This window comes from Myxocyprinus asiaticus, chromosome 1 (genome assembly GCF_019703515.2).
Source record: "Myxocyprinus asiaticus isolate MX2 ecotype Aquarium Trade chromosome 1, UBuf_Myxa_2, whole genome shotgun sequence".
NCBI lineage: Eukaryota > Metazoa > Chordata > Actinopteri > Cypriniformes > Catostomidae > Myxocyprinus > Myxocyprinus asiaticus.
The window spans coordinates 67,364,843-67,436,931 of NC_059344.1; the positions used below are offsets into that span (position 1 = coordinate 67,364,843).

The window sequence follows — 72,089 nt, forward strand, 5'->3', positions numbered from 1 at the left end:
CTTAGGGAAGCACGACCTGATCATCAGGTTCCTGAGAGGTGCCAGGAGGTTGAATCCCTTCAGACCACACCTCCTTCCCTTATGGGACCTCTCTGTAGTTCTTCAGGGTATACAGAGAGCCCACTTTGAGCCCTTGCAGTCAGCTGAGTTTAAGGAACTCTCTTTGAAGACTGCCCTCCTGACTGCGCTCACTTCCATCAAGAGGGTAGGAGACCTGCAAGTGTTCTCTGTCAGCTAAACGTGCCTGGAGTTCAGTCCAGGCTACTCTCACATGATACTGAGACCCCGACCAGACTATGTGCCCAAGGTTCCCATGACCCCTTTTAGGGACCAGGTGGTGAATCTGCAAGCGCTGCCTCAGGAGGAGGCAGACCCAGCCCTGACGTTGCTGTGTCCGGTGCGCGCTTTACACATTTATTTGGACTGCACGCAGAGCTTTAGAGTCTCTGAGCAGCTCTTTGTCTGCTTTGGTGGACAGCGGAAAGAAAGCGCTGTCTTCAAGCAGCGGATCGCCCACTGGCTCATTGACGCCATCACTATGGCATATCACACCCAGGACGTGCTGCCCCCGGTAGGGCTACGGGCCCATTCTACCAGGGGTGTAGCGGCCTCCTGGGCCTTGACCAGTGGCACCTCTCTAACAGACATTTGCAGAGCAGCAGGCTGGGCAACACCCAACACCTTTGCGAGGTTCTACAATCTCCGGGTGGAAGCGGTTTTGTCCCGTGTAGTGGCACGCACAAGCAGGTAAGTCTGGAACAGCCGGCCGGGTGTATCGCTTGCACATAGCACCTTTCACCTCCCCTGAGCTGAAGACGTGCGCCGTTGACTCCCAGTAGTGTTCACAAACTGTGTTTCCCTGGTTGATTTCCTCCGAGCTCTGTGGCAGACAAGTTTGCAGAAAACTCGCTGCCGGCTCAGTACACGTGCTAACTAAGCCCTGTACTGGGGTAGGTGCTCCGCATGTGGTGGTTCCCCATAGGTAACCCCATGTGATGTATATCTTCCGCTAATTCGTTTCCCTGTCGGTAAACTGCGTCTTCCTTGGGCAGAGGCCCCTCTGCCCCAGTCACCATGCTTGTAGTAACTCCTCCCCCGTAGGGTAGGACCTACCATGGGACTTCCCCACATGGCATACTTCCGAAATAGCTCGGCAAGTCTATGTGATGTTTTTCCACTTAAATACCCCCCCCCCACCTCTCTCTGGGCGGGGTGTGGTCTCTGTGGTGTCTTCCCCTTGGGAGAGACACCCCCCCACTAGACCTGGTGGCCCCAGTCTGTTAATTCCCTTTTTTGGGGGAGGAAGAAAAGGGGATAAGAGGCCACAACTGGGCTAGCCCGTCTCTATCTTTTGGGTAGTTGACTTGTCCCCAAAGAGCCGTTCGACACTCATAACAGTGTTGGGGGAGGTTACGTGTCAGCCTGGTGCGCTGGCTACGAGGCACACAGTGGTCTGCCCATCACACACCGCCAGTTCACGTAACACAGTTCAGCCAGTTGCGCCGTTTCGTATAGGGACACCTAGTGTCACTACATCGACACAACGTCGAGTGAGTGACAGATAGGGAATGTCCTGGTTACTTGCTTAACCTCCGTTCCCTGATGGAGGGAATGAGACGTTGTGTCCCTCCTGCCACAACGCTGAACTACCTGCTGAAATGGCCGGAACCTTGTCTCGGCTCCTCAGTACAAAACCTGAATGAGTGGTTGCATACCAGCTCCTTTTATACCCGTATGTCCGGGGGAGTACCACTCGCCAATTCTCATTGGCCTTTTATCAAAGACCAGAGGTGTCTCGGGCTCCCAAGAGTGACCCCTAGTGTCACTACATCGACACAACATCTCGTTCCCTCCATCAGGGAACGGAGGTTATGCAAGTAACCAAGATGTTTTGCATTCTATGTGGGTTTCGCATTATTCAGATTTTTGTCTTAATTCACAGTAAGAGAAGACTGATATCGAAAATCAGTCATAAATTCAAATATTGAATTATCCTATTGGGAACGGGGAACTTTAACTCTTACCTCTTCAAGTGACACAATGTCGAATTCAATATGCTGCTTAAAAATCAGTATAAAACACAGGAAATGTTGTGCTTGCGTAACGTTGTTGAATGCAGACAAAAACAATAAAAGACTGTCAAATGATTTAATAGACACATAAAAAGGAGAAACCTATACACAAGGACACACAGTTGAACCACCACTACAGTGTTCCAGTAGTATCCGAAACTGAAGACAGCTGCCTCATCAAAGGTTTGTGTGAAGAGTGAATACAGTGAAAAGTATATGGCCAGTCTCTCTTTGTGCCAGTGTTCTGACAATCTGTGCTACCTGCTCAGGATGTGCTACCAGCAGTAAAAATAGTGATGTGTAAAGTTAAAACATGGGTAACACAAGTCATGGAAGAACCTGTCGGTATGTACTACAACAACATGAAAAGTGTTAAAAACCTAGGTAGCACATTTTGATAATACCTATCAGGATGTGCTTCCAGCATGACTATAATGTAGTTTGATATGGTTTGAGGCTATACTAAGCTCTAACCCTACGCCAAACCCTAACCCTAAAACTATGTGATTATAGCATTGGTAGCGCATCCTGATAGGTAGCATACATTTTCAGGACACCAGCGCGGAAGCAGATTTGAATCTGTTTAGTTAGACTACGTCAACATTTGAACTGTGTTAGAAGACAGTTTTTGATGAATATACTGTATTTATGTAGTTAAATAACTAGTCAGTCACTGTTATTTTGAGAATCTTGAAAGCTGGTCTGGTATAAATTGGCTATGTCTGACTGCACAATGTTGTTGTGATGACTTCACAACCAGCCCAGTCAGCAGACCTCCACTTTAAAACTGGTTCCAGCACCAGTGGTCTGTTCTGTGATGTTTGTCTTGTAGATGACCTCATATGGAATCACAGAAGAAGACACCTGCTCTCCTGAAACAGTTTGTCTCATTAGACTATTTCAACCTCTGAGCTTTGGGTTGAGTTGGTTGGTCTTGAATTTATCTGGCCTCATTGGTCTTATGGTGAATTTTTGAATATCTTAGAATATAGGATGAATTTATAGCCTAGTTATTATTATATTCTGAGAAGAAATGTGTGAACCTCTATGAACTTGTAAATGTACATTCAAATAAATTAATTTATTACACAGATCTCTGGAATACTTAATTGTGATTGGTTAATGGCAGCATCCTGTGCTCCAAAATGTTTGTATCATGAGCGCTCGAGTCTTGTCCTTAAGAAAATGTGCTGACAAAATTGTCACTTTGAGAGAAATAGTGCAAAATAGAAATAAAAATGGAAGTTATATATGTGATAAGCAAAATATGGTTGATAGCTCTGTCTCCAGTTATTATTGTCAAGTCATTTCACAACACACATATTTTCAAAGCAGCTTTACAGAAAATCATGCATTAACAGAAAATGAAACTGTAATATCTATAATGTCTTAGAGTCATCATTGTGTAGTTTGATAAAATACGATTGTGAATTGTGTTTAAAAATAAGTAATTAAATAATAATTGTATTTATAACCCCAGTGAGCAAGCTGAAGGCGACTGTGGCAAGGACACAAAATTCCTTAAAATGTTGGATTAATGGAGAAAAATAACCTTTGGAGAAACCAGACTCACTGTGGGGGCCAGTTCCCCTCTGGCTAACATCATGAATATAATGCCAATATTAGTGCAAGTCATGGTTTAAAATGATTAAACTAAGTAAGTGTTAAGGGTCAGTGTTGAAACAAAGATTTTGTATGAATTGAAAGATTAATGACTAATGTCAGTGAAGTCCATCCTGGATTAACTGCAGAAGTTCACATATGGGGCTTTTCCACTGCACGGTACAACTCGACTCGACTCGACTCTGCTCGATTTTTGGGGGTTTTCCACTGTGGATAGTACCTGGTACCTGATACTTTTTTTAGTACCACCTCTGTTGAGGTTCCAAGCGAGCCGAGCCGATATTAAATATGATGTCAAAACCCTGCAGATCACTGATTGGTCAGAGAGAATCGTCACTATTAGCATCACTGGATTTGCGACACGACATCAACCCGCTAGTTTTAAAGTTAGCAACAGCGATAGCAGAATCATTTGTTCACGTGACTTTCGAATTGTAAAAAGAAATGGCTGTGCGCAAAACCACTCCATGGTCAATAAACAAGGTGCAGACGTTCCTCTCGTTAGCGACGAACGAAACGATGCGGAACAAATAAGTCTTTCAGGAAGTGTCTCAGCTGTTGGCCGCACACGGCTACCACCGGACCTACCAACAGTGTAGGGAAAAGTAAAAAAAACTTAATTGACTACAGAACCATCAAGGACCACAACAGCCAGAGTGGTTCAAACAGAAGAAAGTGGAAGTGGTTCGATCAGATGGATGCTATCTATGGCAATAGTGAGCAATGGGAGGGAGAGTGCCCTGGACTTGGTGTTGTTGGAGTCCACGATGGAGGATGGTACGTTTTGTTATGTTAACTCTATATTCTGCTTGAAAGCTTCACTTTATTTAGTTGACCGGCTACTGGAAAGCTTGCTTCAAAAACAACCAGGCAAAATCACCATGCAACAACTGCTTTATGCACACAATTAGCTAGTAGCTAACAGCTAGCGGTCGTGTTATTGTTTATGGTCAGTAATGTTTGTGTCGCGTTTAAGATGGTGTCATGGCAGTAGAGGTGGTGCAACTATGACGATCAGCCTATAATCCCACCCACATTGAGGCAGCACTAAACTGCAGTGGAAAAGCAAGCTCAGAAAAGTAAAGCAAGCAGAGTTGAGTAGAGTCAAACCGTAACATGCAGTGGAAAAGTGCCATTAGATGCAATTGTCCTTTTTAGTTGGCTGATGAAGGCTTTTGATGGCAATTAATTGATAGTCTATGTATACCATTTCAAAAGTGTAGTCCATCATTAGACCAAGGTGATGCAGGCAGAGATCAGTTAGGTGCATCACAGTTCAACCGGCCGGTTATTTCGGTGAGGTTTATCCTAAGTCCAAGGTTCAGGCAATGGCATATGAAGTATCCCATGTCTTATGGTTGGAATTGGCATCAGTTCATCCTCTGAAGTCCATTGTAATAGGCTGAAGTGATGTTTGGCTGGCACCGGCTGCTATTAGTCGTCATCATTCAGAGATATGTAGCAGTGGAGTCCAACACGAAGCAGGAATGGAGCTGGATCCAGCCGGTTCTGGTGACCTCAGAATAGGAGTCCCGAGGTTGAGACAGGGAAACAAATAGAATAATATTAGCATATATGCCATTCAATTTACTGCAGAGATATAGATCACAATCAATGAGTCTTTAGTCTAGACTTAAATTGAGTGAGTGTGTCTGCATCTCAAACAGTGTTAGAGAGACCATTCCATAGTTTAGGAGCCAAATATGAAAAGGATCTTCCTCCTTTTGTGGATTTTGATATTCTAGGAACTATTAACAGGCCAGAATTTTGCGATCGTAATGAACGTGATGGAATATAGAGTGGTAGAAGGTCACTTATGTACTGTGGAGCTAGACCATTCAAAGCTTTATACGTAGTTAACAGAATTTTAAAATGAATACGAAATTTAACAGGTAGCCAATGTAACGACGATAAAATGTGGCTAATATGATCATATTTCTTGGTTCTAGTCAGCACTCTGGCTGCTGCATTTTGAACCAATTGAAGTTTATTTATTGATCTTGCTGGACATCCTCCTAGTAATGCATTAAAATAATCTAGTCTTGAGGTCATGAATGCATGAATTAGTTTTCGGCATCAGCAACAGACAGCATGTATCGTAATTTAGCAATATTTCATAGGTGGAAGAATACTGTTCTACAAATATTGGTCATTTGATTTTCAAAGGACAGATTGGTTCTTCGCTGTAGAAGACGACGTAACAGTACATTCATCGAGAGTCAGATTATATTTTAGCTGCTTATTAGGTTTTGTGTCCAATAATTAGTACCTCTGTTTTGTCGGAATTGAGTAGAAGGAAATTTCTGGCCATACAATCTTTTATTTCATTGTGACACTCTGCTAATTTGGAGAATTATGAAATCTCATCAGGTTTTGAAGAAATATGAAATTGGGTATTGTCGGCATAACAGTGGAAACTTAATACACGATTCCTGATAATATCTCCCAGGGAAAGCATATACAAGGAGAAAAGCAGAGGCCCTAAAACTGATCCCTGTGACACTCCATACTTTACTTTTGATTGGTTTGACAATTCCTCATTTACATAGACAAAGTGGTAGCGGTCTGCTAAATAGGACCATATAAACCATGCTAATCCAACTCCACAAATGCCAACATCATTCTCTAGACTATTCAAGAGAATGTCATGATCTATCGTGTAGAATGCAGCACTAAGATCTAAAAGCACTAGAAGTGAAATGCAGCCGTGATCAGATGATAAGAGCAAGTCATTTGTAACTCTGATAAGTGCAGTCTCATGGGGCCTGTGATGGGGCCTAAATCCTGACTGAAATTGTTCATATATACTATTTCTCTGTAGAAATTAGCATATTTGTGAGGATACCACCTTTTCTAGTATTTTTGACATAAACGGGAGATTTGAAATCGGTCTATAATTAGCCAGTTCTCCAGGATCAAGTTGTGGCTTCTTAATAAGCGGTTTGATAACTGCCATTTTAAAGTTTCTTGGGACATGTCCTAAGGATAGCGAGGAGTTAATAATATTAAGAAGAGGTTCTGAGATTACAGGGAATACCTCTTTTAAGGGCTTGGTTGGTATTGGATCTAACACACATGTGGCTTTTGATGTTTCGATAAGTTTTGTTAGCTCTTCATGACCTATGACAACAAAGGATCGAAGTTGCACATGAGGAAAATTATGAGACACTGTTTTCTGAGGTACTGTGACAGATGATTGCATAATTCCATTTTTATCAGTAAAGAAATTCATGAAGTCATTACTCTTGTGCTGCAATGGAATATCTTGTTCTGTTGAGGATTTATTCCTAACCAGTTTAGCCACAGTACTGAATAAACACCTAGGATTGTTGTGGTTATTTTCTATGAGTTTGCTCAAATATGCTGACCTGGCAGCTTTTAGTGCCTGTCTGTAGCTACAGACACTATCCTTCCATGCACCGCAAAATACTTCTAATTTTGTATTCTTCCACTTGCGCTCCATTTTCCAACACTATCTAAAGTGCTAGAGAAGACTGTATTTATATTTTCTGTTATTTCATCAAGTTCTTCTAGGCTTTGGGGTTTACTGAGTGTATGAGATAGATCTGGAAGATTATTAGTGAAGCTATCTTTAGTGGTCAAAAGAATAGTTCTACCTGAATGACAGCTTGGTGTAGATTGAGTAACATTAGCTGATCGCAGCATACAAGAGACGAGGTAATGATCCGAGATGTCATCGCTCTGTGGCAGAATTTCTATAGTATCAACATCAAGTCCAAATGACAGAATTAAATCCAGAATATGATTATAGCGATGAGTTGGTCCTGTTACATTTTGTCTGACTCCAAGAGAGTTGAGAATATCGATAAATGCTAATCCATTATCTATGTGATTGTTGAAGTCACCAACAATTAAAGCTCTGTCTACAGTATCTACAAGATCTGATAAAACATTTGCAAATTCACAAAGGAAATCAGAATATGGCCCGGGTGATCTGTATATTGTAGCAAGGGTAAAAGACAACAGAGTTGTTTTATTTATATCTGATGGTGTCACATTAAGCATTATTAGTTCAAAAGACTTAAATTTATATCCTGTCCACTGAGTAACACCAAAAATGTCACTGTAAATTGTAGCAACACCTCCTCGACCCTTCAAATGAGGCTCATGTTTATAACAATAACCTGGGGGAGTAGATTCATTTAAACTAATATATTCATCCAGTTTAAGACACTTAGTTTCCCTCAAGGAGAGCTTACGGCTAATGTACAGCACTAGGCGCTCCTCCCCCCCCACCACCTGCGAGAGCATGGCCCCCAGCCCCCTGTCTGAAGCATCTGTCTGTAAAAAAAAAGGGAGAGAGAAGTCAGGTGAATGTAAAAGCGGCCCTCCGCAAAGTGCAGCTTTAACTTGCGTGAACGTCCACTGACACTGCTCCGTCCACTGGACCAGGTCTGGAGCTCCCTTTTTAGTGAGATCAGTCAGCGGGCTGGTGACGTCCGAATAATTAGGCACGAACCTTCTATAATAGCCAGCCAGCCCCAGGAACTGTCTCACCCCCTTTTTGGTCTTGGGTCTCGGGCAGGTTGCAATCGCCGCTGTCTTGTCAATTTGGGGACGCACCTGCCCGTGGCCCAAGTGGAACCCCAGATACCGTACCTCCACCCGCTCAATCGTGCACTTCTTCGATTTCGCTGTGACTCCCGCTCGGCGCAGTGATCTCAGAACCGCCCTCAGATGTTGCATGTGCCGCTGCCAATCATTGCTATAAATGATGATGTCATCTAAATAGGCAGCGGTGTAAGCTGAATGCGGTCTGAGGATTCGGTCCATGAGATGCTGAAACGTAGCCGGGGCTCCAAACAAACGAACGGAAGTGTCACAAACTAGTGTAATCCAAACAGTGTGGAGAAGGTGGTTTTTTCATGGGAAATTGGTGTCAAGGGGATCTGCCAATAAACCTTCGTCAAATCCAATGTAGAATAAAATCGAGCAGTGCCCAACCGATCGAGCAACTCATCAACGCGAGGCATCGGATATGCATCAAATTTAGACACCGCGTTGACTTTCCTATAATCCACACAGAATCGTACAGACCCGTCGTTCTTAGGCACTACAACAACTGGGCTGGACCAATCACTGTGGGATTCTTCTATTACCCCCATATCGAGCATTGCATCCAATTCTTCCCGAATGATCTTCTTCTTGTGTTCGGGTAATCAATAGGGGAAGAGTTGACGACTTTCCTCCGGACTCTGACCAACCCGTTGCAGGATGGCTTTCTTTAAATCTCCGTAGGCCAGGAGACTCGTCGCTGGCAGTTGTTGAGCTGCGAGCTGGGCTTCCCTGGACAACAGCGGGATAAGTCGGGCCGCCCATTGGTCGAGCGGCCAGCCCCAGATCTCGGCGGTCCGTTCAAACAAATCCAGGAAGGCCTCGGGGTCGTCCGCCGCCCCCATTTTCTGTAACGCGGGCGGGGGTAACGCCATGTGAGTGTCCGGGGTCGCGGTTGGGGACGTCTCCTGGCTGAGGAGGCTCCGGATCGCCTGCCGGTCCTCGGCTTGAGCACATAGGAGCTCGACAAACCGGCACTCTTGATCTTGTCAGAGCTCAAGCAGGGTTTGCTGGTGGCTCTGATATAGGCCAGCGAGGGCTTGGAGGATCTCCGCCAACTGGGAGGACTCTACGGGGTGACTTCCATCCATCTTCAACCAAACTTAATTCCCGGGTTTCGGCACCAGTGTAAGGGTTTTGGGATAAAGGAGGAGGCAAGAGGCGAGGTTTCCCAGTTCAGGTGGGTGCTTTAATTTATCCAGTTTTAAAGTTTTTACAGCTTTGCAGGAACACTCATTGACTTTAGCTACACACAACTTCACAATAACTTCAGTGCTAGAATTGCATTTCTTACGCCGGTCTCTCTCTCTCTCTCTCTCCACTTATTAAGAAGCCACAACTTGATTCTGGAGAACTGGCAAAATTTAGACCGATTTCAATTCTCCCATTTATGTTGAAAATACTAGTAAAGGTAGTATCCTCCCAAATATGTTCATTTCTACAGTGAAATTGTCTATATGAACAGTTTCAGTCAGTATATAGGCCCCATCACAGTACAGAAAATTTACCAAAGATCAGCCATGTAACTCTGTCTGGCTCAAACTGATCGGTTCTTTGAATTGTTATCTGTTGTTTGTAGCTAGATTTTTCAAATTCTATACCATTTCACTGTAAACTCTCATGTTTGTAATTCATGATGACACCACAAGCTCTTTCGTGGTTAAGCAGTGAGCCCTTGTTTTTAAATGTAAAGTTTTTGCAGGAAGATTTATGATCTAAATCCTTTTGATTTCACCACAAATTCTTAACTAACATATTATTCTACAGCCATCCTACTGGTTAGTTTCAGATCAATGAGCGGTTCACTCGTACGAAAATATGAGCAAACCTGGTGACCTATAGTATGTAAACTTACATTTTTTTTTTTGTTTTGTTTTTTGGAATTCACATAACTGCTTTTCGGGACATCCCGGAGTTCCAGACCCTATGATGACCATACAATTTAACTCCCCAGCAGTAGACATACTGTAGGCCACCAGAAGAGGCTAAATTGGCCGAAGCAACATCACTGTATGGAGGAGGAGGGTAATATTATCAGTGATGGATAAAGACAAATGCTCGCATGTGACACTTAATGTACAGACTCCATTCGAACATTGTGTTCCAACAGTAAAGAAGAGAAAAATTGTGAGAGTGGAGGTGAAATCAAGTCAAAATATGAATGATCCTGATGTGCAGAAAGAGAAAGTGAGACTCACTCACATTTACAGACATTTGATGTGCTTGTGTTCTCACATACAGACACATGGATGTTGTGCTTCTAATGCTTTTAAATAATAGTACACCAACATGTACCCTAGTCAGGGCCATAGCAAAGTATTCTGGGCCCCCTGACTGTATATTGCTCTGGGCCCCTTTCCTATATAAAAAAAATAAAAAAATAAAAAATAAAAAAAAAATACAGTTTAGAATTTGTTGTGGGGCCCCCTGGACATTTGGGCCCATAGAATCGTTATCACCTTTCACCCCACTAGCTATGCCCCTGACCCTAGTCATGCCTTGAATGTGCAGTAATACCATGACAAATTCAGTTTCTGTTCTTCAGATGGATCAGATACTGAAGGATCAGGGCTTGGAAGGAGATGCCAAACTATCATGAACAAACCATCCAGAAGGGAATGTCTTTGAAAAATTACAGGAGTGTAATGCACATTTGGAATTGAAGAAGTGCTTTGTTCAAAATCAAAATATACATAAAATAATTCATAACTAACAAACAGACACACAAACACACAAAATCAACATATTGCCACCAGTGCTGTTGCTAGTGCTTGTATTGAACCCGGAACATTCCTCCTTGTCAAATCCATGTGTGTAATTTTGAAAGTTCACCACTAGAGGTCACAATATTATTGCTTGTGTCATCAGGGTTTGTTGTTTATGTGACTGTATTTAACAGTCTGTTATGAGATGTTTGTCTTTTAGGTGTGTGATTTTTCTTTCTTTCCCCAAACCATTTAATTGCAAACCACGCCCCGCAGTCATGACTTAACCCTCAGAAACCTGTGTGGAAAATTGTGTCAGAAAAAAAATTGTGGAACCCAGTTAGAGTCATTCAAAGCTTAATCAAATTTGTAGACAATAAAATAAAATATTGATTATGGTCTATTTAGAGGAAGAAACCTTTTTTTTTTTTTTTTTTTTTGAGAGAGAGAGAGATGGCATATATACAGTGGTATACTTTTTTTCATGTATCCCAGGGCCAGCAATGATACAGTGCCTCTGGAGAAGATAGTGTCAAGGGCCAAACAGTGACATCTTGGTGGTGCTGAGGCTTGAACCCCCAACCTTCTGGTCAGTAACCAGAAGCCTTAACCACTAAGCCACCACTTCCCCCATTTAGCACATCTCACACATAGCTAATAGCATGACAAATACTAAATACTGTAAATGCTATACAGAAGCAATCTGCATAAATGGCACTTATGCTAATACAAGCGACAAAAAAATAGGTTGATATGCCAATTAAAATCTGACCAGAGTCAAGTTTCTTTGTTTAGCCAATCAGAAGACTTCAAGGCACTTTCTGTCTCTGAATAATTTGTGTTCATGGGCAGTTCATATACACGCAGCAGGACGCTGGTAGTTGAAGCAGACCATTGAAGTTAAAGGCAAATTACTATAACAACATTTTTGCAAACTGACTTGTACGTGCTGTGTTCTACATTTTGCAGCATATTCCTGGTGAAATGAACACTAGAGGTGCTACAACAACTGTGCATTTTATTCACTTTCACACAAATTACTAATACAACGACTGATTATGACTTTATAAAAACATATTTTGTATGCTATCGAAACACTTTTAATGTAACGCATCATTTCAAAAGCGACACATTTTAACGCATGTATTACAGACTCGCCTACATTTACACACTTATTCCATTGTGATTATTGTGCATGGTAGCTCACCTGATAAAGTGTTGGACTCTGGACTCAACATATATTTAGTAAAGTCAAGCTGCTAATACTACTATTACACTCTGCTATTGTAGATTATGTGGTTTTGAATATCTAATTAATATTAGAGTCCATGGAATATATGCTAACACTAAAATAAATTCATATATGGCCTGATATTCTGTGAGCAATATTTAATATTTCTCATTAACTTTTCTCCATCCATATATATATATATATATATATATATATATATCCTCATGGTGGCGCGGTTACTCACCTCAATCCAGGTGGTGGAGGACAAGTCTCAGTTGCCTCCGCTTCTGAGACCGTCAATCCGCACATCTTATCACGTGGCTCGTTGTGCATGACACCGCGGAGACTCACAGCGTGTGGAGGCTCATCCTACTCTCCGCAATCCACACACGTTACCACATGCCCCATTGAGAGCAAGAACCCCTAATTGCCACCACGAGGAGGTTACCCCATATGACTTAACCCTCCCTAGCAACTAGGCCAATTTGGTTGCTTAGGAGACCTGGCTGGAGTCACTCAGCATGCCCTGGATTCGATCTCGCGACTCCAGGTATGGTAGTCAGCATCAATACTCGCTGAGCTACTGTCACAAACGCTGGTGTAGGTTCTCAATCGGCCACCGGAGGTCTCATTCGCCTGAGTATTATCATTGGACTACATTTCCCAAGTGCCCACATCCCTGTACTGATTACTGCACATCTGTTACAGATCACTTAGACTATTTAAGCCCGGTGTGTGTGCTCACTCTTTGCGAAGTCTTGTTTGCACCGGCTACATTTCTGAGCATTATTATTTCCTGTGTTGTTCAAAATCACTTCAATAGTCGGTGAAAGTCTTGGGTGCAGTTCTGAGTAACACAGCAGTCATGACAGTGATGAGACATATACCAATTTACAATAAACAGATTTACACATCACAATTTACATATCTAATATACATTTAATAACACACAACACAATATACAAATAATAATACACAATGTAGAGTATACAATACACACAATATAGAATACACATACACACAATATAGAATACACATTATACAATAAAAATAGTATATATAGTATATATAGAATGTACAGTAGGTTGTATTGTACTGTATTGACATTCAGGCTATCGGTTGATAGTCAGTTGCCAGTGTGTTGTTAAGAGAGAATATAATTTATGACAGGCCAGTGTGAGATAGTAAGATTAATAAAGTGCAGTGCTGATGTATATTGATTGTGAGAGATCAAGAGTTCAGAAGTTTGATTGCTTGGGGGAAGAAGCTGTCATGAAGTCGGCTGGTGCAGGTCCTGATACTGCGATACCGCCTGCCTGATGGTAGCCGTGAGAGCAGCCCATGGCACGGGTGGCTGGAGTCTCGGATGATCCTCAGAGCTTTTTTCACACACCGCCTGGTATATATGTCCTGGAGGGAGGGAAGCTCACCCCCAATGATGTGTCTGGCAGATCGCACCACCCTTTGCAGGGCTTTGCGGTTGTGGGCGGTGCTGTTGCCGTACCAGGCAGTGATGCAGCCAGTCAGGATGCTCTCTACAGTGCTGGTGTAGAACCGTGTGAGGATGTGGCGGTTCATTCCAAACTTCCTCAGCCGTCTCAGGAAGAAGAGGCGCTGATGAGCCTTCTTCATAACGGCCTCAGCATGGACAGACCATGTGAGTTCCTCAGTGATGTGGACACCGAGGAACTTGAAGTTGCTGACTCTCTCCATCGGTGCTCCATTGATGGTGATGGGACTGTGTTCTCTATCTTTTCTCCTGAAGTCCACCACAAGCTCCTTTGTCTTGCTGATGTTGAGGGAGAGGTTATGCTCTTGACACCAGTGTGTCAAAGTGTGCACCTCCTATCTGTAGGCCGTTTCATCATTGTCAGTGATCAGACCTACCACCGTCGTATCATCAGCCAACTTAATGATGGCATTGGAGCTGTGTGTTGCCACACAGTCATGTGTGTACAGAGAATACAGGAGTGGGCTAAGAACACAGCCCTGCAGGGCTCCAGTGTTGAGGGTCAGTGATGAGGAGATGTTGCTGCCCATTCTAACCACCTGGCGTCTGCTTGACAGGAAGTCCAGGATCCAGCTGCACAGCGAGCTCTTTAAGCCCAGAGTCTGGACACTATGGTGTTGAATGCTGAGCTGTAGTCTACAAAAAGCATTCTCACATAAGTGTTCCTTTTTTCCAGGTGGGAGAGAGCAGTGTGTATTGTAGATGCAATGGCATCATCAGTGGAGTGGTTGTTGCGGTAAGCAAACTGCAATGGGTCCAGTGATGGAGGCAGCACAGAGCAGATGTAATCTCTGATTAGTCTCTCAAAGCATTTGCTGATGATGGGGGTCAGAGCAACAGGACGCCAGTCATTTAAGCAAGTGATTTTGGATTGCTTTGGTACAGGCACAAAGGTGGACGTTTTAAAGCATGTGGGGACCAAAGACAAGGAGAGGGAAAGGTTGAAAATGTAGATAAAAACACCAGCCAGTTGGTTCACGCACGCTCTGATGACGTGGCCCGGAATGCCGTCTGGACCCGTGGCTTTACGGATATTCACCCGTTGGAAGGATCATGTTACATCCGCTACAGAGACGGAGAGTGAACTAACCTCTGTGGCTTCGGCCGCGAGAGCTCTCTCCACGAGGGTGGTGTTATTTCCCTCGAAATGAGCATAAAAAGTATTTAGCTCATCCAGGAGAGAGGCAGAGGTGTTCACGGCAGAGTTTTTATTCCCTTTAAAGTCCGTGATGATATTAATTCCCTGCAACATGCTTCTAGAGTTGGTGGTGTTAAACTGTCCTTCAATCTTGTTCCTGCACTGGCATTTTGCTGCTCTGATAGTTTTGCGGAGGGCATAACTGGCTTGTTTATGCTCCTCTGCGTTCCCGGAATTAAAAATGGAGATCCGTGCATCAAGTGCAGCGCGAACATCGCTATTTATCCATGGCTTCTGATTGGGGTAGATCTGTATTGTTTTGTTTGGAACAACATCCTCTAAGCACTTTCTGATGAAACATGTTACGCTATCAGCGTAAAGCTCGATGTCGTCATCAGAGGCAGACCGGAACATCTCCCAGTCCACGTGATTAAAACAGTCTTGTAGCGTGGAATCTGATTGGTCTGACCAGCACTGGGTCATTCTGAGGGTGGGTGCTTCCTGTTTCAGTTTCTGCCTGTAAGCGGGCAGAAGCAGAATGGAAGAGTGGTCTGATTTGCCAAATGGTGGGTGGGGAAGGGATCTGTAGCCATCCCGGAAGGGAGAGTAGCAATTGTCCAAAACCCAGTCCCCTTGTGTGTTGAAACTGATGTGTTGGTGGTATTTTGGTGCAATTGATTTAAAATTGGCTTTGTTAAAGTCCCCGGTCACCATGAACACGGCCTCAGAGTGCGGGGTTTCCTGCTTGCTTATACTCCCATACAGTTCCTTGAGTGCCCGGTCTGTGTCGGCTTGTGGTGGGATGTACACAGCTGTGATAATGACCGCTGTGAATTCCCTCGGAAGCCAGAATGGTCGACACAGAAGCATGAGAAATTTCTGTTCTGCCCGTGTTTGACTCTACCTTGGATTACCTGTACGAATCTTTGCTGCCTGCCTACCACTGTGTTTGCCTAGACTATTTCTATTGTTTTTTGCTGCCTGCCCCGATCCTCTGCCTGTTATACCATGTTAACTGCCTTGCCTCTGATATTGTTGGTTGCCCTGGATATTTGACCCACGCTTGTCTGTACTCTGAACTTGCTGTGTTTTAATAAACCGCACATGGATCCCACTCAGCCTGAGTCCGTGTTACAGCTACCCAGGCCCTGACCTATTTATTATTTATTTTAAATATCATTAGTTCTGGGTAAAAATATAGCTTTTCCGATGCATCGCAATCTTCATTTGAATGATGCTGAGAAAGTTTGATTTGACTCGTTCCGTGTAATGTGTGTCCAAAGATGAGATCCACGCAATCCATTTGTCATTAAATAATGTCTCTTTTATTATCTTTTCTGTACTTTACAGTCAGTTGTATATTAAAAACAACAAAAATTTTAATCACGAATAGCACTGATAAGCTAAAGCTGTGCGACTCCAATCTCGTTAATATTCGCTCAATCGAAACACTGCTAAGATGCTCACTGAATTGCCACTATTCTTAAAGAGACAGTACCAGTTTAGCATGTGTTCTTTATATCAATGTAAACACTTGTAAATAGTAAATTATGCATGTAAACAATAAACATATATCAATACAAGTATATACAATGTTTTATGATGTTTAAAGCAGGGACTGAAAACATTCCAAGCAACATAAAAAATGTTTTATTTTTTTTCTAAAAAAATGCTTATTTTCACTTATTTTTGTCAAGGCAAGTCCCTTATTTTCATCTTGTTTTTCCAGACCAGGTCCACAGAGTAATGTCATTTAAAAAAACATGTTATTAACTGTTCTTTTATTTCGTTCTAACTGGTTACCAACTGAAAAGGAAGCAGTAAAATGAAGCCGGAACGAAAACATACAGTTTCTGTTCAGAACGAACTGATGAAAAAAAAAACATTTCGTTTTTTAGTCCCTGGTTTCAAGACATCACATGTATTGATGGAATACATAGATTTGTAAATTTTTAAAAAGCTACAATGTGACTAAAATGGTTAAAAAAAACTATTAATAAAATGAGCAAAATTGATATTTTCATAATGCATCAATTGAGAAGGTCCCCTTTATAATTAATATGTAAGCACAATGGACATTATATTCTGACAAATAGCCATATGTAGCAATACCCAGCCTTAATAATTTAGATTAATAAACTTATTTATTATTAATACAGTAATAATAAGAACTAACCTCCTACGTTACTGTCTTTTGCCCTTTAATTCATTTGTCTTACAACATTTGATCTATGAAATCCAATCCATTATAAAATGAAGCAAAGCAATGAATCATTCACATCTGTCATATAAAGCCCAGAAAAGTATGCCAAAATAAAATGGTTATGAATTAAACACACAACTCCAATACGATTCCCGGGGAATGCATGTACTGATCAAATGTAGTTTGAATACACTGTAAGGCTCTTTCCCATTTGCCAAACGAATAAATGTTAAAATAAATAAAGAAATTGTGTGACAGCTGCACAAAGACTTGGTTTAGTTGTTTGCATAAAGGGCACAGCACATGATAGGAAAATTGTCTAATCCATCATGACATCATGTTATCTGAGTAGAAAGAGTGGTTTGCATAGAGGGTTGTGACATCTGTAAGCATTAAACCTATAAAAAGACAGAATCGGGAGAAATCCACATCAGCAGGTTTCTCAATCACAGGTAAATTGTTTGGCATTTTTTGTCATCTTAATTCTTTATAACTTGCCACCTAAATGATCTTTATCAACTTTAGGATGTTTCTTTTTTCTTAATAATAATAATAATAATAATCTGTGAAAAAGTGTAGTGGATTTTCTTTTTTTAACTTTTAAAGTGCTGTGAGTTATACTTTCGGATCTTTCTAAACTAAGATTTTACCTCTGCTGAAAAAAAAAATTAGATTATAAATGCATTTTAAATGTTCTTGTTGCAACTATTCGCTTCAGTTCAGCAAAGAACGCTTTTCTGGACTATTATTTTTCTTGATGTTACATTGCATGTTATATAGATAAATTAAATATTTTGTGATTGCATGAACAGTATATGGGTGTGACATGCTAAAATCTATCTAAACTATTCTAAACAAACTTTATTATTATTATTTTGTTAAAGATTACTCATTTTAATTTAATGGAAATTTGTTATTAAATTGAAATGTGCAAATACTAAAAAAAGTTTCCAAAGAACTAGAGAATAAAATGTTTTTGAGGAACTTGTAGGAAAATGTTCTGTAGGCCTGTAGTTTTCCTACTTATTTGCATCTGGTCCAGTATCAAATTTACTGTACAATAAGACTTAATTTGCCATTTATATTTAACTTTAACATTTACATTTTCTTCTGTTCTTATCTGAATGTTTGTTCTGTTCTGACAAACCTCAGATGAAGGACACAAATCACCACAAGATCAAATGAATCTCTTTCTTTTCAGTAAGGAACGAGGGATACTAAAATGATGAATCTCATCTTGTTTATCTTCGGTAGGTACCATGACTGTGTTTTAGAGCACTTCAGAAGACTGGGGCTAGTTGTCACACTTTTAATTCTAGTGAATATTTCTTAGGGTATAATCTAATCTAATCTAATCTAATATATTTACTCAGTGTATATCATATGGAAACAGCTGAAAAGCTTTGTTTGATTAAACCAAACATGCTTTTTTTTACTATAGGTTCATGCATCTCATCGGGTCTCTCCAAAAAGTTTGTCTTTGTTAATGAACTAAAAACATATGATGATGCCCAGAGCTTCTGCAGAAAACATCACAACGATCTGGCCAGTATTGAAGACTTGACAGATCTGAATGATCTCCAGACTGCTGTGAGCGGGATTACGGAACCATCTGCTTGGATCGGACTGAAGAAAGAAGGTCCTCCTCTCTGGTATTGGTCCCTTTATGACAGTGAATTCTACAGGGAAGGAGAAGCCGAATATAGAAACTGGAGAACTGGAGAGCCGAATAACCAGGGAGGGATTGAAAACTGTGTTGTCATCGATGACGGGGGACAATTCCGGGATACTTCATGTTCTTCCCAAAGGCAGTTCATTTGCTATGATGGTAAAGACACAATACATTTATAAAATAATGTGTGCATGTCAAACTATTTCAAATATTCCATTTAGATGTTTTTGCATTGTATCATTATTTTCATGCAACTAAGCACTTCTTTAATTCTCATTTCTGTAATGTGAAATTTTAATAGTTTAAGTATTTAAAAAACATATTACTTTTAAACATTCCTATACTTTGTATGAAAAAAAGCAAACATGATATTAAAAATATATGTTTCCAAAATTAAATAAGTGGCTTTAATTTGTCAATGTACTAAAGCCAAAGGAAATTATTAGAATATTATCTGTAAAATATTTCCGCAATTTTAATTTGTTTGTATAGTCACAATGATTATGTTGTAAAGCTGCTTTTCAGGAAATAGTGTCATAACCAGAAAGCAAGCTTAGGACAGCCATAATGATGAATAATTAGAAAGATACAAAATGTACACAAACTTCTTATGAACAAATATGTACAAGGAAGGAGAAAGTTAAATCTTAGAAAGTTAAACTATATGCATATTTCTTTTTATTACTTAATGCAACATATTATAATTCTCTCTGAATTTTGCCCGGACCCCAGTTTGGAAACTCTTTGTGTAATAAATAAAGATTCAAAAACAATTATAATGTTTCATGATGCAGAACATGTCAACTTCTCAAAAGTATTTCATGTCAACATGTTCTCTTATTGTTATTAGGAAATGTGAATGTTATACAGAGGTACGTGATTATCAATCAACCAATGACCTGGAACAATGCTCAGACACACTGCAGAAAGACACACACAGATCTGGTCAGTATCAGGAACCTGGAGGAGAACCAACAGGTCCACGCACTAGTACCAGCAGGAGTTGTGGCCTTCATCGGCCTCTTTAAAGATCCTTTCAGATGGTCAGACAACAGCCGTTCTTCATTCAGACGCTGGTCTTTAAACGAGCCAGACAACAGTGGACCGTGTGTTGAGCACATTTTTCAGCTAAATGCATGGAAAGATCAGAACTGCAGCACAGCAAGACCGTTCATCTGCACCAGTGGTGAGCTGCTTTTATATCAGTTTCTGGTTGTTTTCCCACTCTACCATCAGAGCAGTTCAAGTTTGAAGAACCACCTGAATGCAAAGCGAATTCACAGTCAACCCAGCCGATTATATTATGGATAAATTTGCCTATATAGAATAGAGTGAAATATGGATATTACTAAATTTACACAGGAATCACAATCGTGTGTACTAAACCCCCAAACGTTGATTATTGATTCTCAAGCAAAGCAAACCGAAGACACATACAGACCCAATGGAGGGAATATTTCTACACAGATTAGGCAAAAAACAGAGCAAATGTAGTAGAGATGGCTAAATTGGCTAAAATAAGGCTACATCAATAAGGCCTTTACATACACACCAATACCCTGATAACTCCCAAATATCAGCTTTTTAAAATCCAACTAAGCAAGAAATCCGTGTTTACATGACATTTCAAATAATCCTGTTATTCTCTGCTCCTGACATCAAATCATGAAGAGGCATGCGCATGACACTTGTGCACATTGGATAAACCGAGTTTAGGTGTTTACATGCAACATCAAATCGGCGTGATGGGCAAAAATCTACCCATGTTGATATGTTTATTCTTACACTGTTTATGACACTTAAACTGATAAAGGAATGTGTTAATTCATTTACATGAACATGCGTGTAGTCAGATTATTTAGCATAATCGTGTAAAAACGTACATGTAAACGTGCTCACTTTCTGTCTTCATTAGCAATCCTACTTTAGCCCCAACCCCAATCAAGCACTTGTGCATAATGTCACCACACCTTCTCATGATTTTCTAAGAATGCATCAATGTACACATGCGTCATACGGATGCTTTTGGAGCGTCTCATTTTGGTTGTGTTGCCTCATAAACGATGTCAGTTTTAAGTGTCAAGTAAAAAATTGTTTGAAACTTTAAAAACACGTCTTGAGATCCTTGCTTTTGGAATTGCAATCCATCCAGCAGAACGTGTCCTAATCTTGTGTTTACACTAGTGTCAAAGAAGAATGTGTGTGGTTTGTTCTCTGTACAGCAGCATGTTGCCTATCCAGCAGGAGTTTTGCTTATTGCCCCCTGCTGAAAACAGGTGGTATTTGAATTGCTCCAATGGTAGGAATATTCCTAATTACACTCCGGACAAATGATTAATTGTATTTCATACAATATTTTTTATATGACATGTTAAATTGACAACCCTGTTAAGGATGCATCCCTTTGCACCTCACTATATCTACTGTTTGTTTCCACAGTGTTGAAGAAAACGCAGATATTGAAAGTGAAGGTGAAATCCAGTCTGAATGTAAATTATCCTGCAATAATGACGACTCTCTTACAGAAGGTGAGTCTTATAAAGTGTGCTCATCTTTAGAGTAAGTTCCTGTACAGACCCTGCGGAAAGACCAGCTTAAACCAGCCTTCGCTGGTCTCCAAGAAAGCTAGTTCCCTATCTGTCACTCACTCGACGTTGGTGTCGATGTAGTGACACTAGGGGTCACTCTTGGGAGCCCGAGACACCTCTGGTCTTTGATAAAAGGCCAATGAAAATTGGCGAGTGGTATTTGCATGCCACTCCCCCGAACATACGGGTATAAAAGGAGCTGGTATGCAACCACTCATTCAGATTTTCTCTTCGGAGCCGAACGGTCATGCTCGCTGAGCTGAATACTACTGTTCATTCACCTCTGCTGGATCTGACGGCGCATTTCAGCGGCTTCTCCCTCCTCTGCACCGGTGCACTGCAGAGAACGCCCCTGGGCGCTTCGGCAGAAAAACTAGAGAGTATATTTTCTGAAAGAGCATTTTTCCCCTCTAAAAGAGTATATATTTCTCTAAAAGAGCGCACACACGGAACGTCTTTTTAAAGATGCGTCTTTTTAAAGATGCTTTTCCGATTGTGTGTTATTCCTGGTTGTGCTCGTTATCTCTCGCCTTCTAACGGTCACGATCACTGTCTTTCGTGTCTGGGCACTGCTCACGCGGAGACAGCGTTCGTGGATGGTCACGTTCTCATTGCGAGAATATGTCCATGGCAACGTTGCGGTCGCGGCTCGTCTTCGTAAGAAAGCGAGCCACCCCAGAGGCTCCCGCCTCGGTCCTTTTACCCACGGGTTTGAGGCCAGCGCGGCTAGCACTGGGGGCGATTTGGGGACCCCAATGGGACCGCCTCCGCCGGGTATCTCCCCGCGGACCTCCCATTCCCCAGCACGCTTGTCTGCCCCGATCGGGCTTCCGGGTGAGTCCGCCGGCTCGTCTCACGGCGAGTTCGACCTCTTATTCGGAGCCTGCGAAAGTGATGAGCTCTCGAGCGCAGCATCGGAGAGCGGGCTCGTCCAGTCGGAAGCCTCAGCTGGGCTCCACCCTTCGGGGTCGATCGCCCAGTCACAGGCTGACGCGGAGATGACGACATGCTTTCCCGGACAGCCGCGGCTCTGTGATTGGTTCCTGGGCTCGCGGCGCCGCTCAAAGCCACGCCCCGCCCCGTTCCTTTCTTCCCGGAAGTGCATGAAGAGCTGACAAGGTCGTGGGAGGCACCTTTTACTGCCCGGTCCCGATCTTTTCAGCTTCCCCGCTCTCACTACCCTCGATGGTGGGGTGGCCAAGGGTTATTCGGCAATCCCCCGGTGGATAAAGGTGCTCGCGGTGCACCTATGCCCGCAGAGCGCCGCCACCTGGCGCGGGTGCCCAAAGCCCCCGTCCAAGGCCTGTAGGTTTACGTCGTCTCTGACGGTCAAAGCCTACGGCGCTGCTGGACAAGCCGCCTCCACCCTGCACGCCATGGCTCTCCTGCAAGTCCGCCAAGGCGCTAAAGGAACTGCACAAGGGTAGTTCCGCCCCGGGATTAATGCAGGAACTGCGCTCGGCGACCGACCTCGCTCTCCAAGTGATGGAGGTCACGGTGCGGTCTCTCGGGCGGACGATGGCCACACTAGTGGTCCAGGAGCGCCACCTTTGGCTCAACCTGGTCGAGATGGGTGAGGCCGACAGGACACGATTCCTTGCTGCCCCCATTTCCCAGGCGGGCCTATTCGGCGACACCGTCGAGGACTTTGCCCAGCAGTTCTCGATGGTAGAGCAGTAGATGGATGCTAGCCGGCTTATCCTGCCCCGGCGTGGCTCAAGATCCCGCACCCCATCTACTCATCGCCGAGGGCGTCCCCCTGCGGTGACTGCACCGGCTCCGCCGCAGCCCGCCCCTCCGGCCCGGCCCCGGCGTGGAGCCCACCGCAGGAAGCCGACGCCACCCGTCTCACAGCCGGCACCGAAGAACCCACAGAGGTCTTTGAAGCGTCTTTGAAGCTTTGAAGCTTTGAAGGGCAACCCAGGGACAACGAAACCCGCTGCTCTGGAGCTGGTAAGCAGATCTTCATCTTTTTGTTACCTTTCGCATTTAATTGCGCTGCATGCCCAAGTGGCTGCAGTACTCAAGAGCTCCGCAAGAGTGGTTTCCTTGTTCCCTGGGTCACATATCTGGTGTGTATGGCTGGCATCACGACCACCGTCCACCACTCCATTTGGCAGGTTGGCGCTCCAGTGGCGGTTTCCCGCCCTGAGTGCCCAGCTGTGGCACAAATCCGCCCCCGATGTGACAGTCTCCACGGGTCATGAGGACAGGCCTCTTCCTCCTCCGTCCCAGGCTGTTCCGGGGGTGGTCACAAGGAGCCAGGTAAGTGCTTCGATGTCCTCGGACTCAGCACGGCCACGATGTGGTGTGGCACCTCGAGCTCCACCCCGCTGCGAGGCCCCACCCGCCGGTACATCCGATGACGTTGTCCCTTTGGTCCCCCTTGCGCGGAACTCGGACGCATGGCTTGCGCTTTCCAGTCCGTCACGAGGGCTGGTCCGGACCGTCCGACTCAGCTGCGCGATTCACTTCGCCGGGCATCCGCCCAGGTCCAGCGGTGTCCACTTCACCTTGGTGAAAGTCGGAAACGCTGCTACCTCGCGTGGAGATCACTACCCTCCTACGGAAGGACACGATAGAACCTGTCCCTCCAGCCGAGATGAAGAAGGGGTTTTACAGCCCCTACTTCATTGTACCGAAAAGAGGCGGTGGGTTGCGGCCAATCTTGGACCTGCGAGTACTGAACCGGGCCTTACACAGACTCCCGTTCAAGATGCTGATGCAAAGACGCATTCTAGCGAGCGTCCGGCATCAAGATTGGTTCGCGGCGGTAGACCCGAAGGATGCGTACTTTCACGTCTCGATCCTTCCTTGACACAGACCCTTCCTGCGATTCGCGTTCGAGGGTCAGGCGTATCAGTACAAAGTCCTCCCTTTCGGCCTGTCCCTGTCTCCTCGCGTCTTTACGAAGATCGCAGAGGCTGCCCTTGCCCCATTAAGGGAGGTGGGCATTCGCATTCTCAACTATCTTGACGACTGGCTAATCTTAGCTCACTCTCGAGACAGGTTATGCGCACACAGGGACCTGGTACTCTCACACCTCAGCCAACTAGGGCTTCGGGTCAGCTGGGAAAAGAGCAAGCTCCTCCCGGTTCAGAGCATCTCTTTTCTCGGTTTGGAGTTGGACTCAGTCTCCTTAATGGCGCACCTTACGAACGAGCGTGCCCAGTCAGTGCTGGCCTGTTTGAAGGCGTTCAAACAGAAAACAGCGGTTCCACTGAAACTTTTTCAGAGGCTCCTGGGGCATATGGCATCCTCGGCGGTGGCCACCCCGCTCGGGTTGATGCATATGAGGCTGCTTCAGCACTGGCTCCAGACTCGAGTCCCGAGACGGGCATGGCTCCACGGGACACACCGCGTGGCCATTACATCGGTCTTTCACCGTCTTTTCAGCCCTTGGACCGACCTCTCGTTTCCACGAGCAGGTGTTCCACTAGAACTGGTCTCCAGGCGCGTCGTGGTCACGACAGATGCCTCAAACGGGCTGGGGCGCTGTTGGCAACGGGCACGCAGCCACCGGCCTCTAGACGGGTCCGCGGCTGCGTTGGCACATCAACTGCCTCGAGTTACTGGCAATTCTGTTCGCCCTGTGGAGGTTCCGGCCATTGATCCAAGGCAAGCACGTGCTAGTTCGGACAGACAGCACGGCAGCGGTAGCATATGTCAACCGCCAAGGCGGTCTGCACTCCCGCTGTATGTCATAACTCGCCCACCGTCTCCTCCAATGGAGTTAGCAGCACCAAGTCGCTGCAAGCCACTCACATCCCGGGCAACCTCAATACTTCGGCAGACGTGCCATAACAACAGGTTACCTTCAAGGGAGAGTGAAGACTCCACCTTCAGGTGGTCCAGCTGATTTGGAGTTGATTCAGTCAGGCACAGGTGCACCTGTTCGCCTCCCAAGAATCCTCCCACTGCCCGCTCTGGTACGCCCTCACCGAGGCCTTCCTCGGCATAGACGCGCTGGCACACAGCTGGTCCCCTGGCATTCGCAAATATGTGTTTTCCCCCAGTGAGCCTGCTCGCACAGACCCTGTGCAAGGTCAGGGAGGATGAGGAGAAGGTCGTCCTGGTAAGCACCCTACTGGCCCGCCCAGAAGTGGTGCTCGGATCTCACGCTCCTCGTGACAGCTCCCCTCGGGCAAATTCCCCTGAGGAAGGCCCTTCTTTCTCAGGGAAGGGGCACCATCCGGCACCCGTGCCCAGACCTCTGGAATCTCCATGTCTGGCCCCTGGACGGGATGCGGAAGACCTAAGCTGTCTCCCACATGCGGTGGTAGACACGTTCACTCAGGCTAGGGCTCCCTCTACGAGGCGCCTGTATGCCTTTAAGTGGCGTCTGTTCGCTAAGTGGTGTTCTTCCCCTCAGGAAGACCCCCAGAGGTGTGCAGTCAGATCAGTGCTTTCCTTCCTGCAAGAGAGGTTGGAAGGGAGGCTGTCCCCTTCCACCTTGAAGGTGTACGTTGCTGCCATAGCAGCACATCACGACGCAGTCGACGGTAAGTCCTTAGGGAAGCATGATCTGATCATCAGGTTCCTAAGAGACGCCAGGAGGCTGAATCCCTCCAGGCTGCGCCTTGTTCCCTCATCGGACCTCTGTAGTTTTTCAGGGTCTACAGAGAGCCCCCTTTGAGCTTGCAGTCAGCCGGGCTTAAGGCACTCTCCTTGAAGACTGCCCTCCTGACTGCGCTCACTTCCATCAAGAGGGTAGGTGACCTGCAAGCGTTCTCTGTCAGCGAAACGTGCCTGGAGTTCGGTCCGGGCTATTCTCATGTGATCCTGAGACCCCCGACCAGGCTATGTGCCCAAGGTTCCCACCATTCCTTTTAGGGACCAGGTGGTGAACCTGCAAGCGCTGCCCCAGGAGGAGGCAGACCCAGCCCTGTCGTTGCTGTGTCCGGTGCGTGCTTTACGCATCTATTTGGATCGCACGCAGAGCTTTAGAATCTCTGAGCAGCTCTTTGTCTGCTTTGGTGCACAGCGGAAAGGAAGCGCTGTCTCCAAGCAGAGGATCGCCCACTGGCTCATTGACGCCATAACTATGGCATGTCTCGGCCAAAACATGCCGCCCCCGGTAGGGCTACGAGCCCATTTTACCCGTGGTGTAGCGGCTTCTTGGGCCCTGGCCAGAGGCGCCTCTCTAACAGACATTTGTAGAGCAGCGGGCTGGGCAACACCCAACACCTTTGCAAGGTTCTACAACCTCCGGGTGGAACCGGTTTCATCCCAGGTAGTGGCACGCAACACAAGCGGATAAGCCCAGGATAGCCGGCCGGGTGTATCGCTTGCACATAGCGCCTTCCACCTCCTTTTGAGCTGAAGACGTGTGCTGTTAATTCCCAGTAGTGTTCACAAAAGTTGTTCCCTGGTTGACTTCCTCCGAGCCCTGTGGCAGTCGAGTTTTTGGAGAGACTCGCTGCCGGCCCAGTACACGCGCTAACTAAGGGCCCGGTTCTGGGGTAGGTGCTCCGCATGTGGCGGTTCCCTGTAAGGCTAACCCCATGCAATCTATATCTTCCGCTAGTTCATTTCCCTACTGGCAAACTGCGTCTTCCTTGGGCAGAGCCCCTCAGTCTCCATGTTGTAGTAACTCCTCCCCCATTGGGCGGGATCTACCTTGAAGGCTCTCCACATGGTTGGAAAGACCATGTGATGTATTCTTCCACTTAAACATCCCCCCCTCTCTTGGGGCGAGGTGTGGTCTCCGCGGTGTCCTCCCCTTGGGAGGGACACCCCCCGACTAGACCTGGCGGCCCAGTCAGATAATCCCCCTTCTTTTTTAGGGAGTGGAAAAAGAGAAGGGGAAAGAGGCCACGACTGCGTTAAGCCTGTCTCTATCTCTGGGTAGTCGACTTGTCCCTAAAAAGGGTCGTTCGACACTCATAACTGTGTTGGGGGAGGTTACGTGTCGACCTGGTGCGCTGGCTATGAGGCACACAGCAAGTCTGCCCACCACACACCGCCAGTTCACGTAACACAGTTCAGCCTTGTGGCGTTTTGTATAGGGACCCCTAGTGTCACTACATCGAAACCAACGTCGAGTGAGTGACAGATAGGGAACGTCATGGTTACTGGTGTAACCTCCGTTCCCTGATGGAGGGAACGAGACATTGGTCCCTCCTGCCACAACGCTGAACTACCCGCTGAAATGGCCGGACCTTATATCGGCTCCTCAGCGTAAAACCTGAATGAGTGGTTGCATACCAGCTCCTTTTATACCCGTATGTTCGGGGGAGTGGCATGCAAATACCACTCGCCAATTTTCATTGGCCTTTTATCAAAGACCAGAGGTGTCTCGGGCTCCCAAGAGTGACCCCTAGTGTCACTACATTGACACCAACGTCTCATTCCCTCCATCAGGGAACGGAGGTTACACCAGTAACCATGACGTTTTCAGCAGGTTTAGCTGGTCAGCCAGCTGTTCTCTCAGAATGACAAACTGAAAAGTGCCCAAAACCCCTCAAGAACCATCAAACAGTGGAACCCATTCTGAGACCAGCGATCCACCTTAGGCTGGTTTAAGATGTTTTATTCAGCAGGGAATGCAGATAATGGTCCAGACAGACTATGGGTATCTACATGATTTAGTAAAGCAAGACTGTTCTATCCTCAGATCCAACAGAAACTAGTAGATCTGGGAATGTCAACGGACGCCAAACTGGTGTGGAGAGTTCAGTCATACGGAGCGGTCTTCCACACGGTGCAAAATAAAAAGCAGTCTGCATTGTCAGTGTGTTAAAGGGATAGTTCTCCCACAAATGGAAATTATTTCACCATTTAGGCTTCTAACTTTTATAATATTCCAAAATCACACTGTATGCCTTTATTAGTTGAATGAAAAAGGAGATGTTAAGCAGAATGTTAATCTCAGTCACAATTCACTTATATATTCTATTTGGTCTGTAATATTAATCTTGTTCTTTAATCTTGTTTTAATTACACCTGATCACTTCCACTATCCCGTGATTTTGCATTAAGTAAATAAGTACAAGTTCTGCTCTTTATTTACATTGTGAGGGGAAGATAGTAGTGACACAGCAATTAGGCTCTAGCAGTAGTAGTAGGTACATTTGTAACAATTTAAACTTCTAAAATTTAAATTAAATGTTTTTTTGTGTGTGTCCATCATGTCATTGTCAAATGTAATGGACATTCTCAACATGTACATTAATTTCAATAAAACATTCACACCAGCCCTCTTATATTGCTCTTTCATCATGGTTTAACCACATACAGTGAAAAATATTTGGACACAAAATTAACTACATTTTATAATTTAGACAATAATTGCAAATCCAGTATGTGGCGCTGTCACCAAATTTATTTGATTTTGTTAGGCCGTAGTCGCAATGACACATCCAAAGTTGCATATGTTAAAGCATTGCTGAGATACAGCCTTAAAGGGGACATATTATGCCCCTTTTTACAGGAGGTGTCCCCAGAATGTGTCTGTCAAGTTTCAGCTCAAAATACCTCACAGATCATTTATTCTACCATGCCTTTATACCCCTGTTTTGTAGCCCTGTTCCAAACTGGCTGTTTTAGTATCTGTAGCTTTAAATGCAAAGGAGCTGCTGCTCCCCACACCCCTTTCTGGAATTGGGCTGTGCCCTTCCTGCTGGTACCATGGATACCCCGGCAACAATAATGCAGGAGAACTTAAACAGTTAAAAAAATTCTAAACAACACGGAGAACACACTAAGTCAGTCATCTTACTGTATTGTGCATTACAAAGGTCAAGTTATGAAATATGAAAAACAGCTATAGTTGTCGAAAATACCACTATTCATATTCAGTTTTGAAATAACGACCGGTTTTATTACACGGAAAATGTTCATTGCATGACTACTCAAGCGGGACTGTGGAGGAGGCCAGTCAGTTTATATCATAACAGAAACACAGCTAGAGCTTCATTGTTATGGAATAAGGTAGTTAGCGACTAGTTGCTACATTACAGAAAGCACAATGTTTTCAAAACAAGCGTTTTTCGTGCAACGTGCAAACAAGCATATTCAGAAAGCCAAACTGCAAACATTAAAAAAGTATAAATTGAGAAACGTACGACTTGCAGATCTGAAGTTGGGTCTCGGAGAGTTGGTATCGATCCATTCTTGATCCTTAGCTTTGAAGCAATCCAGCCTTGTGTTGACCATCGTTGATGAAGCAGTCCGAGTTAGCACAAGTGGCTCTAGCCAGGAGATAAATATGGCGGCTGTGCGATGCTCCCTCAGGTTTTAATGAAGGCAGATCTAAGCTACTTGGGCAGATCTCTTCGCCAGCCGTGGATGGTACCTTTCCCCTTTTGACATCATAAGGGGCTGCAAACCTGAACGGCTTGTTCGGAGACACTGTTTTTTTATAGATGGGGAAAGGAAAGAAACAAGGGGATGGTCTTTTACTATATTTTCTGGTAGTCTACACACACTGGGGACACATAATTATGTTCCAAAAAATTGAAAAAGTGAATTTTGCATAAGGAGGTCGCACACTGGACGTGTCTAGCAGATGACATGGTGCATTCTAAAATTCGAAACAACTGTTTTCAATGAAGGTACGTACACCACCACTGCCACTCGGCAACTTTGCATACGTCATGCAACCATGCCCTAACAAAATCAAATCAATTGTTTGCTACGACTCCGGAGGCTGCTCAAATTTCTGCCATGCCACGGAGCGCAACTCGCATATTTTCCATTAAATTCATCCCAAATCATTATCAAAGGTCATTTATTATTTATTTTAGCGTTCTTCATTCTTGAACAAGGGAAAAACCTTGGTAACTTTTGTGTGTACTGTTTGCAACCTGAACCGCATTGACACGGCCCGTGTTTGATACCTGTGCCGTGTCCTAGCCGCGACGCACCATGGCGCTTCTTGTCCGGTGTGCGACCACCTTTAGATCCTTTTTGGTATCTTGCAATCAAATTCAGTGAAGCATTAAATGGAAATGGTTTGGTCTATTAAAAAGTGTTCCATATCTGTCACTCACTCGACATTGTGGCTGGTCAACCCCTTCGGTTCGGGGGCACCGATCTACCGAGCCAATATTAGCACGTGTCCAATCTGTGTCAAACAAAATGCACCCTGTGTGTTCTGATAATGTGTTGTGGCGCCCCCTACGGAACATATAGACTATGTACTAAATGCCTTACTACCATACTACTCTTACTGTTTCTGTTAAAACTCAGTCTGCTCAAATGTATACATTGTCAGAGTCTTTCAGTCCACTGTTGGCCATCTTTGGAACGCTCTCGGGAGGCTATTTCCAGTTATGCAGCTCCTAGAAAGACAAAAATCTCAAAAACAGTTGGTCAAGAATACGATCAAAGAACATATTTCAATTCAGCAAGAAAATCGGACAATACTGGAATTGTCAGAATTGAGATTCTTTACCTCATATTATGCTAAAACAAACACAATTCTCCCAGCTTGTATAGCTAATGCACATGCACATTCTCGAGATAATTGATAGGTGATGTCTGCATCTAAAAGGTGATTGGCTCTTTTAACTCTAAGGCAGGACTTCCTTTCTACATCCATTGACAGTTGGGTGCTCAGAGCTGCTTGGTTGAGCATTACAGTATCTCCTATATGAGTGTTTATCCTAAAGAATTTCTCACAGAGAGAGAATAATGAACTTCTTATAGCTGTAATAATGCATTAATCAAAAATTAGGCGATAAACAGCATGTAATGAACATTAAACAACAAAACACACAATACAACCCTAATGCGTAATATTACCAGACTGCAAGTGCAGCGGTGGTTTGTGTGTTACAATCAGAGCTTGAAATGGAAGAAAAAGTGTACTCTCCTTGTTAGTATTAAACCTGATTTTTAAATGATACTGTGTAGTGCTTGAAATGGGTGGGTATTTACTGTTACACAGTAACTGCACTTTTATAATTTAGCTGACAAAGTACTGCCATTTTTTCCTGCATACCATCACTATTCAGGGTATACCAGTACTAGGGTGACCATATGTCCTCTTTTCCCCGGACATGTCCTCTTTTTCTGACCTTAAAAAAGCGTCCGGCTGGGATTTCTAAATTTGCGAAAATGTATGGGATTCGGCTTTAGTTGCATTATGATGTGCATCTGGTCTAATACTTCATTGTGTGTGCGCGCATATTGCTTTAACCCCTCTTTGTATGTCCCGCCTTCTCTCACACAATTGGTCAATTATAAGAGGCTTGCAGCAACTATTGGCCAAATTCCTGCATGTCAATCTCTCCGCAAATGCACAAAGCGCTGTTGTGTTCGGCATCAAACAGTTGCTTGACAGTAGCAGCAAATGACAACTGAGTGGAAACAATGCCCAAACGAAAGTGCAAATTTACAGAAGATTTGCACAAAAAAATTCCCATGCTTTTGTCCAGGTCGAGATCTGTGGGTAGCAGAATGTATGACATGTAAAGCTGGCGACATGTAAATCTGGCACTTATGTGTCAGTTGCTAATAAAGGTGCAAGTGATTTAGAAGCACACATTAGCTCTGCGAAGCATAAAGGGTCAGCAAAAGTTGAAAGTTCATCAGGTAAATTAACGGACTACTTTTTGCGACCAGGTAAAATTATCACATTGCTTCATTTTCCATGGCCATTCAAAATAATAGTAATAGTAAATGAAGGTACACTCATGGCATCAAATATTTTATTTTAGTACATGGACATTCAAAAGAATGTTGGACATTTTTATTTATTTATATATATATTTATATTATGCTAATAGAGTGTCTTTTTCACTGTATTAAAGTTTGCATTCATAGTAACACTGTTTTGAACCCTATTATTCCACCCCACCCCAGCGGGAAAAAAAGTGTCCTCTTTTTGGAAAACCAGAATATGGTCACCCTAACCAGTACGATGTAATGGCTTTACTCTTCATTTAATGTAATGTCAGTGGATGATTCGATGCAACCCACCAATCACTTTTGCCTGACCCTCCAAATCTCCTTCTGACTTTGAGCCCAAAACTACAAACTTAAAAATACATGTCAAAAGCAGCTGTTACAGATGTCGTGTCAGCTCATATGCACAACCTTTTTCAACAAATATAAATCGATAATTAAAACCAAACCTTTGAAGAAAACACACAGGCAAATTAGATTTTTATTCTCCATTCTTTTTTTGTACTGCTGCTAAAAAGATTATGGGATATGCCACTGAACCTGCATACATGCATATACAGTATTCTGTCAGCACGGTTTGTTGAGGAAGGACCCAAACACAGAAGGCAAGTTGAGGGCTTTTATTGAAAAAAAAGAACTAAAAGCAAACAAAAATTCTCACAAGGGAGAAAACCAACATACTAAAACAAAACCAAGACAGGACCAACTAGATAATTGAAAAAACAAACACAAAAACATGGCAACTTACAGGAACATACACAAGAGCACAAAACAGTCTGACAGAGACATTTGGGAAAAAGGTAGAGGCCGACCGATATATCAGTTTTGCCGATTAATCGGCACCGATAACAGATTGGTTATCGTCAAAAATCCACACCGTTAGTTTTTCCTTGTTGTGTCCGGTGCTGGAGCGGCTGGGAAGGGTCTGCTGTCATTATACAGTATGAGAGTGGCCTCTAGAGGGAAATAAAAACTAGCACGTCACTGATGCCTTGTGGTGTTTGTTTTTACACGTGAGACTACACTCTACATGAAGCGAAACACTTCAGATGCAGATTTAAAACAACAATGAAATGGTATGTGTACAGTAAAATATAGTAAACGTTGTCATATCATTATAAAGTAATTAATTTGTTGACTAGATGCGGCATTAGTAGAGAACAGCAGTATGTTTGCCGACTGAGAGGATGCTAACATTAAAGCTAACCTCAAGCTGTTAGAACAATGTGACAAAAATACACGCAAGTCCTACCCAAATGTTTAAATGTCACGATTGTTACCATCTATTACCATCAATTTGCATTTGTTTATATCGAGCTGGTCACGTTTATGCATTCGTTAGCCAGCTAAGTTGCATATTTAAAGGTGCTGTACTAAATCATAAAATGACCATAATATGTCATCAGAGAATTAGTTGGATTCTCTGATAACAATGCTACAGCCAGTATATTCTACTTGGAAGTTTCCATTCTGGGCTGGAATTTCTGTTTATGTTTTGGCCTGTATGATTCAGCCCACTGTCCACTCACCAATAGTATTTCGACATAGCAGGGTTGCCAGATCAATCACATTCTCGCACTAAAAAAGGCTAGACACAGCGCAACAAATACAGTTTAACAGAAAGCAGGTGTCTCAATATGCTTTTAAAGTTCTTTTTAATTAGATACAGCATCTAAAAAACAGCGCACCTGCACTAGACACTGAATAAACAATTACAAAGGGAAACAAAGACGTTCGTCTTGTGCACGTTTACATAGAAAAACAAATGGATGGTTGCAAAAGTGTTCGGTGTGAACAGACCCTTACAGTTGTTGGAGTATTTGGCCGTTGTGTCTTGCTCTCTTATAAGCATTTCTCAGATTAAGCAATGAGTTGTTTAAATGCTTTGTAAGGAAAGATGTTCAACTCGGAAATGTGTGTCTCGAGATTCTCGTGTTCGGTTCCAGTCTGTTGTGTTCCGTCTGTTTGAACAGCCCCTGGCCTGTGCTCATAATCTGAGCCGCTTCACCACTGAGTTCAGCCGGATACCACTGCTATCTGTGAATATTGCTACTCTACATCCAACTGAACTGAATAAAACTTAATGTGGTATTTCGCTGTTATTATGAAGCTTGAGTCTGGAGTAGTAGGAATCAGTGCAAGTGTAACAAATTTTGACTTAACATTTGAGAATATGGACCAACTAAAACTTTTTATTTATTTCATGCAAATTAGTTGAAAATGAAATGCTCTTTTTTAACAGGCAGGATAGGAATGTTCTATGCAATAATATAACAGTACTGAATGGTTTATGTATTTATTGCATCCTCTTGTGGACTAAAGAAACAGCATCAATTTAAAAATCAGCTGACTTTAAAATTCAAATGTTAGTTAATATATATTAATATGCATATATTTATTTCATTTAAAAAAGTACAATACATTTTCATGGTTCATTCAGTAGTTTATTTTTGTAAGAAAGTTCAGCACTATTTTACTTTGAGTGTTATTTTTTTCATTCAGTATCAGTTTTAAAAACTATCAGTTAATTAATTGGTTATCGGCAGGTACTGCCCAACTTAGCTATCGGTAAAATCCACTATCAGATGACCTCTAGAAGAAGGCTCGATATATAGGCAGCAAGACACATGAGTAGCAGGTGAAACTAATTACATTATCAAGGACTAAAGGAGGGTGAGTAATGAGGGAACAAGGAGGCGGAGTCGGGGAAGCACATGGCAAGACAAACACAAAGCCATGTGCTAACAAAGAAGACAAACTGACAAGAGTCCACATGGAACAAACACAATGACAAGACAATAGAGCACATGGCAATGAAGCCATCGTTAGCCATGTCCTCACAAAGACAAAACATAGAGCATGAGTGTCCGGATCCTGACTCAGAAACAAGACCGAATCTGACCGAAGAGTCAGGATCCAGACACCATGATCTGAACATGGAACACAGACTAGACAGAAGAGCACACGGCAAGGAAAACAACCAAAGCCGTGCACTCACACGGAGACATAGAACATAAATGTCAGGATCCTGTCACCACAATAAACATGAATGAAAAAGGTGACGGGATCCTGAAAAGCTTTTCTTGATAAATATTATTTTATACATACAACTTCTTTTCATTTTAACGTTTAGCAATTACTGAAACACAAAAGGGAAATTAAGTGAACACAATGTGCATTTGATTTTCCACACTCCCACCGTGAATCATTCTGCAGGGCTCCAAAAAGCCTCTTTTATCTATCTTTCATACACCCTATAGCAGAATGCTTTGATAACTTATCATCAACAACTGCATAGGTAGCCTCCTCTGTATGTTTATCTATTAAACAAAAAAAGAGGGATCCGTCTAAGAAACCCCATCCTCCTTTTTGCCAAATAGAGACACATGCGTCTCATACCTTTCAAAGCTCAAGGCTTTGTATTATTCCAACCTTTTTTTCGCCATTCCAGTATTTGATCTGCTCAGCCAAAAGTATGCAGCATGTTTTCACTCTTCTGTGCAAATGTTAGTGTGACTTAAGCCAAACATAACATTGTGAACTCTCCCTCCCTGACTGTTACTCTAAAAAAATGCTGCTGGGAAGGTTTAAATTACAGTAGGTGCAGTTTCGTCTGTATTTCTGCATTATGGTGAAGTGTGAATTAGAGTATGCAGCATTGCAGTTATAACATTGCAAATGTAGCAAGCTGTAAGACAGCGCATTGTTTTGTGTGTTTGAGAAGAAAGTGGGGTATCAGCCTTGTTACGACACAAACACCTGAACAACAAACCATTCTGCTTTCTCCTGTAACCACCGAAACACCTCAGGGAGTGACCCTATTGCCTCCCTAAGGTCAACGGGCATCCTGACCCGATAAGGGCTGTGCACATGTATAACAAGAGACGGGAAGCTTCTGATGTGCAGACTATCAGAGGTGCTGTTGTTGAAGATTTCACAGTCACTAAAGAACGAGGGATCTTGCTGTAAATGACACAGAGAGACTCTTTCATGGCTTAATTTGACATGCATGGTGACCACTTAAAAAAGGGGGAGGGACATTAGCAGGTCATGAGAGAAAGCAGTTTGCTCAACACATCTCACATGATGTCCTTGGGTCATGCTCTTATGAATCATGTGAACTTGCCTTAGGAGGACAAAAACAAAGCAAATACTGTGATCAAGATGCATTGCTCTATTTCTGATATCATCTATCATTTTCAACTGGTCACAATGTTCTTGCCAAAGATGTCCCTAATTGAAAAATAAGTTTAATCGACAAAGTGCTCAATCTGTCTGAAACATGAGGTCATTAATACCACTTATTACACGTCTCTCTAGAAGACTCGATTCTGATTGGTCAGTGGCACCATCTAGTGGTCTGATATTTCTCAGTAACAACCGCACAACTTCTCAGATCACTGTGCAATCTCTACAAGTAAGCTAATAAAGTAATGTAAAATAATTTCAAATCAAATTAATGTTTCATGTGTATTTATTTATTTATTTGGAAAGTAATCTTGTAATAATAAGCATAATTAGCAGTCATTTTTTTAATTCGTTCATTAATTACAAAATAAACACCAACAGGACAGATTTCAGCTGTTCAGCAATTTCTTTCTTCTCACATAATTCCATAATTTCAATGCAAATCCATATAAAATGTCCATGAATTTATTTATTTGTCAAGTAGCCGTGTAGTAAGCAGGATAAAGTACAGTCAGCTGGTTGTTATTGCAAAAAAACTGCACATTTTGCCTTACATAGCCTGCATTAATACCATGAACAATATCCTCATTAACTCAAGAAACAGTTAAGCATTTTCTGTTTTTAATTGTCTTAAAAATGTAACACAAATATGTTTTATAAAGTTTTAATATAGAGTCAAAATAGCTGCTTCATATACATTACAGATGCAAAATAATATGTGCATCCAAGAAATACAGAAAGAAGATAAAAATAACAACATGCAGGACAGAAAGGACAATAGAGACAATGTGTAGAGACAGAAAGAATTATATGGCACACACATGATTAAGTTATCTTTGATGGATTAGAGGCCTTGGGGCATGTAGGAACTGATCATAAAACTACTTTAAATAAAGGCCCTCTGTTCTCATGCAACTCTGTTCTCAAGAAAGTCCCACTCCTTCACAATGCCAATGCACAATCATGTCTTTGACATTTACGACATCATTAAAGCATTTACAACTTTGACAAACATTGACAAATATACCATCTTAAAAGATATACAAAAACATTTAATAGATATTGACCAACTTAAAAAAAAAAAATTAATAAATGAAATATACTCCTAAATTTTTGTATTAAAGTGTAGTAATAGTAAAAAATATTGTCTGGTATTAAAAGAGATATCAAATATAGGTTGTTTACTTTAAAGCTAGCAGAAATGTGCTGCAAGATCACTCCATGTCATCATAAAGAACAAACCAAGTGTTGGTCAAAGATGCCGATTGTGGGCGTTTTCTGAGGTCTTCTGAAAGTGCAGGCTTACATTCAATGACAATCTTTAAATGTACAGGGAGATGGAATTAAACTGTGTTACACCACATATAGTCTTATCACAATTTCTCAGACATAAATGTATGGAGAATGAGGGCACTGTACATACTGAATGCACTTTACAGGCTGCTCATACCTGTACTCAGATCATTTCTTTTTTATTTCTTTTTTTTTTTAAGTTGAAGTGTACTTGTTTGAGGCACGGCTGTTGCTTTGTTCAGATCCTCTCTCTGTCACCCTCAGCTTCATGCAGGACTGCTTGTCGTCCATGGCTAACATTTCAGGCGGCAGACACCAGCAACACAGACAGGTCTGGAAGGAAACATGGGAAGAGAATTGATATTTATCTGATACACTGCATCATGGATAAAACAAATAGAGTATATTTAAAGATCATACTTGCAGAAACATGAAGCTGAATAATGCCATGAAATATTCAGATGGAAAAACAAAAAATTACGTTTTAAAGGTAATTGTACACCAAAAGAAATTTTTTTTTTTTTTTTTTTTTTTTTTTAAGATTTATGCATTGCAATTTCATAACAAAATTCCAGTATTTTATAAATATATATATATATATATATATATATATATATATATATATATATATATATATATATATATATATTTATTATGTTTTATGAATTTATTTATTTTTTGTGAAAAAAAATAAATAAATACACCATTTAATTTTATGGAATTTTTTACAAAATAAAAAATTTGTAATTCCTAAAAAAATAGGCTAAAATATTTTTTTGAGTGTGCATGCTGGGACATTTACTTCAGTGCTTATCCAATTCTTGCATGCAATGACAACCTTCTATAAAAGGAAGCCATTCATCTACACCAGTGATTCCCAACCCTGTTCCTGGAGGCCCCCCAACACTGCACATTTTGTATATCTCCCTTTTCTGACACACACCCAATTCAGGTCTTGGGAGTCTCCACTAATGAGCTGATGAGTTGAATCAAACTGTGTAGTGTTGAGGGGCCTCCAGGAGCAGGGTTGGGAACCACTGATCTATACATTATTTAGTGTAAACTGCAGCAGTTCATGCATGTCTGAATACATGAGAGATATAAATGATGTACGAGAGAACATTTGATTTTGAGGTTGTTTTGAATATTTTTACACCTCTTACCCTGAAGCAGCTCTTGAAGCGCTTGCTAACCATGTACAAAGCGATTGGGTTGATGCACGAGTTCACTGATGCCATGTTGATCCCGATATAATCCAGAACAAGGAAGAAACTGCAGGTACACAAACACATTTGGAGTCATCTTCTCAAACCCTCCAGCACCTCAAAGTTATACTCACATTTCTGCTCACAACTTTAACTGTTTTATTCAGAATCCTCTTATTGCTTGGATTCAGTGCACCTGGATTATTTAATTTACTGGTGTTACCTTTGGTAGCTGAGCAGTTTGGGGACAGCGTCACTAACTTAAATATACATATGATATGCAAATTAATTAATTGAATTAATCACAATTAATCACACACACACACACACATATTCATATATATATTATATATATATATATATGCTGAGAAAGCCCATTCAATTACAATAATTCAATAAATAATGATTTAATAATTAAAAGTCATGAGTGTCAACCCTGTGTGCGGTTTGTTTTTTGTACAGCAGCACATTGCCTATACAGCTGGACTTTCACTTACTGCCCCCTGCTGAAAACAGTTGGTACTTAAAGATTTAAATGCTCAGATGGCCAGAATATTCCTTATTACTGTCCGGGGACATGATTAATTGCAATAATATTTTATGCTTTATTTTTTTCATAATTACCAAAATTGCACTGAATTAATTAGTTAACTTTTGAATAATTTGGCATAAAGTCATGAGCCTGTTGTTTTGGTTTTTTTGCCTGTTGGTCATTCGGAAATTTAACAATGCGTGTTTCCTGTAATATGTTGAAACAAAGTTGAAATAGTAGACACTAAACAGTAAGTTAGCCTGTATCTTTGCTTTCATATGGTATTACTTCGGCATATTAAAGTGCAGTAGTTATGCCAAGTGCCAACATCCAGAGAGTCCCTATAAACTTTGGACATTTTGAATCTGCCCTTCTTAACCATTGAACAGGTCACCCTAAAATCATAATCTTGCTGTCCTTTGATGCCTCTAGGCCTCTGCCATGTTTAGCCCCCTTAATTGCTGCTTTTATATATTATTATTATGAAAAGTGTGACATATGGCCATTTCTGCATTCCATCTTAAAGTATTTGTTTCTAGACTACATGCGAGAACTGATGTCCACCTGTAGCCGAATATAACATTGCAGGGCTTGTTTGTATCTTACCTCAAAAGCTCACAGCGGTTAGGGTCCTTTTCATCATAAATGGTCAGCTTAAGAATACGACTGAGGTGAAGTGGAAGCCAGCACAGCGCAAAGACCAGCACAAGACAGAACACGGTTTTAGCCACCTCACGCCTCTGTGGGGCACATTCATATTTAATGATGATTATTTCGCTGGATAATCAAAGTCCTTTTAGGAATCATGAGAGTAAATCTCCAGAGTGTTACTGAACTTTATGACTTGTAATGAAAGTGAAGGTGATTTTTCACCTCCTCTTACTGTGTAACAGTATGAAGTCTTTATGTGTGTGTAGGGAGTATATACATACATTTCCAAAGCTCTGACCTGTTTTAACTGATCGTTCAGGGCAATCTGAACCCCATTCTTCTTTCGGAGCATTTCGCAGGTCATGAGAGTGTAGAACATGGCAGTACAGGCCAGCGGTATACAGAAGTAGAAACTAAAAAGCCACCAGTCTTTGGCTGACTTATAAAACTGCAATTTAACAGAGATACCACATTACCACCAACAAGTAACTCTGAATACTGCTAATAATTGTAACAAGAAGGGAATAAAAAGAACTAAGTTCTAAGGTGCCTAGAGTTTGTTTGATATGCACAGACTGACCTGCATGAACTTGGATTTCTGCATGGGATGGAGCAAGCAGATCCTGAGGTGCTCTCCTTTGTAGTCCATCGTGATCATGTCAAAGGCAACAGCCTCGGGCACCGCAAGTAGGATAGACAGCACCCATATCAGAATAATTTCAATGGCTGTCCATTTGGGTACGCCAATGCCTTTGATGCGGTTCCATGATGCCACTGCTCGATACCTTAGGGTCAATGGTATCAAAGCCAGATGTGAGATTAATTGGTGCTAAAGTTAGACTTAACATACTAAGAGATACAAATGAAATAAAAGATAAATACCTGTCTATACTGAGTGCACACAAACTCAGCACTGTAATACCAACGGATGCCTTTTGTATGAAGGGAACCAGTTTGCAAAGTCCAACACCAAATGGCCAATCTTCAGCCAGAAGCTGGAAAACAGGTGCTGTACTGTCAGTAAACTATTCGACAAATATATATATATATTTTTTTTTTTCCAGAAGAACTATTATGGCTGTTCAATTTAAACTGTTTTAAGTGGCCCATTATTGAAAGGTGATAAAGACAGGTCTTTGTAAGTTTGCCAAAAATAATACTGCAGTTTCAGTCAGATGTGGGATGTTTTGATGAGTTGCAGCAAATAATTCCCTCCTGTATTAATTCATTGCTCATTGTACCTAATGAGTGACAGGTTTATATAGAAATCAGTTATTTACCTATGGGAGAAAACAATGGACCAAATGCCAGTGAACCTAAAAGTTATTTTTAAAATGGTTTGGTCATCTGATAAAAGTAATCATTATATTATTTAATATCCTCATTATTTTATTGCTGAAAGATCTCTTTTTTATAGGTTAAAATATTAGATGCATGCAGACATACGGTATGCACCCGCTCCCAACATTTATATTTAAAACATGTGGATTTAGCTAAAACAGATGAATCTACTGCAGGGGTTGGCAACCTTTTTTACATGGAATGCCATTTTTAATTTTCAACGTACATCCGCGTGCATCTGTGTTTAAAGATTCGAGTCCACTTGTAAAAATGCTTCTATTTTGCATTTTTCTAATTTAAAATTGATTTTTTATTAAAAATTATATTATCAACATAACACTCATATATATATATGTGTGTGTGAGTGTGAGAGAGTGTACATGTGTGTGTGTGTGTGTGTGTGTGAGAGAGTGTATATATGTGTGTGTGTGTGTGTATGTTTGTGTGTGTGTGTTTGTGTGTGCATATGTTTGTGTGTGTGTGTGCGTATGTTTGTGTGTGTGTGTGTATATATGTTTGTGTGTGCATATGTTTGTATGTGTGTGTGTGTGCGTATGTTTGTGTGTGTGTGTGTGCGTATGTTTGTGTGTGTGTGTGTGTTTGTGTGTGTGCGTATATATGTTTGTGTGTGCATATGTTTGTATGTGTGTGTGCGTATGTTTGTGTGTGTGTGTGTGTGTGTGTGTGTAAGTATGTGTGCGTATGTTTGTGTGTGTGTGCGTATGTGTGTGTGTGTGTGTATGTTTGTGTGTGTGAGTGTATGTTTGTGTGTGCGTATGTTTGTGTGTATGTGTGTGAGTGCATGTTTGTGTGTGCGTATGTTTGTGTGTGTGTGTGTTTGTGTGTGTGTGTGTGTATGTTTGTGTGTGTGTGAGTGTGTGTGCGTGCGTATGTTTGTGTGTGTATGTTTGTGTGTGCATGTTTGTGTGTGTGTGTGTGTGTGTGTGTGTGAGTGTGTGTGTGCGCGTATGTTTGTGTGTGTGTGTGTGCGTATGTTTGTGTATGTGTGTGTTTGTGTTTGCGTATGTTTGTGTGTGTGTGTATGTTTGTGTGTGTGTGTGTGTATGTTTGTGTGTGAGTGTGTGTGTGTGTGTGTATGTTTGTGTGTGTGTGTGTGCCTATGTTTGTGTGTGTGTGTGTGTGTATGTTTGTGAGTGTGTGTGTGTTAGCCTATTTTCATTTACATTTTTATAACATAATTCCATCAAATTGAACTGTGTAGTTTTTAACCAAATGTAAATATTTGTTAACAAATAAATTGAATATTTTTTATGGAATTTTGTTATGAAATTGAAATGAGTAAATTTATTTTATTTATTTTTGGAGTGCACTTGAAGTGAATGTTTCACATAACATCGTGTTTGCATGCTTCAGTGGAACCAAGAAAACTAGTTAATGAGTTAAAAACAATTAACGACACAAATCTGCTTGCTTGATTAGTGACCACAACATTTTGTGGAATCTTAAATATTTTAAATTGATTTTGTGTCAAACGTTTCTCAAAATCCTGAAACTTTATTTCCAGATTTAATTTAATTGATGTGTAGTTTTGAGAGTCACCTGCATTGTGATTTAAGGAGTGTGTATGCTTGGTTAAAATAATGTCAAAGATTGGTAACAGTGCCTTCTTATTTTCATCCCGCCTTTATCTAAAATCGGACGCGTTTATTTGCGCGATTCGCCGAAATTGAAGCGCTGCATAAATCGATCAGCGCCAAAAGAATCGTGATGCGCTCTTGCTTACGTTTTTCTTAAGATTTATAAATGGAATAATTGCGGCCTGAAAACCAGATACAAAAACGGTCTTCTGGAATACTAAAATATCTAAATGATAATCATAATAATAATAGCAATAATTAAATAAAAAGATGTGCGGCAAAAGGCAAATGTAATAAAGTCAACAAAGAGATACTTACCTTATACATGTTGATGGGAATGTCTATGACGATATGCAGCAGGTCCCCGAGCGCCAGACTTGCGATGAGGATATTAGGACCGTTCCGCATGCATTTATTTTTATAAATGATTCTGAGCAGCGTGGAGTTTCCGATTATCCCAACCACAAACACTAGGCATGAAACCACGGTGTTAATATACTTAAAAGTGTCCCTTATTTCTGTGGGACCTGTGCACATGGGTGGCAGAACTCTTGTCCGTCGAGTCACGGACACATTCAGTTTCATCAAGTTGTCTTTCCCAACAGCAGATTTGAGGGTTGGAGACCTCTGGTCAGAATCCTTCTGTTGAGCGCATATCAAGACGAGGTGCGCCGTCAGGACGATGAGCAAATGAACAATGCGTTTTGTTTCCATCATTTGAAACGGTTATTAAATATCGTTTGGTAAGTTTGTCCCAGCACAGATGGCCAAAGTTGCTTTCAAAGCATTGAACAAAACCTGTCGACTCTCGATGGCAGACTAAAAAGACCTCAAAATACTTAAAGAATGAAGCTCGTGACGTCTCCTGGCAAAAATGTGAGTAAATCCATTAAAACTCCGGCAGAATGAATTGAAAGTCGCACCAGTCAATTCCCTCAAAACGACAAAATCTGCCTCCTTCCCTTGACCATATCGTTGGGTTTAAGAGTTTTATCCGTCTGTACAAATGACCCCTCTCCTCACTGGCCCTCCCACCCGGTCCTTCATACTCTGAGAGGTCCACAGAAAGAGAGAGATGCTGACCGCACATGTGATGAAGGTTAACTGATATCTGATTCACTTAAACTAAAATGTGTTCCCCCACAACACAATCATAATAATACTAATAATGAGTACTCGCTTGTATTTAGAGGAATAGTTCACCCTGAATTTAAAACAATGTCATCGTTTACTCACCATCATGATGTTCCTTACAAAAGGACAACAGGAAATGCTTGGCAGAATGTTAGTCTACATTATAGGCCTACTTCTCTTTTGACACACAGTATAAACCTACTGTATGCAAAAAGCAAAACATATCAACTTTACTGCAGCAACAAGTTTTAACTACGGCAAATAAAGATTTGGCACAGATTAGAATGTGTTTGCTACTGTATATCTAGGTTTATCTTTAATGAATGAAGCAGAAATACATTACATTTGGTGAATTTACGTTGGCATCATGTATGCATAAAAACCTCATATCAAATATGTCATGATAAAAATGATTAAAGACACAATTTGACTTAATTTCGCTACACTCAAAGTTAACGTGTTTACTAGTTTCCCTGTTGTTACGGATAAACCGTTGTTACATTTTCAGTTTTGTAAGCATTCAAATGAATCAAAAGAATTATACTACCATCTGAACTGCAGCCTGATCTCATGACAGTTATGCAAATGTGGCAATATTTTTGTAGAATGAAGTAGCCTGGTTCATTACAAGTATGGCTGCAGTTGCGAGGTTAACTCCCCACTAAGGGGCGCTAAAAGCGAGTTAAAAGTTTTCCCAAAACGATTACTTTTTTAAGGTTAAAAGGACAGTTCACCCAAAAATGACAATTCTCTCATCATTTCCTCACCCTCATGTCATTCCAGATGTGTTTGACTTTCTTTCTTCTGCAGAACACAAATGAAGATTTCTGGAAGAATATTTCAGCTCTGTAGGTCCATACAATGCAAGTGAATGGTGACCAGAACTTTGAAGCTCCAAAAAGCACATAAAGGCAATATAAAAGTAATCCATAAGACTCCAGTGTTATGATAGGTGTGGGTGAGAAACAGATCAATAAATTAGACTTTTTTTGTTTTGCTTTGTTTTTTTACAAAAAATCCCCATTTTCACTTTGTGAATAATCGAGTGAAAGTGGAGATTTAAAGTAAATGTTTGAGGGTAAGTAAATGATGAGAGATTTTCATTTTGGGGTGATCTCTCAGCTAACAAAAAAAAGGTCCTCAGAACGTCCCCTAAATGACCTCTACGAACGTCCCACAAACGTCCATGTGTAGGGTCCTCTTGCCGTCCTCTGGATGTTCAAGGGGACGTTCACAGGACGTCCATTCAGGATGTTTAGGGGACGTTCACAGGATGTCCATTCAAGACATTTAGGGGACGTTCACAGAGACCATTTAGGGGACATTCTGAGGATCTTTTTTTATTAGCTGGGTTAGTTTAATTTTTCCTTTGTCTGAGTTGCAAGGTGTCAGGTCTGATGATAAAAGGGAATACATGGGCAAATGGATTTTGCAAGTGTTGTTATGGAAATGTCAGATGAAGGACGATATAGGGACGGTCGCAAACTCTGGCCCGGACGAAAACTGGACTTGTAGCGAACGTTCAGAATGTCCTCGGAACGTCCGCCAGCGAACGTTACAAAGCGGACCAAATGCGGACCTAAGTGGATGTTCACAACGTCCGGGGAACGTCCCCTGTTTGCTGGGTACGTAACCTGTTGATGCTCATTGACCCCACCCATGGGTTTGACTTTACTTTGCTTAAATTAGTTCACATTTACCATATAGTGTGCTGTTCAAAATTGTTCATAATGTTGACAAATTAAACATCTTTATAATATGTCAACATTATTAACTCTTTTTTTTTGACGACTATATAGTATATGTGAACTAATTTAAGCAAAGTGACATCAATTCGGGGGGGGGGGGCATGTACATTAACAGGTTAATGCTCTTTGAAATGAAGAAAATCTACCTCCCTTTAATGCAAACCTTTAACCGAAACCTAACCATACTCATCCTCGCACTCAACGATTTTTTTTTTATATCTTATGGTCTGGATATTTTATTGATGACTGAGACTTGGTTGAAAAGTGAACCTCATTCAGCATTGATAGAACTATGCCCAGCAGACTGTAAATATTATAGTTAACCTACGACTACTGGCCGTAGAGGCAAACTAGCTGTTGTTTTTAAGAGCCATCTTAGGGGGGCCTGTGTAGCTCAGCAAGTAAAGATGCTGACTACCACACCTGGAGTCACAGTTTCGAATCCAGGGCATGCTGAGTGATTCCAGTCAGGCTTCCTAAGCAACCAATTGGCCCGGTTGCTAGGGTGGGTAGAGTCACGTTGGGGTAACCTCCTCGTGGTCGCTATAATGTGGTTCTCGCTCTCGGTGGGGTGTGTGGTGAGTTGTGCATGGATGCCACGGAGAAAAGCGTGAAGCCTCCACACGCGCTATGTCTCCATGGTAACGCGCTCAAGAAGCCACGTAATAAGATGCGCGGATTGATGGTCTCAGACGCGGAGGCAACTGAGATTCGTCCTCCACCACCCAGATTGAGGCGAGTCACTACGCCACCACAAGGACTTAGAGCGCATTGGGAATTGGGCATTCCAAATTGGGGGAAAAATCCACAAAAAAAAATAAAAAATAAATAAGGGCCATCTTAAATGTTATCAGGAATTTTTTTCATTTTTTCATTTTTGTTTTTTTCATTTTTTATTTGAAGCACTGTTGTTAAGGTTTGGAACTGAAACATATTTGGGGTATATTCTCATTTGCTGGCCTCCAGGACCAAATACAGGTGCATCTCAATAAATTAGAATGACGTTGAAAAGTTCATTTATTTCAGTAATTCAACTCAAATTGTGAAACTCGTGTATTAAATAAATTCAATGCACACAGACTGAAGTAGTTTAAGTCTTTGGTTCTTTTAATTGTGATGATTTTGGCTCACATTTAACAAAAACCCATCAATTCACTATCTCAAAAAATTAGAATATGGTGACATGCCAATCAGCTAATCAACTCAAAACAACTGCAAAAGTTTCCTGAGCCTTCAAAATGGTCTCTCAGTTTGGTTCACTAGGCTACACAATCATGGGGAAGACTGCTGATCTGACAGTTGTCCAGAAGACAATCATTGACACCCTTCACAAGGAGGGTAAGCCACAAACATTCATTGCCAAAGAAGCTGGCTGTTCACAGAGTGCTGTATCCAAGCATGTTAACAGAAAGTTGAGTGGAAGGAAAAAGTGTGGAAGAAAAAGATGCACAACCAACCGAGAGAACCGCAGCCTTATGATTGTCAAGCAAAATCGATCCAAGAATTTGGGTGAACTTCACAAGGAATGGACTGAGGCTGGGGTCAAGGCATCAAGAGCCACCACACACAGACGTGTCAAGGAATTTGGCTACAGTTGTCGTATTCCTCTTGTTAAGCCACTCCTGAACCACAGACAACGTCAGAGGCGTCTTACCTGGGCTAAGGAGAAGAAGAACTGGACTGTTGCCCAGTGGTCCAAAGTCCTCTTTTCAGATGAGAGCAAGTTTTGTATTTCATTTGGAAACCAAGGTCCTAGAGTCTGGAGGAAGGGTGGAGAAGCTCATAGCCCAAGTTGCTTGAAGTCCAGTGTTAAGTTTCCACAGTCTGTGATGATTTGGGGTGAAATGTCATCTGCTGGTGTTGGTCCATTGTGTTTTTTGAAAACCAAAGTCACTGCACCCGTTTACCAAGAAATTTTGGAGCACTTCATGCTTCCTTCTGCTGACCAGCTTTTAAAAGATGCTGATTTCATTTTCCAGCAGGATTTGGCACCTGCCCAAACTGCCAAACGCACCAAAAGTTGGTTAAATGACCATGGTGTTGGTGTGCTTGACTGGCCAGCAAACTCACCAGACCTGAACCCCATAGAGAATCTATGGGGTATTGTCAAGAGGAAAATGAGAAACAAGAGACCAAAAAATGCAAATGAGCTGAAGGCCACTGTCAAAGAAACCTGGGCTTCCATACCACCTCAGCAGTGCCACAAACTGATCACCTCCATGCCACGCCGAATTGAGGCAGTAATTAAAGCAAAAGGAGCCCCTACCAAGTATTGAGTACATATACAGTAAATGAACATACTTTCCAGAAGGCCAACAATTCACTAAAAATGTTTTTTTTATTGGTCTTATGATGTATTCTAATTTTTTGAGATAGTAAATTGGTGGGTTTTTGTTAAATGTGAGCCAAAATCATCACAATTAAAAGAACCAAAGACTTAAACTACTTCAGTCTGTGTGCATTGAATTTATTTAATATACGAGTTTCACAATTTGAGTTGAATTACTAAAATAAATGAACTTTTCCACGACATTCTAATTTATTGAGATGCACCTGTATATATTTGTCTTCTACTATAATGAATTTTTGACAGTTGTTGTAGTGGCTGGTGATTTTAATATACTGTACATGCTGATAACGTCTCGAATACTTTTACCAAATAATTTTGGAATATTACTGAGTCTTTTAATTTAATTCAACATGCGTCAAACTCTTGATTTGGTCTTTACTCTGGGTTTAGATTTGCAGTCCTTAGCAGTCAAAGATATCTTTGTGTCTGAGCATAAATATATTATCTTTGACATTGTCTCTAATAATAGTGATGGATATCAGCATAGTAGAACCACTTATTCACGTTTTATCACTGATGAATCCGCATGTAAATTTTCTTTATCTTTTGAGGATAGAAGTATTCAATTTAGGGATTGTGTCTGTATAAATGAGATGGTGAACCAGTCTGAAGAAATGTGTTCATCAGTCCTGAACGACATTGCTCTCATGAAGAGGAGATCTGCCTCAATTACAAAATATCCGTGGATGAACAATCAAATTAGTGCATTAAAACGTGAATGTAGAAAGGCAGAGCGGAGATGGAAATCGTCCAAACTTCAAGTTAATTTATTACACTTGAAGGATCAGTTGGTTTTATATAATCGCAGAGTTATGGATGCAAGAGCTGCCTATATCTCAAATTTAATCACTGTGAATTACCATAACCCTAGGTTTTTATTTTCCACTATTGATGGTTTATTGAACCCTACTCCCGCTGCTGTTCCAGTAGATTCAAAAGAGGATTGCGAAAGGTATTTATCCTTTTCATAAACAAGGTGGATGGTATTAGATGGGGTTTGCTAACCCTGATTATTATGATGATTATCTTGATTCTGATTCTTTTGCTTGTCTAGTATTGTCTGCATTTCAGCCAATCGAGGAGCAGTCTTTAAAAGATGTTGTTTCTCTCATTAAATGTTCATCCAGCCCGCATGATGTATTACCTACCACTTTTCTTAAAAAGGTTATAGACTCAGTTGACCCTAGTTTGTTGACCACTGTGAATACATTGTTGACTGTAGGGATTGTTCCTGACTCTTTTTTAAAAGAAGCCAGCATTCAGCCCTCATTGAAAAACATATGCTTGATCCAATGCTGCCACAACATTATAGGCAGATCTCTAAACTTTCATTTATCTCAAAAGTTCTTGAGAAAGTTGTGTCATCACAGCTTCTGCACGTGTTGGAGAGAAATAATATGATAAAGTTCAATCAGGTTTTCGTAAACTACATAGTACTGAAACTGCATTACTCAAAGTAACGAACTATATTTTAATGAGGGCTGATGCAGGAGAATGCACCCTTTCACTATTATTGGATCTTAGTGCCGCTTTTGATACAGTCGATCACGACATAGTTTTAAATCGCCTCAGGATAAGGGTTTGGATTTCAGGGACTGCCCTAAAGTGGATTGTGTCATATTTGTCAGGAAGACAAATTGGAGAATGTACATCTTCATCTAATGCACAAAAATTTGGGTTACCACGGGGATCTATTCTTGGCCCGGTTCTGTTTTCTTTGTATATGTGTCCCTTGGGTCAACTGATTCAACATTTTAAATATTTCTTATCACTTTTATGCAGATGACACACAGCTTTATATTTCTTTTAAAGAAAATGTTATCAGTAAGCTTGACACTCTTTTAGATTGTATCTCAGCTATTAGGCACTGGATGTCAGAAAATGTCCTTCAGCTGAATTCAGACAAAACTGAAATTGTTGTTATTGGACCTGATCTTAGATACGATAAAGCCACACCTTGGTTCACTGGAGGGTAACATGAGAACAGGATCCAAGAATTTAGGTGTCGTTTTCGATTGCAATATGTCACTAGATCTGCATGTTCAAAAAGTAGTTCAAACCTGTTTTTATCAGTTAAGAAATATTTCAAAACTTAGACCGTTTGTGAACACTCAGGATCTGGAAAGGATTATAATTGTACTTATTTCATCACGCCTTGATTACTCCAATGCCACCTGTCTCAGCCAATCTACAGTTTCCTGACTTCAAGTGGTTCAATGCAGCTGCAAGACTTTTAACCGGAACTCCCTGTAGTGCCTATATTACCCTAGTTTTGGCAGCACTTCACTGGCTACCAATCAAATACAAAACAGATTTTAAAATCTTATTTATCACCTATAAAGCATTGCATTGGCAAGCACCTTCTTATATGACTGAATTATTGATTCCACACAGACCAACAAGGATTCTATGATCATCGAATCAAAACTTCTTGATCATCCCAAGGTCCAAATTCAAAACAAAGGAAGTTTTTGCTGTCTTAGCGCCTAGACTTTGGAATGATCTTCCTTTGAGCTTAAGATCGGCCCAATCCGAATCAGGTTTTAAGAAACTCTTAAAAACTCATTTTTACAAGTTGGCTTTCACCTAGTTTATATCGGGTGATGTGCAGTCTTTTGTCTTAAGTGGTTTATGCAGTGTTTTATTTTATGGCTGTGTGTTATGTTGTAATGTGTTGTTATCTTCTGTCTTGTTTATGTTTATACTGCTTTATTGTTTTTCACTATGAAGCACTAGGTGACAACTGTCTAGAATAGCACTATATAAATAAGTTTGTACTTACTAAACAATAGTGTCATAAAAAAGCATATGTGAGATGATAACTAACCTTAAAAACCTCATCTGATTTTGTAGTTTTAAATATACAAAACCGACATCTCCACCCTAGACCCATAATCGATAGTGTCATAAAAGCAAATGTGAGATGAAAAAAGGAATAGCTGAAGCAAGCACATGATTTTGTGGTGATTCTATGACACTTTCGGCTCACGTGTCAACTCGTAGGCCAGTCTTCCACGTTCAGCACTATACAACTTTGTCACACATGAATAAACAAGTAAATGTAATTGGTTATGTAATACAAGTGTGTTGAGGTGAGGGCGTGGTTGAGCGCCGATTTGTGAATGGAGAGCAAGACCGGGAGATGAGTGTGGAAAGTAGTTACAGCTGTGGGCAATTTTACTAACAGCTGTTCTGTGTTGCAGTGAGAGGTGACAGAGTGATAAACGGGAGCTGAGAACCACAGAGGGGGAGAAGTGACATGCGTTGGCTGTCTGTGTGTTTTTGGTTTATGTGGAAATTTTTTGTGACACTGAAAAATGCTTTAAAAATAAAAAAACGAGAGAAGGTGGAAATTCACTGGCTCCCGCGTCCTCATTTCTGCTGAGTGACAAGAACCTGTTACAGTGGTGCCAAAACTTGGGATTAGAACTGAGGAAGAAATGCCATCATGGAGTCCTGGCCAATAGCCGAAGTCATCAAGACTCTTGCTGGCATCCACCAGGTGCAGCATCAAGCCCTCCTGGACCTACATGTGGAGCAGGAACAGCATTTCCATGTCCTGCTCCAAGCCCAGGCGGAGGACCAACAGGTATTACGAAGCCTGATGGCCCAGGGGAGTACTTCAGCAGCCATGGCCACGCCCCACATCACACTTGCGAAGATGGGGCTGCAAGATGAACCCGAGGCCTTCATTGAGTTTTTGAGCAGGCGGCTGAAGCTTTGGGCTGGCCCAACACCCAGTGAACAGCCTGATTGCTGCCCTTGCTGTCCGGTGAAGCACAGCTCACTGCCCAACAGCTTCTGGTCATGAGCATCCTGGAGTACGCAGATCTTAAGCGGGCCATCTTGCAGCGGGTCGGCCGCAATCTGGAACAACACCGGCAATGCTTCAGTATGCTGATGTACAGCGAATTTGGTCACCTGTTTGCCTTCGCCGAACAGCTCCGTGATGCCTGTCGAAGGTGGTTGCTGGCAGAGGAGTGCGATGCCGAAGCTGTTATCGATCTTGTGGTACTGGAGCAGTTCGTCAGCAGGTTACTGAAAGGGACGGCTGAGTGAGTCCAGTGCCACTGCCCGGCATCGCTGACAGAAGCAATCCAGCTGGCTGAGGACCATTTGGCGGCGTATCCAGGGGCCAGAGATCTCCCTGCTCATGCTTTCTCTCCTTACTCCTCTTGCCCTTCCCCCTCCTCTTCCCCTTTTCCTATACCAGCACCCTGGAAACAGGGTGGCAAAACTGGTGCCCCATTCTCTGGGTTTCACTAACCCGATGGCTTCCTCTCTCACTCTCTCTCTCTCTCTCTCTCTCTCACCTTCCCCACAGGTTGGTGACTCCGCTGCCAGGGGTGCGGGGGGAAAGCCTGGGCCAGTCTGTTGGTGCTGTGGGGAACACAGACATTTTCAGGACCAATGCCAGGTGATGGAGGTAAGGGTGTGCTGCAGGCTGCCCCCGATCGAGCAGTGACGTACCGGATACCAGTGAGTTTTGAAGGAGGTACATACCAAGCCTTGGTGGATTCAGGATGTAATCAGAGCTCTATCCACCAATGCTTGGCTCAAGATGAGGTTTTGGATGCAACACAGAAGGTGAGGGTGTGGTGTGTACATGGGTATGTACATGAATATCCTTTAGTAGCTGTCGCAATTCAATTCCAGGGATAAAAGCATAGTATTGAGACTGCAGTTAGTCCCCGCCTCACCCATCCATTAATCTTGGGTACCAATTGGCCGGCATTCCAAATATTATTGAAGGGAATGTGTGTGGATGGGCCCTGCAACAGCATAATAGGGTGTGGGGTATGCAGCACGCTAGTTGGGGAGGCGGTGCCGGGGCCGTCCTCATTAGCTCCTCATCAGGATGACGCAAGGGAGGAGGAGAGTCTGACTCTCCCACCCTTGAGAGGGATTCCCCTAGGGGATTTCCCTCTGGAGCAGACACAGGGTGAAACCCTTAAGCACACCTTCGACCAAGTGAGGGTAATTGATGGGCAACAACTTCAGCTGGCGGTTGCTCTCTCATACCCGTATTTCACAGTATTAAAAGACTGCTTGTATCGGGTGACGCAGGACACTCAGACAAAGGAAGATACAACCCAGTTGTTGGTACCAAAGAGATGTCAGGAAATTTTATTCCAGGTGGCTCATCATTATCCAATGGCAGGCTGTTCAGGGCAAGAGAAAACACTAAACCATCTCATGGCCCGTTTGTATTGGCCGGGCATTCGTGGGGATGTTCGTAGTTGGTGTGCAACATAACTGGTAAATCCACCGGCCTACGCAAAAGCTCCATTGCACCCTCTACCGCTGATTGGGGTTCCCTTCAAAAGAATTGGTATGGTCCTCATCGGGCCATTAAAACTGTCAGCATGTGGACATCGCTTTGCGTTAGTCCTGGTGGATTACACAATGCGATATCCCGAAGCAGTGCCTCTCCGCAACATCTCAGTGCGGTGTGTTGCAGAAGCATTTGGGGGGCATTGCATTTTGCCTTTGAAAAAATTGAATGCATACAGTAGCATTGAAATCTTGGTTCAACAACATAAAAAATGTGGAGTGCCAAGATAAGAAAAAGACTCCTATGTCTCCCACTAATATGAAAAAGCCTTGTTGGTGGATACACTGCTAAACAATGGTGAATCTGCAGCTGGAAAAAGAAAAAGAAAAAAAGAAAACTAATCTATAGGTACATCAAAGGCAGTTATTAAAATACAGAATACTTCTTTCTCTACAGGAAAATACTCAATGTTTCAGATGTCTCATCCATCTGAACCAATGGAATGTTAGATTTTACCTCCACCTGTTGTTAATTTCACAGATCTGAGGAGGTGCATCCAGGAACACTGTAATAATTATTCTAAAATTCAGCCGCTCCATACAGTATGTCCAAGTTTATTTTTATTGACAATTAGTTGAGCAATTTATGGCAGTGGAGCAATAAAACCTATTTAATCTGGTATTTGTGCTTTATTAAAAGTAAGGATGGATCACCCAAATGAATTTTTGGTATTTTTATTGTTCCTGGACATCCGTTCCATTTTTTTTCCCCTCAGCAGAGATATTTTGGCCATTCTTACTGTACTCCACCCTGATACTGATATCTGCCAAGGGGATATAAATCTCAAGAAGCTCGTAAAAAAGTGTCTGCATGTTCTTGGCCCCATCTCATATGATGGTTTGGAAGAAAGTGTTTTGACATTTTTGCAAGTCATTTTTGGCTCACATAAGTGAGTACAAGCAGGCTAGATGTGGGAGTGTTCCATGAAATATCCTTTCATATATTAAGAAGGACATTTTGTGCTGCATGGGAGTTGTGACATTTCTGACACCTGGGGATGAGGTGGAGCTAACCCATTTTGACTTCTGAATCTCCTGTATCTCAGCATGCCTCATCAAATTACATTCACTTTATACTAGCAGGTAGATGGCACTGTTTCACATTTACGCCGAAGATTAAAGCCACTTGGACAGTTGTAATAAATGCTTTTGAATTTTTTGTTTGTTTGTTTGTTTGTTTGTTTGTTTTACATTAAACAACAAAACAACAAATTGTATTACATGTAATGCTACCAGGGGAAGGAAAGAAAGGGAAGAAGAAAAATACATAAATAAATCCACAAATAAACACATGACCAATGGGTTATTCAAAGATCTTATAAACAGAGCATAAACTAACAGTCTTTATAGCTTTTCAATTAGCATTAACATAATAACAGATACATAATTATCAATTTCTTTAAAAGCTACAGAGAAAAGGGGCATTTTGTTGGAAAACTTACATTTATGAATGTGAAATTTAACTAATAAAATTATAATTTAATTATTTTATTTATTTTATTAATTTGTATTATTTTACCAAATATTACATTTTGTCCGGAAGTATTTTATCAACAATAAACATACATGCATCTTTCCACAACCTTTTCACAGAGCTACAATGCCAGAGAAAGTGTGGCACAGTTTCCAGTTGCAAAGAGATAAAAGAGCAGTTTACATCAATGTCCCTCTTAAACTTCCAAAAAAAAAAATCCAATATATAAAATATCCAAAGATTTCCCCAATGAAGTTGCTTACATATTTGGTCCAATAAGCAATCGTTTATGATTTGGTAACTCCTTCCTTTTGAAACAAAGAGCTGATAGCATTGTTATAGTTCCTTACCTGTAAAAAATACATAAATTAAGTAATAATAATAATAAAAAAAAGATTTTACCACACACAGTATTGACTGGGGTGATTAAGGGCAAGTCAGGTAGATTAGTTACACCTCTGTATAAATAAACAACACCAGAATGAATGGCATAAAAATACAAGAGAAAATTCTATGGGGGTCACAGGAAAATTAAAGTACAAAATAAATTCTTCATAAGATATTCATAGTTAAATAACTGACAAACCCAAAATATCCCTTTTGTCAAACCAATTCAAATATATATATATATATATATATATATAAAATGATCATCTTCCATGCCAATAAAGACTGTGAAAAATGTATAGTTTCACTGGAATTTTATCTGTTTTATAATCACACAATAATAGAAAAAAAAAAGTTGGTCAAAAACAAACTTAGAAATAAAGTTCCACATAAAGGAAGGTTTTTTCAAGCAGTATTTTAGCCAACTGATTTTGAAGGTATTATTATAGGTTTAGGTGTAAGGGTGGGTGGGTGTCTGTGGGACTCATAAACACAAATAAAAAAATAAACACACTGCTATTTAATAAGAAGTGCAAATAGCATCTAACACTATGTGCACTTGGTGCAAAGAAGATACTTTTTGTTGCTATTTACACTTAGTGCAAATAGCCTCTGCCTTAGATTTATTGCTAAATTGGACTGGGACAAGGGAAATCAACACCCTTATTAATTAAACTTATTCGAAGACCTCAGCAAACAACAATATGAGCCAACATTTTGCTCTGTTGGGACTTCACTAGACTAGAGCAGGTGTTGGCAACCTTTTTTGAGATACTTTCCTTGTAATTCCCTGTGTGACCAAATTGCATGACAATAAAGGACTTTAAATCAAAAATAGCAATCACTACAGGTTGGCATCCATGTTTACTGTGAGATGCCAAAACGCTGTCTGTATGCAAGTGGCTCCTGGATTTTGTACACATGGTGCGGTACTATCACTGTACCCAAATAAATAAATAAAATGGTCTCAAATTAATTTTAGTTTTTGATATTCTATGGTCAAAATGAGCAAAGTGGGACACTTCTGGAAATTTTCCATTTCTTGACACTTTTAACTATGACTCAAACACACATAACCTCACAATACACATTTGAAGAAGGCGATGTCTTCTACTTTAGTCAAAAGCAGAAATGAAGAAATGCTAAATACTGAAACTTTGAAGACCCTCTTTTTACCAAATCCCAGATTTTTTAAGCAGTAAAGTGGGACAGAGGAAAAATGATTCTCTAGAAAGTATTTACAAAGTATTTTGAATGGATTTTTATATTTTCTTTTACATCATAAATCATAAAGTAACATTTACTCGCATTACACCTCAACAATTTTTGTCATTTTCTTTACCTTTGCTTTTCCCATCGGTGGTCATGAAGTGAGCTCTGCCACACATCCCAAAGTAAAATCATCTATTTAAAACCTCAAAAAGTTAAAGATATAGTTTACCCAAAAAATGAATGTTCTCTAATCATTTTCTGACCCTCATACCATTCCAAATGTGTATGACTTTCTATTTTCTGCTATTTTAATCTCTGTAGGTCCATATGCAATGCAAGTCAACAGGGTCCAAAGCTCTGAAGCTCCAAAAAGAACATAAAGGCAGCATACAAGTAGTCCATAAGTAGTTTAATTCATGTCTTCTGAAGGGATCTAATCAGAACAGACCAAAGTGTAACTCCTTTTTCACTGCACATTTTGCAATTGCAGTCTACAGGAACGATCATGATTTCAAGCCAGATAACACTTGGAGTTCGCAGAGTGCTAGATGGAGCTGGAAAACATAACTGAGCTTAAAATCATGATTGCCATGGAGACTGCTGATGTCAAGATTTACAGTAAAAAAGGGCTTAAATATTGATCTGTTTCTCACCCACACCTATAATATCACTTCTGATGACATGGATTGAATCACTGGAGTCTTATGGATTACTTCTATGCTGCCTTTATGTTCTTTTTGGAGCTTAAAAGTTCTGGTCACCATTCACTTCCATTGTATGGACATATAGAGCTGAAATATTCATCTAAAAATCTTAATTTGTGTTCTGCAGAAGAAAGTCACACATCTGGGATGGCATGAGGGTGAGGAAATGATGATAGAATTTTCATTTTTGGGTGAACTGTCCCTTTAATTGTTTACTTCCCAAAGATTAGTTTAGACTTTCTAAATGATACCAGTAAACACTCAGCTTTAGCAGCCTAATACAACCAAAATAAAAACTAACTGAAACTGAGAGAACGAAAAACAAACTAAATCTAACCGAGAAACTGTGAAAACTGACAAAAACTCAAACTAATTTGGAATGACAAACTGAATATAAAATAGAAATAAAAACTGAAATAAAAACCCTGTCTATTGCAAAAACATTTATACACTTTAGGTGTGGTTTAAGTGTCCAGATATGTTTTGGGGCCACTGTATTTTATAAACTTAAATTGTTTAGTTATAAAGTAAATATTGCACATTTTTACCTTTAAAATGTCAATCTCTTAAAAAATGTGCACTTACAAATAGGCTCCAAATGAAACTCTAGAACTTGTCACTCCATTTCAAAGAAAATCTCACAAATGTGATCAGTTGATTTCTTCTTTGCAGGACCTCAAGGATTCTACATGTTAACACTTAATGACTTTCAAACCAGTAATACTAATTGGAATCAAATAAATAGAATCTGCTACTAGTCAACACAAGTGAAGGTGTTTTGGCAAGTTACTAGATATTTTTAAGAGGCAACTGCAAATGACTGTCTTGTTATTAGGGGTTAAGCCTATTGTAATTGTAATCGTTAGTGTTCTTATTATTCTTTTTTTTCTGCCATGGGAGTATATGGCAGCCCATAGAACTGTTCGTTCTATGAAATAGAAGTTATGAAATTTTCCTTTAGCGCCACCAACAGGTCAAAGTTTCACTCATGTTTACGCTAATAACTGTAAGTCCTAGAGACAAAGTTATTTTTCCCCTGATTCCTGAGCTCACGCCGAGTTGAATGCATACCTTGGTTTCGATTTTCGCTCGACTACATTTTCCGCCATTTTTTAAGTTAACAAGTTTTTTCGCTACTCCTCCTATAATTGTTGTCCGATTTCCACCGAAATTGTTTTAAAGTGATAGTGAGATAGAGCTACACAAAAGGTATCACTTTTTTTTCAATGTTTGAAATCGTTCCTGAGAAATGGCTTCACGAACTTGACGGCGAGCATGGCAAATTGGACTTCATGCTGTATCTCCACAACACTTGGTATGTGTCATCGCCATCATGCCTTGAGGTCACCTGTGGTGTTTCGCCACACTGCGCCCTACTGGTCAGGAGATAAAAAAAATGCCTATTTTGGCTTATATCTCTTGAACGCTTTGGCCAAAAATTATAAAACTGGTCTCTTTAGATTCAGTGAAACATTCCGAGTCAAACGATACTCAATTTTCCCATGTCGGCCATTTTGGGTGTCAGCCATTTTGAATTTTGTCGCAAAATGCTGTATTTTATGAATGCATTGGCGTATCATTATGAAACTTTGTATGTGTCATCAGGACGATGCCCTGAAGGTGCCTGAGATGTTTGGGTCCAGCGCCACCTAGTGGTGTAAAAATGAGGTTTTTTTTACTTAGTGAGCTTATAACATTTAGTGGCATTGATCTATTTTCACAGGACTGGTCTCATTAAGTTCAGGAGGACTTGCCGATGTTTTTGTCCTTTCTGGAGCTTGACAGCCATGGTCACTGTGAAGTATTGCATGGCAAGAACTCTTCCTTATTTGCATACATTTCAGGATAAAACCTGCACAATGACTATCTGTCAGGAAGAGATGATTTGGCAAGTTTTTAACGACTTTATTTTCTGTGCCCACGCCCTTTTTTATTTGAACATTTCAGAGCTTTTATATTAGAGTTGAAACTCTAATTGTTTAAATAATAAGAATAAACACTGTCTGGCCTTGTAGTTTTTTTATGTAACATTTCCCTAAATACCAGACAGTGCATTTTCCTGTTTTATTGTTTGAGTTTGCATAAAGAGCATTTTGAATGAAAAACAACCTTTTCTTCCATCCATGACATTGTGCTTTTTGTAGTAGGATGAGTGGTTTGCATAGGATGTGGTGTAATCCATATAGTAAATACAACACAATATATTTCTCAGAGCATTACACCTAAAGCAAGAACACAGATGCCAAATAGTCCAAAACCTCCAGTTCCTCTTCTGTCACTCACTCGACGTTGTGTCAATGTAGTGGCACTAGGGGTCACTCTTGAGAGCCTTGAACACCTCAGATCTTTGAGAAAAGGTCAATGAGAATTGGCGATTTGAATTTGCATGCCACTTCCACGGACATACGGGTATAAAAGTAGCTGGCTCGCAACAACTCATTCAGATTTTTTCTTCGGAGCCAAGTGGTTGTACTATCAGCGTGCTGAATACTACTGCTGTTCCATTCACCTCTTAAGAAGCGAATGCTGTTGGATATACAGAGTATTTCCAGCGGCTTTCTCTCCTTCTGCACGACGAGTGCAGATTTCACCCCTAGGCATTTTGAAGGCGCTAAAAGAGTGTATTTTCTCTATTAGAGCACACACATTGACTTTGAACATCTTTTTAAAGACACGTCTTTATAAAGATGCCTTTCCGTCTTTGTGTGATTCCTGGATGCAGTCACTATCTCTGGTCAGGGAGGACGAGGAGCAGGTCACCCTCATGGCCCCGTATTGGCCCACCCAGACCTGGTTCTCAGACCTCACGCTCCTCACAACAGCCCCTCCCTGGTGAATTCCCCTGAGGAAGTACCTTCTTTCTCAGGGACGAGGCACGTTCGGCACCCGTGCCCAGACCTCTGGAACCTCCATGTCTGGCCCTTGGATGGGACGCAGAAGACCTAAGTGGCCTACCTCCAGCAGTGGTAGACACGATCACTCAGGCCAGAGCTCCCTCCACGAGGCAGCTTTATACCCTGAAGTGGCATCGGTTCACAAATTGGTGTTCTTCCCAAGCTGAAGACCCTCAGAGATGCACAGTCGGGTCAGTGCTTTCCTTCCTGCAGGAGAGGCTGAAGGAATGGCTGTCCCCCTCCACCTTGAAGGTGTATGTGGCCATCATAGAGGCACACCACGATACAGTGGACGGTAAATCCTTAGGGAAGCACGACCTGATCATCAGGTTCCTGAGAGGCGCCTGGAGGCTGAATCCCCTGAAAGCCTGTTCCCCTCATGGGATCTCTCCGTGGTTCTCCTGGGCCTTCACGGAGCCCTCTTTGAGCCGTTAAAGTCAGTCAAGTTGAAAGCCCTCTCCTTGAAGATGGCCCTCCTGATTGCGCTCACCTCCATAAAGAGGGTCAGGGAACTGCAAGAGTTCTCTGTCAGTGATACCTGCCTGGAGTTCGGTCCGGGTGACTCTCACGTAATCCTGAGACCCCGGCCGGGCTATGTGCCCAAGGTTCCCACAACCCCATTCAGGGATCAGGTGGTGAACCTGCAAGCGCTGCTCCAGGAGGAGGCAGACCCAGCCCTGTCGTTGCTGTGTCCGGTGTGTACTTTGCTTATCTACTTGGATTGCACGCAGAGATTTAGATGCTCTGAGCAGCTCTTTTTCTGCTTTGGCGGACAGTGGAAAGGGAACGCTATCTCCAAACAGTGGTTTGCCCACTGGATCGTGGATGCCATCGCTATGGCATACCAGGCCCAAGCCGTGCCTGCCCCTTCAGGAATACGAGCACACTCCACAAGGAGTCTGGCATCCTCGTGGGCACTGGCCCATGGCACCTCTCTAGTAGACATCTGCAGGGCAGCGGGCTGGGCAACAGCCAATACCTTTGAGATTTTACAATCTCCGGGTTGAGCCGGTTTCATCCCGTGGTCTGTCAGGTATGAACAGGTAAGTTCGGGAACACGGACAGCTGGCCGGGTGTATCGCTTGCGTATAGTGCCTTTCCCCTCCAAAGAGGCGAAGATGTGCGCTTCTTTTTCCATGCGAGTTCACGAACCCATGAATCCTGGATGTCCTTCCTCCCTAGCCCTGTGGCTCATGAATTTAGCAGAGGAATTCACAGCCAGAACCAGTATGTGTGCTAATATGCCCTTACTGAGGTAGGTGCTCCACAGGTGCTGGTTACTCCAGTAACCCCCTGTGATGTATTTTCCACAGTATGGTCTCCCTGTCGGCAGACCTGCATCTCCCTTCGACAGAGCCCTTTCTGTCCTGGTCGCCGTGTTTGTAGAGCTCCTCCCCTTTCAGGCAGGACCTACCACCGTGCCTCTTCCATGTGCGGCTCTGAGCCCACATGACGTGCTTGCCACATGTTACCTCCCCTCCGGGCAGGATCTTGTCTCTGCAGGGTCCCCTGAAATAATAGGATAGGAAAAGAACACCATCCCCGGCGCATATATTGAGCGTTAAAATGGCCCCAGCCGAATAACTGAATACTCTGAGGAGAGAAAACATAGAGAGAAAAGGCAGCGGCTGGTGCGGCCTGCTTCCATACTAGATACGTCTAGTAGTTTTTCACTCTATATTTACAAAATGTTGTAAAATAGTGCAACCTGTTGTTTATAGTTGTTGGTTATACACTTGACTGTACAGTACTTTAAATTATTTTATGTTTCTCATGAAATTAAAAACGTTTTGATCTGAAGTGTGACTCTTTGAAGTCCATCCTAAAGTGTTATTAAGCCTACTTGTTGGAAGTCTTTGTTCAAGTGAGCCCTGGTTGGGGCTTTTATATCATTCCAGGATGGTACAAGGTCTGCTTAAAGTACTTCTCTTGCTTGGTGAGTAATTAAATGTTTTAATGAACATTAAAAGCATGCCTACATGCACATTTCTGTTTATTTTTAATGAGTATATTAAAATATATTAATTATTAAATAATCTGTTCATTATTAGTAATTTTCATGGTACTTCTATATGGGAATCCAAAGAACACTGATTCTCAACTGGTCTTCCTTCTTTATTCATTATTCTGATCCCTATTAGCTTCCACAAAGTGTTTGTTTGTCACACACACACACACACACACACACACTCACACACACACACACACACACACACACACTCACACACACACACACACACTCACACACACACACACACACATATATATACACACACACACACACACACACACACTGGTGGCCAAAAGTTTGGAATAATACAGATTTTGCTCTTATGGAAAGAAATTGGTACTTTTATTCACCAAAGTGGCATTCATCTGATCACAATGTATAGTCAGGACATTAATAATGTGAAAAATTACTATTACAATTTTAAACAAATGTTCAGAACTTCTTAAACTACTTCAAAGTGTTCTCTCATCAAAAAATCCTCCACGTGCAGCAATGACAGCTTTGCAGATCCTTGTTATTCTAGCTGTCAGTTTGTCCAGATACTCAGGTGACATTTCACCCCACACTTCCTGTAGCACTTGCCATAGATGTGGCTGTCTTGTCGGGCACTTCTCACGCACCTTACAGTCTAGCTGATCCCACAAAAGCTCAATGGGGTTAAGATCCATAACACTCTTTTCCAATTATCTGTTGTCCAATGTCTGTGTTTCTTTGCCCACTCGAACCTTTTCTTTTTGTTTTTCTGTTTCAAAAGTGGCTTTTTCTTTGCATGTTTGCAAGATATTGTAGCCTAGAGTTTTTGCTTCAAAATGATGTGAAAACCATCTGATCACTCATTCATGTAAAACAATTTAGTCATTTAACTGTTGTAAGACACTTTTAGTGTTAGAAAGGCCATATGCGAGGAGGCGTGGATGATCATGAATACTGATGTGATTCACACCTGAGGAGACAAAGACCCCTCCCCTGAGAGAGAATGAACGTGAGGAGACTTAATGATTGAATGTATTGTTTGTAGCTTATTCACAAGTTAAAAGAAGTAATCTGACTATATATTTTCTTTCCATAAAGTCTTTACTTTAGACCTACACTATAGTTTAAAAGTTTTAGATCTGTAAGATTTTTTTTATGTTTTTAAAAGAAGTCTCTTCTGCTCACCAAGGCTGCATTTATTTGATCCAAAATACAGCAAAAACACTGATATTGTTTTCCATTTCTATTTGAATATATTGTAAAATGCAATTTATTCCTGTGATCAAAGCTGAATTTTCAGCATCATTACTGCAGTCTTCAGTGTCACATGATCCTTCAGAAATCATTTTAATATGCTGATTTTCAAATATGGGCATATTTACAGCACATTTTACACATTTACACCCGAACAGATATTTGCAAGCACAAGCTTCGTTGATGATAATGAGGCAGCATAAACACTAGTTAAAATATAATCTAAACATTCATATTATTTTTATATCATATTACATATCATATTTATATTACAGCATACAATTTAAATACCTGCTTTGGCCGAAACAACATTTAAATGTTACTAAAACTTGCTTATTAGGACATATTTCAAATGTCAATATTCTGAATCCTAGCTGGCAAGTCTGGAAATAATCCAACTAGTAAAATATGTCCATGTTTATATAAAATAACATGTCAACTAATATGTAAGTAAAACTATATGACTTACTCATCTGAAATTGTATCTTCGGCTGGATCAAATCGCTCTTCAAAATGTAAACATTCATTGTCGGAGTCCCGCTCTTCTTCTGAGGAAAATGTGAACTCTTTGTCACCTGTGTAGCGTGCCATCATCCAAATGAGCAGGAAAATGAATGAACTTGATGTTTTTTAAGGCATTGTTGGGGGCGTTTACCATTTGCATTGATCGCCTCAGCACATTATCATATGAATAGCGCCCTCTGCTGGTGGGTGTGATCACATTAGAGATAATGAGCCGAGCCAGGAGAAAATGTACATCGCTTTGTTTCATACAGATTACATTGCAGGAGAATATTTGTTTTAAAATTGAATTGTTTTATTTAAAAGTAGACATTTTAAGCTTTCTTTAGACATATGTGTCATGTTTGTCTGATAAGTATTCATGGAGTTTCAGCATCTTTAGGGTCTGTTTGCCTGTCTATCTAACCATGATGTCTATCTGCAGGAGATCTGTCTAGTTCACTGAGCTTTAGAGGTCAGTATATTCTGATCCAGCAGAAAAAAACATGTGCCGATGCTCAAGCGTTCTGTCGAGAGAATCACCTGGACTTGGCCACATTTAACAATGACAACAACAGGGAGAACTTCATAGAAGACCTGGCTGCTAGTAACTTTAAGTCAGATGTCTGGGTTGGATTGTACTCAGACATCTGGCATTGGTCTTTTCAAGATGAGGACCTAGCCTTTACCAAGTGGAACGATGGAGAACCAAATTTTTTATTTATTTATTTTATTTATTTATTTTTTATTTTTTCATTTTGACAGAAATAAACAGTTTTATCCTTATTAATGATCAGAACAGGAATTGGTATGATGCTCAGAGTTACTGCAGACAACATTATACGGACCTCGCCACTGTACGCAACCTTAATGATCAAGATAATCTAAAAAGGTTAATGGTCCAACACTCAGTGTCTTATGTCTGGATCGGTTTGTTCTGGGATTGGCTCTGGAAGTGGTCGGATGGAACCAGCATCACCTCTATTAAATTGATTCCTGGACAACCAGTGAATAGTCTGCAAAAAACAGCGTATGGTTATGCAAATTCTGAAGGCAGTATTGGCAGTGGAGCATGCTTGGATCTCCGTCCATTTGTCTGCAACAGAGGTATGCCATCCATTTTCCAATTATACTGTATATTTCTTAAAAACTGAAGCATGTACATTTTTTTCATGTTAAACTTTATCAGATCAAAGCTTAATGTGCAGAGTCAACTTTAAGTAAGCCATTCATTGGTTATTTTCCATGAAAAGCACTGATAAACACTGTGGCACTTTCAAAACATTATTTTCTTCTTCTTCTTCCCCAATGGGAGTCTTTGGCAGCCCTATGAACCATACACAGGAAAAGAGTGAAATTTGGCACACTGAAAGGGGTGGGTATGAATAGCCCCCTCACAAAGTTTGGATTCTCTAGGTCAAACTCTATAGCGCTACCACCATTTCAAAAATGTGCTTTTCTTTTGTGCATATATTTTTAAAAGTTTAGCCTATAATCAAAATGTTTTGTGTGTTTAATTTGCTCTCCTTATGAAGAAATGATAAAAAAGAATTCTGATTTGTTGAAAGGCTACAGCAACGTGAATTTAACCATGTTGACTTGAAACAGGAATTGAGGCTGTATCTCGGCAATGCTCTGGTCTATCAAAACGTAACTTAGTATGATTCATTAGGACCATGATATGAGGGTGCATGCCGAGTTTGGTGACAGTGCCACCTATGGGCCTATGGGCTTCTGATTTGGCGCCCCCTCCCAAGCTGGTAGTGCCTTAGGCGACTGCCTAGTTCACCTTAGCCTATTGTGCATTCTTTGGGTTATGCTTAGTGTAAGACACTTGCTGTCTTTTGGGCTCTGCCCCACTATTAAATATGTATTTTGTATGTCACAAGCGCTATCATTAAATTAGTCCATATGACTTGTGCAATAAATTCCAAGTGCTCTGAAGTCATATGGTAGCCTTGTGTAAGGAACAGATCCAAATGATACATGAAAGCAATGGTGGAGTGGAAGATTCTCATAGAATAACAGCATAAATTATAGTCTGTTCGAATATTATGTGTTTTGTTGTTCCCATTAGTGATGAGAAAGAGCATTGTGAAAGTGGAGCTTAAATCAGATGGCAATGTGACCGATCATCAATTTCAGGCCTTCTTACAGCAGGTGAGTGCTGTAACTTTTTATCAGTTATTTTATGCATAACAAACATACTGTTCTCTTCTTCTTTGAGCCATACTCATAAACTAAGCTTCTCTTTATGGATAATTCACCTAAACATTCTATCATTGTTTGCTGACACACATGTTATGATCAGTATGACTTTCTTTTGGGGAACACGAAAGGTGAATTTGAATAGAAAAATATCCTGGACTCTACAATGAAACTGAGAACAAATGATTTTTGTACACATTTGTAGCACATTTCAGAACTTCGGTGGAGTAGGATGATTTTCATTAAAGTTAATTTGATTATGTTCTTCACACAAAGCTATTACGTAAATTGCTTTGTATGAACTGGAATACACTAAACCTAAAAACAAGATACATTTACTCAAAAAGTTAAATTGATCATTATATTATGACGTTTTCAGAATTTTTTTTTTTTTTTTTTTAAACACAAACACAAACTTAACTCAAGGTGTATTGTTTTAAAAGTTTTATTCTTTTTATTTTATTTATTTATTATTATTATTATTATTATTATTATTATTTTTGCATCTCAGGGAAAGTTAAGCTTGTCACGCTTGTAATCATAGAATGTAAGTTATATCTTCTTCAGTAAATGTTTTTTAATCACATATTTTACTGTACATAGTCAAAATATATATTTTTCCTATTTTCTCCCCAATTTGGAATGCCCAATTCCCAATGCGCTCTAGGTCTTTGTGTTGGCATAGTGACTTGCCTCAATCCGGGTGGCGGAGGACGAATATCAGTTGTCTCCACGTCTGAGACCGTCAATCCGCGCATCTTATCACGTGGCTTGTAGAACATGTTACCGTAGAGACATAGCGCATGTGGAGGCTCACGCTATTCTCCGCGGCATACACGCACAACTCACCACGCACCCCACCGAGAGCGAGAACCACATTATAGCGACCACGAGGAGGTTACCCCATGTGACTCTACCCTCCCTAGCAACAGGGCCAATTTGGTTGCTTAGGAGACCTGACTGGAGTCATTCAGCACGCCCTGGATTCAAACTCGTGACTCCAGGAGTAGCAGTCAGCGTCAATACTCACTGAGATACCCAGGCCCCCCATAGTTACATTTATTAGGTAAATGTTCTGTATTTAAAGTGTTGATCTCCTAATCTCAAACATTTGCACTTACAAATAGGGTCCAAACGAAAGATTAGCGCTAGACTTTGAGCTGTCCTTTCACTCTTTCGAAATTTCATCAGTTAAGTCGGGTGTACACTGTCAGATTGGACATTAAAACCTCAGAGAGATCCTGGGGAACTTCCAAGGCAGACTACATCTGACTCAACACAAATACAATGAATTGGTCACTGGTGTGTATATCACACTAAGCAATCACAGACTGCCAGATTTGGCCTATGATGAAAGAGATATCTATGATTTTCTCAGATGGCAAAATTGTGGCTAAAATCATATAGCGTGCACCTAGTCTGAGCCTCAGACGGACCTCCCACAGTTGTCTTGAAAAGTTTTGGGGGAAAAAAAGTTGGCTATGTTAGTGGCATCAAATCTTTTACAGATACTCAGAGTTTGCTTTGAGGCTCATAGTTGCAAGTAAAGATATCCATGAGTGACACCAACATGATCTTACAAGAATTCATCACGATAGTACGAGGTGGCCAATTCGTACAAGTTCATATTTTAACCAACTCTAGATATTTTTTGGACAGTTTTACTGAAAAACAGAATGAAATACTGATTCAAAAATATGTTTAACTATTTTCAGCAGTATAATGCACAAGTAAAATACTTTTATTGATACTTTTATGGTGCTTTTTTTGTCATTTTGGAGTTTGACAGCCCCAGTCCCCATTTTCAATACGTGGAAAAGTGCTGCCAGGAATTCTTCAAAAATGCCCCTTTTGTGTTCCACTGAGGAAGAAGAAAAAGTAATCTGAGTTCGGAACAACGGGACTAAATAAGTGATAGGGTAGTATTTGGGATTAAAAGCCCCCCTGTTGCAGGGGCTAACGCCCCCATAAAAAAACAAAAAAACAAAAAAAAACAAAAAACATGTTTTTCTTAAGTGAAGCGAATAGATTTGTTATGAGGAATGTTCAAAGTGGGCTCACATTGACTGATCCAATCACACTGGTGATTCATTTGTTTATAGAATACTTGAGAGGTTATGAAATGTCAAATGAGATTAAAATGATGCCCCCTTTTCTGAAGCAGTTATTTTGAATAAACTTTATCTTAATGTAAAGCTTAATACTCAGAAAAGTATCTTGCATTTTGTAGAATTGACAGAATTTTCATTCTTGTGTGAACTATTCCTATTCAAGAAAGACAGACCTCTAAGAGAGGGGTATGCATACAATCTTAAATTACACAAGCTTGGTTCTGTTCAACAGATACTTGATACTTCTGAAACTGAAGAAGTGTGGAATGGCAGCAGACGCTGTAGTGACGTGGAAAGTTCAAGCAGACAATCTGGTGTTCCATATGAAAGAGAATTATACACAAGAAGAAAAGTGGGAAGATTGTGACCAATATCCTGACCATATAAGTTATCCTAATGAAACCTGGAGTTAAGAACACATTACTGACCTCTAGAGGACAATAACATGTATAGTACACAGAACTTGTTCAGAACTATAGCTTGTTTTGCTTCTGGACCAAGAGTGGAGACCCAACACAGTTTCAGTAAAAGTAAAAAAATACATATCTTTTCCAATTTATTAGTTTTACAATCAACTACAAAAGCCAACACTATGTTCATTGAATCATTAAGTGTTTGGTTTCTAAATGTCTTTTGATTGTGATTGCGTCATGCTTTCTGCAGACAATAATTAATCATACAAAACACATTGTGGAGGTCGACACAAACAGTGTTTATCCTAACTGCAAGTTAATCTGTATTTATTGTAAAATGGGTGGTATTGTCTTCTAATTTGTGTAGTAGTGTTGCTGATTTTTGAGGGTGAGTTTATGTCACACACTGCTGACACCTCTCTGATATGATGAGCTTTTACCAAGTTACAGATGCACCTTTTTTTATTTTTATTTTTTATTTTTTGGAATGCCCAATTCCCACTGCGCTCTAAATCCTCGTGGTGGCGTAGTGACTCGCCTCAATCTGGGTGGTGGACGAATCTCAGTTGCCTCCACGTGGTTTATTGAGCACGTTACCGCGGAGACATAGCGCGTGTGGATGCTTCACACTATTCTCCGCGGCATCCACGCACAACTCACCACACGCCCCACCGAGAGTGAAAACCACATTATAGGTTGCTTAGGAGACCTGGCTGGAGTCACTCAGCACACCCTGGATTCGAACTCGCGACTCCAGGAGTGATAGTCAGCATCTTTACTCACTGAGATACCCAGACCCCAAAAACTACTGAGTTTAATCGGACACACGACGTTTGACATCAGCAACAAAATAAATGGAAAGCGTTTTCTCCTCACTTTTAATAGTTGATAAGTCTATTTATTTACCAACCAAGCATGGTTAATAGTTATTTTAATTTTATTATTTGCATTTAGCATGTTATATTTCATATCTGTTGATGAGAAATAACTAATATGAAACACTTAAAATAAATATAATAAACTCTTGTGTAATATCAAATAAAAGCTTCAGATTTGCAAAGCACATCAGCTGTTTGTGCAATAAGCAGTTAAATTGTTACATTGGTATTAGTTCTTCCACATAAATCATTACAGACTTAAAACTCTAAAATCTAAATTAACGTTCTAACAAAGGCATAAGCACACGTTGCTGTTTATTACAGTTTTTTAATGTAATTTTGTGTTCCAGCCATCATTCAGCTCATAAGGTCAGTTTGAACGTAATCACAATTAACAGTACTAAAATTAATTTAAATTTACTTTTCATAAACCTATCGTATGTCCTCAGCAGACTTGGAATATGATGTGATCTGCTTGTATTTCACTTTTGTATGCTTTACATTAAGTCAACTGCCATTATATTGAAATAGTAAATGGAACATTCTTGTCCTCCTTTTTCCTCCTTTTGTGTTCTTAGGTTTGGAAGAACATGAGGATGAGAAAATTATACAACATTTTTCCCTTTAAAAAACTGTCATCTTACCTAGGCATTTTGTCTGTATGTTTTTATGATAAATGGACGTTAGATGCATTTTTCTGGGAGATTAACCTTTTTAAATATCATGTGATCACTGTGAAATATATCCTGTTACATACTTTGCATTAAGTAAATAAGTAGAAACTCTTGCTTTTAATTTGCATCGTGAAGGAAAGACACCAGCGAAAGAGCTCAGTCAGGCTCTATTAGTAAGAACATTTTAAACAATCTGAGCAGCTTTTAAAATGTAGTAAAATGTTTGTGTCAAGCATGTAATCGTTGAATGTAAGTGATATTTTCTTCTGTAATTCTTTTATAAAATCACATATTTATCTTAGTTGTCAATAAAACTAAAAAAGGTTATTTTTAGGTTGTCACAAAAAAACCTCTCTGCAATGCTCTGGGAACATTAGTTTAATGAAACAATAACCTAAAGAGAACATTCCTAGAACATTAGGAATTGGTTACCAAAAAAAAAAAAAAAAAAAAAAAACACAACATTAGGTCTAACAAGGCCCAGCAGCTGGGCACTCTGTGTTATCCTGTTGCGTACTTTGCATTAACAAAATAACTCATACATTTGCATTGTAAAGTACAAATGAAAAGGTAAAGCAGATGTCTGGAAGGAGAAACAGTGAATGTTTTGAAAAAAATAATAAATAAATAAATAAATTACTGTTGATAATCGTGTCACCTAAATGGATATCTCAATGAAACTTTCTGACTGGACACTAAACTTCAACATTTAGGCACTGATTTTCCAAACTTTAAATGAATACCTGTAGATAAAATATTCAGACATAATTTACTCACCCTCACATCATTACAAACGGTGCTGAAATCAGTGTATCCGTGTACACTGAAAAAAAAAATAATAATAATAATAATATATACAGTGTATATATATATTACTGGTCAAAAGTTTTGAAACACTTACTCATTCTTTATTATAATTTTTCTTCACATTTTAGTATAATAGTAAAGTCATTAAAACTGTGGAAAAACATAAATGGAACTATGGGAATTATGTTGTGACTAAACAAAATCCAAAATAAATCAAAACTGTATTATATTTGAGCATCTTCAAAGTAGTCACCCTTTGTCTAGAATTTGCAGACATGTACTCCTGACATTTTCTCAACCAACTTCTTGAGGTATCACCCTGAGATGCTTTTTAAACAGTATTGAAGGAGTTCCCATCTATATGCTGGACACTTATTGGCTGCTTTTCTTTATTATTTGGTCCAAGTCATCAATTTCATCAATCAGATGAAATGTTAGTTTTATAATGAAATAAATTAATATGGTGGCACAATTATATTTTTGTCTACAAAACTAATTTCAAACATTTAAGCATACGCCTTCAGATCAAAAGATTTTTAAGATCATGAGAAACATTTCAGGCAAGTGTTTCAAAACTTTTCAGGTAGTGTATATTATATATATATATATACTACATACTGTATGTGTGTGTGTAAAAATTAATGCTTTAGCTTATAAGTAAATAGTATTTATGATTGATTGTTATCTTTATAATGTGTTATCATGTATCAAAAGTAGAAAACCATGTCATATTTATTTGAGAATTTCACTGGTAAATAAAATAACAAAAACTGATATAACTTTTTGAAGTTGGTGTTCTCAGCATGCACTGGGCTTGAATAATTAATGAGCTTGCATGGTTTCACTGTTTGCATGCTTACACCGTTTTATTGTTAATTTTGTTGTTACGTTTGGTAACTTCTTGTCTTATATTGTGTGTATATATATATATACAGTATAATCATAGTAATTAGTCAGTTGTGGGTTAATTTTTTTTTTTTTTTTTTAAATGAGTTCATATTTTAGAGCAAATTTCAAGATTGCAAAATTCAATTTAAAGACTTTTTAATCAAAGTTATAGATTAAAACAATAAGTGTTTAAACAATGAAAATAAACACTTCATCACCTTCTCTGGTTATAGGACCTTACAAGTGCATTTTCCTGTTTTTTGTTTGTGTTTGCATAAAGAGCATCTTTTGGAATGAAAAACAAATTTTAATTAATTCATGACATCATGCTCTCTGAGCAGAAAGAATGATTTGCATATTAGGCAGTATAAACCATA

At 40.8% G+C, this 72,089-nt stretch overlaps 2 protein-coding genes across 2 annotated transcripts; one reads left to right on the plus strand and one right to left on the minus strand.

Moving 5' to 3' along the window:
• Window positions 1–18,201: 18,201 nt before the first annotated feature.
• Window positions 18,202–28,504, plus strand: LOC127447960 (C-type mannose receptor 2-like). The gene is made up of 5 exons (XM_051710224.1): window positions 18,202–18,307; window positions 18,499–18,885; window positions 19,580–19,915; window positions 21,169–21,257; window positions 27,934–28,504. The coding sequence occupies exons 1-5, from the start codon at window positions 18,280–18,282 to the stop codon at window positions 28,057–28,059; spliced, it is 966 nt and encodes a 321-aa protein (XP_051566184.1). The 5' UTR covers window positions 18,202–18,279; the 3' UTR covers window positions 28,060–28,504.
• A 7,901-nt stretch (window positions 28,505–36,405) lies between these two features.
• LOC127447822 (endothelin receptor type B) lies at window positions 36,406–43,777 on the minus strand. The gene is made up of 7 exons (XM_051709903.1): window positions 43,076–43,777; window positions 40,701–40,813; window positions 40,399–40,603; window positions 40,117–40,266; window positions 39,774–39,907; window positions 38,594–38,702; window positions 36,406–37,763 (listed from the first exon to the last, which is right to left on the minus strand). Exons 1-7 carry the CDS (start codon window positions 43,472–43,474, stop codon window positions 37,626–37,628), a joined length of 1,248 nt encoding a protein of 415 aa, XP_051565863.1. The 5' UTR covers window positions 43,475–43,777; the 3' UTR covers window positions 36,406–37,625.
• Window positions 43,778–72,089: the final 28,312 nt, after the last annotated feature.

Bases quoted from the DNA above. Each gene is read 5' to 3' on its own strand.
- LOC127447960 (XM_051710224.1), top strand. From the start codon at position 18,280: ATGATGAATCTCATCTTGTTTATCTTCG. The intron at 18,308-18,498 runs GTAGGTACCATG...TTTTTACTATAG, and splicing joins TCTCATCTTGTTTATCTTCG to GTTCATGCATCTCATCGGGT. The intron at 18,886-19,579 runs GTAAAGACACAA...TATTGTTATTAG, and splicing joins GCAGTTCATTTGCTATGATG to GAAATGTGAATGTTATACAG.
- LOC127447822 (XM_051709903.1), bottom strand. From the start codon at position 43,474: ATGATGGAAACAAAACGCATTGTTCATTTGCTCATCGTCCTGACGGCG. The intron at 40,814-43,075 runs GTAAGTATCTCT...CCTGTTTTCCAG, and splicing joins TTCCCATCAACATGTATAAG to CTTCTGGCTGAAGATTGGCC. The intron at 40,604-40,700 runs GTATTTATCTTT...ATTGACCCTAAG, and splicing joins TGTGCACTCAGTATAGACAG to GTATCGAGCAGTGGCATCAT.